Source organism: Lactuca sativa, chromosome 6 (genome assembly GCF_002870075.4).
Source record: "Lactuca sativa cultivar Salinas chromosome 6, Lsat_Salinas_v11, whole genome shotgun sequence".
In the NCBI taxonomy this organism is placed as follows: Eukaryota; Viridiplantae; Streptophyta; class Magnoliopsida; order Asterales; family Asteraceae; genus Lactuca; species Lactuca sativa.
Genome location: NC_056628.2, coordinates 58,657,907 through 58,729,995, shown reverse-complemented (window position 1 = coordinate 58,729,995; position 72,089 = coordinate 58,657,907). Strand labels below are relative to the sequence as shown.

Genomic DNA, 72,089 nt, shown 5'->3' with positions numbered 1-72,089 from the left:
TGACTTAAAAGAAATGTGCATTAGTACATTTTAACATCTCTATTTTACCTTTTTACTCATTTACTAAAATATTTCTTTATTTTTCTCCATGCACCGTACCACACAACATTTATTCCTCTCTATTATACATCTTCTTAGATCTCTATATTTCATCGCTTCATCTTCTTGAATCTTTATCATATCATTGTTTTGTTTTTCAAGTTTTATGTCTGACATGTCTCATTGAGTATTTTTCTTTGTTATCGCCACGATTCTTTTTCAATGCATTTTCTTCGATGGTACTTTTTTCGGTTCTCAGCCTCATTATTGCATCATTTAAAGGTTTATAGTTGTGATTTAGACTTTGTTATTGTCATGGTTCTTTGTTGATGCATCTTCTTTGATGGTACTTCTTTTCGATTCTTAACCCCATCATTACACCATTTAAAGGTTTATAGTTATGGTTTAGAGATGAAAATTTGGTAGAGAGTTATGGTTGCAGAGTTACATTTGGCAGTGTGTTGGACTAGTTTTTAGTTTATATAAACAATTTGTTAAGAAACTGTATGTCACTTGTCAAGAATCAGAATAGATTTGATGCCACTTGTCAAGCTCTAATAGCACTTGTTAGAAAGTAAAGCGGGTAATGCACGAAACCACACACACAAACACACAGTTTTTATGTGGTTCGGTCAAGGTGGTTTACGTCTACAGGCAGGAGGACAGTATTCTTATTCGGAAATTCTAAAACAGAGATTACAAGTATAATTTCGTAAATTTTCGCCTACTCACTAAAATTCAAGACCTTATAAAAATGACTAGCAGCATCCTTATTTATAGACTATGGATAATACCTAAAACCCTAATGTGTTAAGACCATCAATCTGTTGGCCCATAAAAGTTTTCAACCGATCACAATTTTCCATGCAATTGCTTCTAAGCCTTCACCCTTGAGAGAAATTGCATGAACATCAGCTATACGTGTGATGGAGCATCATGAGCCATCATGGCACATCCTCCATCATGATATCGCATCATGTTATTTGGGGCATCCAGTATGAGCATCTTCAACTTCTGAGCATCCTTGGACTACCTTGAGCATTTTAACGTACCTTGTAACTTGATTGGCGCATCATGAGCCACAATAGTGAATCATGATCCTGTGTGGCACATCATGCCCCTAAATGGCGCATTATGATGCTCAAGTAGCATATCATGCTCATTAAGGGAAGGAAAAACGGCGTTTCGTGACTTGGTCTCACTTTTTTTGGTATAATGTACCATTAGTACCTATAAATTCCTTTAATGATATTTTAGTCCCTTTATTTTGATACCTTATAATTAGTGCCTAGTTTTTCATTTAATGGTTTAATTCACATAAAACTTATTCAAAACATATATCATAACATTTCTTTCGAACTTCATATATACGATAAGTCTTAATAGTGTGACTTAAAAGAAATGTGCATTAGTACATTTAAACATCTCTATTTTACCTTTTTACTCATTTACTAAAATATTTCTTTATTTTTCTCCATGCACCGTACCACACAACATTTATTCCTCTCTATTATACATCTTCTTAGATCTCTATATTTCATCGCTTCATCTTCTTGAATCTTTATCATATCATTGTTTTGTTTTTCAAGTTTTATGTCTAACATGTCTCATTGAGTATTTTTCTTTGTTATTGCCACGATTCTTTTTCAATGCATTTTCTTCGATGGTACTTTTTTCGGTTCTCAGCCTCATTATTGCATCATTTAAAGGTTTATAGTTGTGATTTAGACTTTGTTATTGTCATGGTTCTTTGTTGATGCATCTTCTTTGATGGTACTTCTTTTCGATTCTTAACCCCATCATTACACCATTTAAAGGTTTATAGTTATGGTTTAGAGATGAAAATTTGGTAGAGAGTTATGGTTGCAGAGTTACATTTGGCAGTGTGTTGGACTAGTTTTTAGTTTATATAAACAATTTGTTAAGAAACTGTATGTCACTTGTCAAGAATCAGAATAGATCTGATGCCACTTGTCAAGCTCTAATAGCACTTGTTAGAAAGTAAAGCGGGTAATGCACGAAACCACACACACAAACACATAGTTTTTATAGGTCAAGGTGGTTTACGTCTACAGGCAGGAGGACAGTATTCTTATTCGCGAATTCTAAAACAGAGATTACAAGTATAATTTCGTAAATTTTCGCCTACTCACTAAAATTCAAGACCTTATAAAAATGACTAGCAGCATCCTTATTTATAGACTATGGATAATACCTAAAACCCTAATGTGTTAAGACCATCAATCTGTTGGCCCATAAAAGTTTTCAACCAATCACAATTTTCCATGCAGCTGCTTCTAAGCCTTCACCCTTGAGAGAAATTGCATGAACATCAGCTACACATGTGATGGAGCATCATGAGCCATCATGGCACATCCTCCATCATGATATCGCATCATGTCATTTGGGGCATCCAGTATGAGCATCTTCAACTTTTAAGTATCCTTGGACTACCTTGAGCATTTTAACGTACCTTGTAACTTGATTGGCGCATCATGAGCCACAATAGTGAATCATGATCATGTGTGGCACATCATGCCCCTAAATGGCGCATTATGATGCTCAAGTAGCATATCGTGCTCATTAAGGGTGCATCCTTGCTTTAGTAATACATCACTACTTCGGAGCACATCATGACACTCAAGAGTGGTGCACCTTGCAACAGGGTGGCACACCTTTTCCTAAAGGTGGCGCATTATCCTTCAAATAATGCATCTTCCTCCTTAAAATTACACCAAGATGCTTCAGTCTAACTCCAAATGCTCCAGTATGATCCCTGATGCTCACATGTGCTTCTAAGTGCTCCATTGTTCCTTAATGTCCATACTTTCTTCCAAGTAATCCATTATACTATGATGCTCACACTTACTTCCAAGTGCTACATTAATACTTGATGCTCACACTTTCTTCTAAGGGCTCCATTAAGAATAATCCAAATTCTCAAGTCATATTTAACAATCTCCACCTTGACTTGAGTATTCTCTGAACTCCTCTAGAAACCAAAAACTTATTCTCGCACCCTATCATATTTCCACGTAGGGACTTAAAACCAACAAATATACACCAAGTCCAAGCAAATCTTTACATGATTTTTGAGAATAAAGTAAATAAATATTAAAAGCAATAAAATGTAAAGTAAAGATTTTGAAAGTAAAGTAAAGAGTTATATAAAAAAATGAAAGTAAAGCAAATAGTTATATAAAAGTTTTTAAAAGTAAAGTAATTATATAAAAGCTTTTGAAAGTAAATTTGATGGTTATATAAAAGCTTTTGAAAGTAAATTTGATGGTTATATAAAAGATTTTGAAAGTAAAGGTAGGACTTATAAAAAAACTTTAGAAAGTAAAGACAATATATTTATAAAAGCTTTTAAATTATTTTGTGTCTAAACTCATTAGCTCGCAAGACATTTTTGTCATATGTATTTTTGATTATGTCATGTATCTCGGGATTGTACTCAAGAAATTAGAAGATGTTTGTTGATATGCTAGAAGTACTTGGAACATAGTTTAAGTGGAGTTTGATTTAACTCCTTAGTATGATCTTTTGTAAATCTTACATGGATGTTATGGTTTAAGCTTGATATGAATATGTTAACACTCGGGATGGATGTTATGGTTCAACCAAAATAACCCTTAAACAATGTAATAACTCAAAATATACATCAAATTCTAATACTCATAAAGTGTGTTCAAGTAACTTTTATTAATCCTCTTGTTGATGAATAATAAAAGTGTTCTTGTCAAAAATTGCTTAAGTAATTTTGTAATCAAATTAGTATGTGTGGTATGATGTTTTAGGTAAAGATTTTAAGAACGTAAATTGTAAATTGTTGAAGATCTTGGAATAGGCCGAAAATCTTGAGAATAAGACAATAATGTTAAGATTAGTTACAAAGAAAATAAACTAAAGAAAGTTTAGAATGTTGATTTTAAACAAGATATGACATATAAGTACATATATGATTTGAGATGGGATAAAAATAATGTTTAAGTTGTGAATTCGCTTAGTATAGCAATAACTCTTAAGATATTCAAAAAAATGTTAAGATACCAAAGAGTATCTTGGGACTCTAATTAAACAAATAAATGATTGCAGTTGAATAAACTTTAAAAAAAAGGTTTGTACGCATAGAAATGGATCAAGACATAAATAATAAATAAAAATGAATGCAATCACACGGTAATATACGACTAAAACCATTAATCTTTTAGGATATATGACATAAAACCTCATGAGGTGACAATGTCATGCTGCCTTAGTGCTTATAAATTAATAAAAATAATGTTAAAAGTGCACGTCGATCGAGTATAGAGTAATTTTATGCTTACGAGTTTCTAAAGAGTAGGTAAGAATGATAGAGTGAATGTGAATGTGTAGTGATCAACTTGTCCTTTTTATAAAAAATGATACAACAAACTCTCTTATAATCTTGAGATCTTGCTTGATTTGTAACTTCCGGGATTTATAAGGTATTAATTATATTATTATAAGATTAATGAATTGAATTGGTTTGGGCTTGGACCATTGGATCCTTGTGATTGGGCTGAGAAGTGTCGTACGCAGGGCGTACTATGTCATGCATGTTCAGCGTAATCATGAGATGAAGGCGCGGATGACATGCACGTACGCGCAGCGTATGCATGCTGTTGGGTCAAAATATGGTTTATACTTTGCTTTTCTGGGCAATTATATTTTTATGTAATATTTTATGAGCGTAGAATCTACTTTACGGCCAGGTGGGGTGTTTGCGGTCAGTGTTTACGGCCGTAAACGGGTTTACGACCGTAAACCCATTTACGGCCCACGTTCTCCGGCCCAAGTTTCCCTTGTATATATATATATATATATATATATATATATATATATATATATATATATATATATATATATATATATATAGGTGTTAGGGTGAGGAGTAGAGATTGATGAACAGTAGAGAGTTTACGACCTAGAGAGAGAAAAACGAGTGTGTGTGAATCTTGTATTTGGATCTAAATTCTAATCATCAAATAATACAAGATTCATCATCTTCTTCTTCTCCTTCTCTTCTATTTGATCTGACATCATCCGTTTGATCGGGATTCCGCACCATCAAACGGATCTGATTGATACACAGGCAAATTAGGGACTTACAATTGGTATCAGAGCTTGGTTGTATCAGTCAATTTTGTCATATTTGGAGCATTATTTGATCTTATTTTCGAAAGATTTTTATGTTTTTGGATAGATCTCTGAAAAATAAGTGGGGTTTGTTCTTCGTGTTTTTCATAAAAAATGGTTTTTGATCGAGTTTTGGAGCTTCAAAGTCAAAAAATCGGTGTTTTTGGTCGAAACCTGCGAGGGTGTGGCGGAGTTTGCGGCCGACGGCTAGGGTTTTGGAGTTAACGGTCCGGAGTTTGCGGCCTCGGCCTCGCACCTCGCACAAGGTCCTCGCAGTAGCTAGTTCATCGTCCTCGCTTCGTAGCTGCTTCGTCGCCTCGCTTCGCATATATAAAAAATAAGAAACGAGTATGGGGGCTGTCGAGAATCGAACTCGAGACCTCTGATTCATCGACCAACACCTTAACCAACTCCTCTAGCATCACCTTTGTTCGTTTCCTGCTCATTTTTTTCTTCAAAAACACTCCTTTTCGGTTCCAAGTTTCGCAAAATTGTCATTTTTAGCCCAAAAATTAAATTTCTTTTATTTTTAAATTACTTTTTCATCTAAAAAAAATAATTAATAATAATAATAAAATAAAATAATAATAATAATAATAATACTAAAAAAATAGTTTTTAATTTTTGACTTTTATTTTCGACTTTTGTCTTCAAAAATTGACTTTGACTTTCAAGTTTGACCTTTGACTTTAATCTTTGACTTTATCGTTTGACTTTTAAAATTTCAAATTTAGCTTTTCGGTTTGACTTTTCAAGTTTGACTTTTGAGTTTGACTTTTGAGTTTGACTTTTTAAATTTGACTTTTAAGGTTGACTTTCGAGGTTTGTAGTCAAAGGGTTTGATTTTTAAGTTTGATTTTGGCTTCTAGTTGTGCTTTTTAATGGCTTTTAAGGTCTATGAGGGAGTTGAAAACATGAAAGAGAGTCGTGAGGATATGTTAAGACAAAATTTCAACATTTTCGATTATATCCCTGGAGAAACCCTCGAAACTCGGTTGCAGCGATTTACTACACTTACTACTGAGATGAATATAACTGGGATCTTCTTGTCTAAGTTTGAGATAAACAAAAAGCTACTAAATTCACTTCCGAAATCGTGGGATATGAACGTGGCTATCATCAAGAAGACAAAAGATCTCAATCATCTTAGTCTTGCTGATGTAATTGAAGAACTTGATGCTTTGAAGTGTGGAAATACAATGAGTTCTGTAACCCTTCCGGTCAATGAAGTTTCATGTTCTCAATCATGTGAAGTTTCATGTACGCTATCTAGTGAAGATACGATTAAATTTCTTCGGGAACAAATTGATTTATTAAAAAGAGAAGTTGAGGACCTGAGATATGAAGGATATAACTCAGGAAAGGACAGAAACCCCTGAAGGCTGAATTAGAAGCAAAAATCAAGGACTTTAGGAAACTTCAGGAAGAGTATAGCAACAAGTGTGAAAATTATGACTATATTAAGAGACAACTTGCTGCTTTAATTGAAGAACTTGACACTTTGAAAATTAAGTGTGGAAAAACAGATGTTAGTTTTAAAAATTATACTGCGTCAAGTCAGACAGTCGAGTCATTATTTGAAACCCAATTAAAATTCAAAGATAATCAAAACAAGAGTCTAGGGTATGATAGTGTTCCTCCACCTTTCAATCATAACTACACATCCATCCCTATGACAGATGAAGAAATTGATAGGGAGGCACATCTTCAATATGGAAAACCAGCTGGATTTGTGTCAGGAGGTATTCATGTTGAATATACTAATGTTTCTACTTCATGTGCAGGTAAAGTAGCAGAAGATGAGAACAAGGAGAGAACAAACCAATGACTCTTTGAACTCAGAATCTGTTGCATCGAATTTTGTTACTCCTAACAAACCTGCCGTTGTGAAATATAGGCCTCCAATTCCAGCGCAACAGAGTGCTTGTTGCAAGTGTGCATGTGGAAACAACAAGAAACGAGGCAAGGATACGCCACCAGGGGCAGGAAGAAACAACTTCACAGTGAAGAAAAAGACATTTTTTCACTATGGAACACCTGGATACATTGCCCGAAACTGTCCAAATCGCGCATAAGTTCCCTACTACGCACAAGGATGGCAAAACGCACCAAGTAGGAGATACTTCAAAAGAAATCCTTCCAGTTCACGTTCAGACAATGGTGACTAGAACGCGCAGAAGGCCAAGAATCAAACCCACAAGGCAAAGAATCTGAATCCCAAGGGCAAGAAGGGAATGCCGGCCAAGAAGCCAAATCCAGGAGATGCTCCTGTGAAGCCAAGACCGGTTAGGTCACAGTCATCTAGGCAGCCGACATCCAGATCAAAAGCAAGTGTCGAGGCACCCATCCGATCCAACAAGAAATAGGTTAAACCTTACTACAAATGGGTACCAAAGGTGAAAACTCCCAAATCTTCTAATGACTCTAATATTTCATCATCTTCTGTTTGTGATGAACAGGATATGTCATGGGAGAAAGTATCTTGCATAGACGACAAAGGTCAACCTAGTTTCAAAATGGATTGGGTTCCAAAGACCAACTGATCCCGCTCTGTGTTGGAGCAGCTATGGAGGCATATCATCAGACTTCGGTTTGTTGGTAGTGGCTGTTCCAGGCACATGATAGGAGGCATCTCTCTACTGTACAACATTCAGAACTTTGTTCGAGAGGATGTGTCCTTTTGCGGGAAAGGAAGAAAGGAAGAGATCACAAATGGGGTTAGTACTTAACGATGTGAACAATTTTCGGATCTGTTCTGAGATTATGCTTGCTGTTCACAGACCTTCTGAATGCAGATTCAATCAGTGAATTACGGTTTGCGTTTTCTTCTCTATACTCCTAGGTTTTTCTTAAGCTGATTCGCTTTAAAGACTAATTTTTGTTTTAGGATAGTTTAAATTTGCGCATTTATTTTCGTTTCTCTCCTATGCACAAATTTAGGGGGAGAAATAAAAACAAAACAAAAATTAGAAATTTTTTAAAAAAATCCAAAACCATTAGAAAATCAGAATATCAAAATATGGTGTTAATAGAATGTGCTTGCAGGAGATGTTTTGGGAAGTGATATAATCATGTGATAACAGGCAATCTGAATCCGTGTAAGGGACTGAATCTGAATTTTCTAGGCTCTGTGTTCGATGCGCTGGTAGGCATGAAAGATTTTAAATGGATAGGAGGAGTTAAAACTTAAGAAATTCAAGGACTTGACAAACATTGACCTAGTTAGATCCGTTTAGCCTGACAATACGACGCTCGGATAGGTTGAGCAGGGAGATATACATGAGAATCTACCGATCACACTAATGAACCCGTATCTAGAACTGTGGATTCACTTTTCCTCGATGTGCGGATTCTGTCCTTAATTCTGGTTGGATGGGGTGACTGGAGAATTCCGATAAACTAGGTATGTAGAAGGTTATTTTCTTTCTTTCTGTCTGTTAGTCATATGTTGCCTCCTCTGCGTGATCGGGAGATCCGACCTGGACTGTAACATATGCAACTCTATTTCTCTGCATCTTCTATCTATGCAATTCTTTCTATCTGTTAGCCATATACTGTCTCCTCTACGTGACTCAAAATCCGAATTGGTACACAGTATATGCACCATTCTCTTCTCAATCCCTCTATAACTTCAGTTAGTCATATGTTTCATCCTTTGCATGAGATCGGACTTGGATGTACAGCATATGCATTCTAACTCTATATTTTCTCTTAATAATTGTCTGCTCACCCGGTGTAAGGAGTATTCTGGAAGTCCTTGATGGCTGAAGCATATCAGGAAATGGAAAAACACGTTCTAGTACAATTAAAATTGAACACATACAGGTTGTCTGTAGATCTCGCTACTCAATTTATGTGGACAACAATATCCCTGGTCGTAGTCAGTTAAATGGTCATAAGAAAATTTTATTTAAGAATTAGGGCCAATCATGATAATAAAATTATAATCATCTATATGTATGTGTATCATGTCATTGGTAAATTGTCCAAAATATTGTCACAAATTTTTCGCGTTTAAGTGGACCACAATACTGGCGATCGATCAGACGAAGATGTGAAGATAAGGGTAACGACAAGTGGAATAAGATTGTCCAATAACTTTGATCCCAAATCACTCTTAAAGTTAGCTATTATTTTTTTTTTTGTTAAATTTGTTCATAGTTTCTTCTAATTTAAATATTAGGGGAGAATTAAAAAAAAAACAGAAAAAAATAAAAAAATCAGAAAAATTCAAAAATCAAAGAAAATTTTCTGAAAATTAAAAATCCAAAAATACTGTTATTTCTGTTTTGTTTCTGTTTTAAGTTTTCTTTTAGTTTTGTTTTGTCTTGAAAAGTGATTTCAGGTATAGATAAGACTCATGGAGTTTGTGTTGAAGATTTCTGAGCCAAGGCTTCATCCGCGAGCATCGAAGAATTCTCATTCGAAGGAGAAAGAAATGAAGATTATTCTTCCAACATTCAATCCTTCAACCCCAGAAGCAAGGTGAAGCAGAAATTGAAGGTTATGTGACGGATTGCATTGAAGCCTCCTCAATCAGTCTGTTGCTATCGTTGTACCTGCTAAAGTGATCTAGAAGATTTGTTCTCTCTGATGTTCTCTCTGAAGATTCTCAAGCTGAAAGCGTCATCTTTCAAGAATCAGTACATCAAGCATCCTCACCCAATGTGCGTTCAATTCCAAATCTTGAAGAATTGCCCAAGTGCTCAAGATGAAGTAATTCATTGAAGATAAATGTTGAAGCCAAGCTCTCGATGAAGATTGACAAGAAAATCCAGCTACTTTTTAGAGAGAGCTTGTTGGGTCAATTAAGAAAAGAAAGTTATAAACCAAGGGGGAGATTGTTGGGTCAAAATATGGTTTATACTTTGCTTTTATGGGCAATTATATTTTTATGTAATATTTTATGAGCTTACAGTCTACTTTACGTCCAGGTTGGGTGTTTACGGTCAGTGTTTACGACCGTAAACGGGTTTACGACCGAAAACCCATTTACGGCCCATGTTCTCCAGCCCATGTTTCCCTTGTATATATATAGAGGTGTTAGGGTGAGGAGTAGAGATTGATGAACAGTAGAGAGTTTATAGCCTAGAGAGAGAAAAACGAGTGTGTGTGAATCTTGTATTCGGATCTACATTCTAATCATCAAATAATATAAGATTCATCATCTTCTTCTTCTCCTTCTCTTCTATTTGATCTGACATCATCCGTTTGATCGGGATTCCGCACCATCAAACGGATCTGATTGATACACAGGCAAATTAGGGACTTACACGTGCAGACTCTAAAACCCTAAAATTTAGGGCTTGATCCCTATATAAAGAACCTTATGCCCTTACTCCAGCCCCCCTCTCACCTTTAGGTAGCTCCCACGAAAACCTTAACCCATATTTGTGTGTTCTTGTGATTTGGTATCCATTTGAGAGCATTTTGGTGTTGTTTTGATATTTTGGAAGAGAAAGAAGTTTGAAGAAGGAGCAAGGACTTGAAGATAGCTTATAGATCCATGGGATTAGCACCATTTCTGACTTATTTGAGGTATCAAGCTTGAAACTTGACTATTACATGCTTAGTTGTAGTGTTGGGGTGTTTTATGGGTTATTTTGACTCCATTGTTGAGATTTCCTGTATCTTGATAGTTCCAGACCATAAGAACTGTCCTTTTGAGCTCTTGGAAGCATTTAGAGTCATAAAAATCGGACCTTGATGGTTAAGCCACAACCATGCAAGTGTTTGATGGTCACAAAGTTTGTTTAAGGACTAAAATCATGTTTTGACCCCCCATCCATGCATAAAAAGACATAAAGTTTGTGACTTTATGGATTAGGATGTCTTAAAGGACTTGGATCTATGTTCTGGATGTAGGGACTTAATGGATTAAGTCACAAATGGAGTCCCAAGGAAGCTGGCCAGTACACCGAGCGTACACCTTGGTACGCTACGCGCACTGGCTCAACTTCCTGCTTTTGGTAAAGGCCAACATATGATGGGTGTACGTGCCAGGTACGCCGCGCGTACGCATGGAGAGTGATGAACATGGGTTTTTGGGCCTTAGAAGTTTGAGCCTCATGGCCCACTGTGGAGTAGAGTCTCTGGGCCTAAGATTGATATTTAAAGTATTGGGCCTCTTGGTCCATAATGGGCCACTCGAAATTAGTTATTTTAGGCTAAGGATTTACTGGGCTTTTGATAAGGCCCATTTGAGGAGTTGGGCCCAATTCAGAAAATTAGGCCATTGGTAGGCCACTTGAGGGTTGGGAAGACTATTTAGATTTGGGGCCTTTATGTTATGGTGTTGGGCCCTAGGCATTGGCCCAATTAGATAAGGGGTAAATGGTCATTTTACCCTAAGAAGGATTATTAGTTTTTTATTAAGTGTTATTGTGGTAATGATAGCTCGAGGAGTCGTCGAAACTACCGCTAGAGATTTATTACCATGAGATTCTGCATTCAGCTTCATGGGGTGTGTTACCTTCCAGTAGGAGTGGGTCGAAGGCACCAATGTCGACCCACTAGTAGTTGTTTATGGTAGAGACGATTGTCTTAGTGATAATTGTATGGTATGCCAATGCCTATTATGATTTATGTGCTTATTTCTATGTTACTATGTGGTAGTGGTAGGGGTGAAATAGTCCTCGTAACCGGTTGTCACACCCCCGAACCAGACGGCGGAAATGTCTGAGGGCTGTTGTGACTCAATTGAATACCATCACAATGAATATACATGGAACATAACATCATTCATCACCATGAATTGTAATATTACAACTGGTAGTGTTTACATTTAGTACATAGTTTCAAAACAATACATTCTCAAAAGTAGATTGTTCATTACTAGTTAAACAAACAACAAGACATCACTGAGTACATTTTTCCCTTCGATTTACCTGTTACCTGAGAATACAAGTATTTTGAAAAACGTCAACATATGAAATGTTGGTGAGTTCATAAGTAATGTTTGAAATATAGTGGTTTGTATTGTTTTGAAAATCACCAGAAAATCTGATATTTTCTGAAAAGAGCATAGTATAAAAAGTGTGAAGATCCGTAAGTATGCTTGTTTGTTTCTATAAATGTAAAAGTACGATTTGTAAAACTCGGTATGTAATCTCGTAGGTGTATTAATTGAAAACCCTAGGAAAACCCGATGTTTTCCTAATACTTTGCATCAAATGATTTATATCTTGTTATATCGTTATGACAGGTGTATTCGTTGAGTCCCGGTGACGTTGGATTAATTATGGATTGTGAATTGTTATAAACAAACATTAATGAAAATGACTAGTTTACAACCATACAAACGATCCCTTACGCGTCGCTCGCACTATTCACTTAATCCAAACACTCGGACTTCATGTAGCCCCACAACCGAGGAGGAAAAGAGGGTGCGAAGTCCCGATATTTTTCGTAAGTCGTTCGAGGCTATCGTGAATGCGAAGGGCCCTTAGCCCGACTCGCATTTGGTGAATTCTCGACTTTACTAGCAGCACCGGAAGGCCCTTGGGGTCCAACAGCACAAAGCCTGTAAAAGTCCTTTTACACGAAATTAGGTCATGTAAGACCCAACTACATGTAAGCGAGTTTCCTTCGGGCCTAAAGATCACGTCATTGGGTTAGCTAGGCCCAACAAACATGATTTGAAACTTTTGGGCCCAAAGACGGTGTATCGACGTCTGGTGTATTCTCATGTGTGTATTGACTTCCTGAATTTTCCGCGTGTGTATTGAAGTTTCGTCGTGTTAGTAATTTCGGATTCATTATTGATTCGAGACCGAATCAATTCGTTTGATAACGATTTTTGGTGTTGAAGGTGTATTATAATTTGCCGATAGTCGAGATGCTAGAATTTCATCATGACGGATTTATTATTTAACACTTTAGGATGTTTCATTATTGCAGCCCCTTTTCTTTTGGATAATTTACACATTTAACCCTTTATATAAAATAATTTCTATTTTAGTCCTCAAACTATTTTTCTTGACACTTTAGTATCAAAACTTGTAGAAAAGTTATTTTTCAGCCCAAAGTTATTTGAAAAACAGTTTTAGTCCATCAAATAAAGTTTTTCTCGGCTGAAACCCTTATTTTCGCAGTTTTTACACTTTTGGCCCAAAATAGAAAAATTTTGCATCTTTGGTCCTTTTTAAATATGAAAAGCATTTTTAACCCTTGAAATGGACTTGGAGCACTAGTAGTCCCCTGTTTTACAGAAAATCACAGTTTCAGCCCCTCTAATTTGAAAATCTCGCATATTGGGCTTTATTGGGCCGAAAAGTTCATTTTTGGCCCATTATGCTTAAAAATTCACATTTTAATCCTTCCAAAGAGTAAGTTTCTGGAAAAATACCTTATTGAAACTGTTTTGACTCATTTCATCCATCAGAGTTTGTATTTTGTCATTTTGGGCCCTTTAACTTTATATTTTCAACATTTTGAGTCCAAAAATGGGATTTTTAGCCCAATGAGTTCATGTTAACCAACTTGGTTATTTCTCTAGAAATGATTTGTGTGTAATAATATGTTTAACACTTGTTTCATACATCCTAATGCAAATCTCGATTTTAAGGACCTTTTGACTAGTTTCAACACCATAATCACATATAAACATGTAAATAAGCATAGAAATCATACAAACCATACATATACTCATAGATCTACACATTTGCTTGTATTCCCCCCCCCCCCACAAAACTTATAAAACTGAAAAATAGGGGGTATGAAGCTCACCTTGGGGTTGATGGTTCGGTTTTTGGATGAAGAAAGTGAGAGATTTCGGCCTAGCTTGCTTCTTGAGAGGATCCTCAAAACTATGATGTTTCTAGTAGTATAATCAAGAGATTTGTGATGTTTCTAGGAGGATTAAATCATAGATGAACTTATACAACTTGAGGGTGAAGTAACTTACCTAGCATGTGAGTTTGATGAACTTTCTTGTACACACACACCCACTCACGGGTTTATGGAGAAAATGGAAGAGTTCTTGAGGTTTTTGGAAATGAAAGGAAACATGAATGATTTTTGGTGAGGGAGAATGGCCTTAGGCCGAGATTAAGAAGAGAGAGAGAGGGGAGAGAAGTGAGCTGACATTGCATGGATGTCCACCATGCAATAAGAAGGTGGCATCCTCACAAATTTCCCATAATTTCCAATTTTGTTTTTATTTCCTTCACCATTCTTATCTCTTTTCTTCTTCTTTTTTTTTATTAAACATGGGCCGATTTGGGCTAAGGAGAGAGGAAAGGAATCATCTTGGGCCCATACTCGAATTTATGCCCATTGGGGCAAATGAAATCTTTTATGGCCCAACAAGGCTCATTAGAGATAAGATGGATTATTTTAGGCCCACATGGCACAAAATGCTAAAGTTTTATGAATGTGGTCTATTTAGAGCCCAATTAGGGCTTCTAGGCCCAAGATATTCAAGTTGAAGGTTTATTGGTCCATTAGGCCCAATAGGAGAATTTTAGTTCATAAGGAACTTGAACCGGGATTACTAAGGTTTCCATCCCTTAGTTGAACATATGAGATGTATTTTGAACGAGGATAGAGTATTGTATTCACTTAGAGTACATGATTTTACAATGGATGATGTTTATATGAGAATAGAATTTCCTAGCTAAAAATGCTAGTTGTGACACCGGTTGAAATAAACTGAAGGGTAGGTCGGGCACCTAAATATGCCTGACAGAATAGGTCGAGCACCCAGATATGCTTGACAGGGTAGGTCGGATACCTAAATAAGCCTGACAGAATATACGTTTATGTGGTATGATGGGGGAACTCACTAAGCTTTGCGCTTACGGTTTTCAGTTTTGGTTTAAGGTACCTCTTCTTCGAAGGGAAAGGAGTCGGCATGATTGAAGTGATCACACCATTATTCCACACATGAGATTCTTGGGCGATATACTTTGATGATGTTTTCTGGTGACACGTTTTGTTTATGAACATTTGGTTTTGTTATGAGACGACACGATGAATGTTTTTAACACTAATGGTTTCTTTAATACTTATTTAAAAATGGAATTTTTGGTCTTAATTTTTGGTCTTAATTTTTGGGATGTTACATGATTCTTGATTGAATCGGTTTTTTTGGAAGGACTCAACGTCTTTCTTTATTGACCTTGTGTTTTTTTACTTAGTCCACACCCTTTTTAAAAAGTCTTTGACCATACATAGAAAAATACAAGAAATTTGATGGCAGTCCCAAGATGTTTGCTAGTTAAGATCTTGGGTCATTCAAGGTATTAATATAAGTTCAAAATGTTAGGCATAATAAAGTAAAGTCGAAAACACTACCCATAACAAAAACCATCTTACGATACGTTAATCTAAGCTACCATGTCTCCAATCCAATTCATGAGTATTTAATCATCCAGACTTGTCCAATACATGTTATTTCTAGTGACAAAAATGTTTACTCAACTTTCTTCATGATTATATAGCGTTAATTTAATCATGCAATCAAACCTTCAAAAGCTAGGGTTAATGAAATCCTCCATAAACCTTAAATTAAATATGTAAAAGAAATATATTTGATTCTTACCTTTAATCTTTGTTTGGATAGTAAAATCCATTTAATATTCCACTTGAATATCCTTGAATTGTGTTTTCACACACCATTGTCAGCAAAAATACACATATAAAAAGCTTTCATTAGTTTCTAGGTGCTCTATGCATTAAAAATAAGAGAATATAACTGGAAATTGTGATAAAAATGACTCCAAACAAGAAAACGTATGCTAAAAATCGTACGGCCCCTTATATGACCCAAGGTCCGACCTAGAAACCTTCCCACACGCATCATATGTGCCACCACATGCTCTAATATGCCTCCATGTGTCATCGAAGGTCGAGTAAAAATATGCTTTGAAATTATTTTTCGTCATCTTTAAACAATCATAATTTTCTCATATGAACTATGATTGGCTTGATTCTTTTTTGCATTGTAATCTTTGGTGTCCCAAGTTTATGTTGAAGTATTTAAATCGCAATCATCATACATTTAGGTCTTAACTTTTATGGATCCAGAATAGGTCGTATTTCATTTTTGGAAATTTTCAAATTTTCCAAAATCACTTATTTCTTACATATGCTTCAAGGAAATAGTATGTACATTTTAAACTACTTGTTAGTATGTAACATATATCTCACCAATTTTCGTAAATATTCATCAAAATCTTCCTTACATATATTCAAGACTTGTAATTTAATATGATAATTATATATAACATATTCTAACATTCTAAGTACTTAAGATTAAGGATTTTACAAATACTCATTTTCCATTCTTATACTTTAAGTTTATAGCACTTCTATTTCATCTTTTATAAGAACCTTGAAATTTCATAAATTTTAAATTATTCCTCTTAATATTTTAACGTCATGAAACTTGGAGTTTCAGGATGTTATAATAATTTATCTACAAGTCATGGAAGCCTTCACTAGAACATAGTTTGAAAAGATTGGAACATGTACATAATTGTAACGTCCCAAAAATACCGAGTAAAACATGTACAAAGCTTAGTGAGTTCTCCAAAATACTGCATACCATACATATACATCAGCCCAAGGCTGTACTGGGTCTATTTCATCCCCGAATATATCTTAATTCATATGTCAGCACAAGGCTATACCGGATCTATTTCACTAATGGGTCTATTTCACCCCCGAGTCTATTTCAACTCATATGTCAGAACAAGGCTGTACCGGGTCTATTTCGCCCTTGGGCCTATTTCACACCACAAATATATATATATATATATATATATATATATATATATATATATATATATATATATATAACATGCACACAGTCATACAACACATACAACAGGAGTCACAAAGAGCACAAGCACATATAATTCTAGTATCCTACAGTCTAGTAAGCAAATGCACCTGAACGACTCATCAGATGCTCAATCGCCACCTCAGTAAAAAAACAGCCAACCCAAGCTTCCTAAAGCCAAACCGAATCAATCCTTAGCCAAATGTTAATTCTACTCAAGTTTGACCAAAAGTCAAACTTGTCAAAAAGTCAACGGTCAAATTCAATCCAGTTGACACCCACGTCGTGGCCAACCCATAGCTACGTTGTGGCCACTCAATCTAGTCTCGATCTAAATCCGCTACCACACAGTGGCAGATGTGACAACCCGAAATTTCAATCTTGTACATTCAACCAATTCAATCAAAGTTAGACTTGTTTCTGCTTTCTTTTAGCACTGTTTATAGTTTGTTTGAGTGTTCTAAGCCTAGTATATTCAAGAATCGGGTGTTAGGAAGTATCCGCTTGAACCCATTGTACCTTAATCAAGCTTTAAACCCATTATGAGGAGTTTACGGCCAAACTTTCATGTTTGGGCCGTAAACTCATGTTTTGGCCATGAACTCATGTTAAATACATGATTTTTCATCATTTTCCTCATTTCTCTTCCCTTTCAAGACTAGAAACCCGATTTCTCTCTCAAGTATCATAAGATCTTCATCTTGATCTTCTAAAAATGTAAGAATTCTTTCCTTTGATTTGTTGTTACGTCTCTTTATCTAGTGATTGTACATGATTTCATCCATGAAATCTCTTCAATTTTATAGATCTTCAAGTGTTCTTCATTTCACCAAGAACACACACTAGTGTTCTTGGACCTTAAACACCCTTACAAGCTTCTTATAAGTAAGTACACTACCCTTAGCTTGTTATATGCTTGAATCACTTGTTAAACACTTATAAAACATCAAGAAACTCAAGAACAAAAGGTGTTTACGGCCAAGGCAATCTCCTTGGGCCGTAAACCCTAATTAGTGGTGCATTTGTGCCACCACTCCTTCCTAAGGCTTGGACTTGAACCTAGAACACTTCCTAATGACTTGTAAGACCTTAACACACAATATGGTACCAAATACCATGAGTTTACGGCCGTAAACTCATTGGGCCGTAAACCCATAGGCCGTAAACTCATGGGGATGTTACCATTTGGTTCGTAAATTCCTATGTGAAGCCCTACATCCCTTATATGCAATCCTATGTGGTTTAACACTTCAATACAAGTGTTACCTAGTCCTTAAGGTTGTTCCATTACTTGATTAGATGTTATAAACACTAATTAGATACATATATGTGTCATTATATGCTAAATAGGATCCGTGTGTGTTCAAGTCTTCACTTGACACTTAGCATCCTATATCGATCTTTCATTTGCATCACTCACTATAGATGAGTTCATACCCCTTAACTTATCTTTTAAATGATTTTAAATGCTTTTATGGGGGGGGGAATACAAGTAGAAAAGATGTTAGTTATATAATCAATCACATGTGATTTATAACTGTTTTTCAAACAAAAGATTTCATATACTTCAAACTGTGTTTCAAACAAAGGATTGATTGACTTTAAACTGTGTTATCAAACAAACTACTTTTAAATCATTTTATAAACTGACATCAAGTCATTATTATTTATTGTTCAAAACTCTTTAAATGTATTACAAAACCTCTTTTAAACTTATATACTGTCAAAAGCATGTTTGTATATGTATAGTTATATAAATAATTTTTAAAAGACTTAGGACTGCTCACTCGCTTTATTTCCTTTTCCTTGTTTGGATGTGGACTTAGGGTATCGGTTATTTGTCCGAAGGTCGTCTAAATATTAGATATATATTATGTATACATATGTAGATATAAAAGTAGTATCAATCAATTCAGTACCTTTGGGTAGCAAAGGTATACATTCAGTCATTTATTTAATTACATAAATCACTAGTAAACTATAATAAGTATAGTTTAGGAGAATACTATCATATACAAATACTATAACAGAGAATACTATGCAGAAAATACTATAACAAAGAATACTATAACAGAGAATACTATACAGAGAATACTATACATAGAATACTATTACTATAACAAGTATACTATAACAAGGTTCAGAAATAACATAATGTGAGATACTACTTCATGACACAGCGACCATTTCGTTGTGTCACGTTTTGTAACCAGAATCTTCTGGAGGGAGAGCGTGAGTTTGCATATAGATCTATATTGGATTGACTATCCTACACCTTTGTTGTTCGCTATAGTGGGATTTGCAAGTCTACGAGTGCCAAATGTCATTCTTCTAATGTCTTTCATCGTCGTGTTATAGTCAGACTGTGACATCCCCAAAATCTTGGCCAGAAAAGACCGATTTCATTTATCCTTTTTAAACATTTTCAGAGTAAATCCTTTTAATTTTAAAAGAGATGCGGAATTTGTTCCTAAAAAAAACATGATAAAATAGATATTTATCAAAACATTTCATATAGAAATATGATTTTGATTTCATAATCAAAAGTCGGGATGTCATGTTCTGATACAGATCATAAAGCATAAACGATAACATTACAAGTCATTCAACAAATATATACATATACAGACTTGTAAGCAAAACAACTTGATGATTCGCCCATCTTAAGCTCTTGCGCCACTTCCTGTAATACAATTAAACTGAGTGGGTCAGGAATGGGAGCCTGGTGAGCATATAGGTTTTCAAACCCACAATAATTATATTTAATTACAACAATCCACAATAAACCCGATTACCCATTCCCGTTATCCTCACTTTACGTCCCTAAAATAACTTCTATTATAAGGAACCTAATTCAGGATTTTCATCGGGACGGACATTACTGCAGAGGGGCTTCCTCAACAATAAGTATCCTAAAGGCAACCATGTGGGGGATAGAGTATACCGGTGAACACGTCGTTCACAACACCTACAGGTAATGAGCCTGCTAGTGTTCCACAGGACAGTCTAGAATAGTCCGTGGTCATCATCCATACTCTGCTGAATGACTAGAATAACACCAATAACACCGAGGCCTCTCATGTGTTTATTTCACACCAATTATCTACCCATGTTCTACCCAACATATTAGTAGATAAAAAAATATACATTTTTATACATTGTTTAAAAACCTGTATAGCATGCTTTAATCAATACATATTCCACATAACAGATGAGGCATACACACATAACACGTACTTCATAGAGAATATATCAGATCTATGAGATAAAAGAGAATGAATATACATTCACACATATAACAGCAAAATATATGCACATGGCACGTATTTTATATAGAATACTTCCCGTATTCTCAAATACATTCAACAATTACTTGTATAATATCGTGTATTGAAAAGGGACTATACACTCACCTGATCGGAAGATGATCGGGCAGCACTACGGCTTGCAGAAGTAGTGTCTCTTCGTAGATCTGGAAGATCTTCACAAAAAACCAGGCTCCTCGCGGGCAGAGCTTCGGCTCGGGAATAACGCTCTTCGGGGCTTCGAATCTTGCTTCGAGGCTCGGGAATAATGCTCTTTGGGGCTTCGGATCTTGCTTCGGAGCTCGGGAATAATACCGGGGCTTCGGGATATGATTGGCACGCAAATCGAGGCAAAAACTTAGAGAGAAAGTAAGAAAAATCGCAAGGAAATGGCTGATCTCGAGTTCTTATTTATAGGCTGCTGGGTCTGGGATTACGCGGGGGGTAATCTCAAATTACGCAGGGCGTACTTTGACGTCACTGCATACGTCGATCTGTGGCACTCGAGTATTGGTCAGACAAGTTGCATCCGACTGAGTACGCTGGGCGTAATTGACTCGTCGAACTTCTAAATTGCGTAACTTTCGCATACGAGCTCCGTTTTCGACATTCTTTATATCCACGCGAAGGTCAGACCATACTCTACAACTTTCATTTAGACTTCGTCGGCTAATTTTGACTTTTATTTTTATTATTTATTTTTAGAAGGTCGGGACAGAAAAACTTCGTTATAAATTCATAACTTCTTCGTCTGACGTCCGTTCTCGCCTATCTTTTCATCGTTTCGCTAATAACAATGAGATATTCGATTCTCATTTAGATTGTTTCGGCTAAAAACCGCTCGATCTCAAATCGAGTATTCGGGCTGCATACTGCTGAGTCGAAACTTAGAAAAATCATAACTTCCTCATATAAAGTCAGATGTGGGCGTTCCTTTTATGCACGCTCTCGGTTTAACGAAATCTACGACTTTTGTTTAGATCGCTAAGGCTAAATATTGCTCTATCTTAAATTCATATTTTATGTCACCCGGCGTCGTGCCGGTTCTGTCGCGAAACTTCGACAGGTCATAACTTCTTCGTTATAACTCGGATTTTGGCATTCCTTATATCTCTGGAATCCTTGTTTCATCCACTACAACTTTATGCAAAGATATCGGGCTTATCTCACACTTTAATTTTTGACGCTTATTTTATTCTTAATTCATTAAATTATAAAAATTAAGAAAATACACACATAAATCACATAATTCAAATAATTCACAAATAATACATTTTATTATTTCAAATTAGGGTTACAAAGGTTAACCTAGACTATTACATTGCTAAAAATGGCAAGCCCAAAAACACGGGCGTTACAGTTTAGTATGGTAACAATCTTATCACATTTTGCCTTAATTAAACCATTGGTTTTAAGGTAGTTATTACATCAGTAGTTAATACAAATAATACTGCAGTACACATACATTTTCCTATTATATTCAAATTGTGATCTTCTCACATAAAGGGTAATAAAAAACTATATTTTGGTAATGATAGTCATATTTGGGAAAAGCATTCACTTTTACAGAGAAACAAACATACAAAACAGTCGAGTCTTGGTAGAAGACTACTTTTTATACTAGTAGAAAATATAGGATTTTCTAGGAGTTTTCAAACATATACAAACATTTACATTATACATTACAAACATTTTCATCAAACTTATACAAACATTGACACTAAATACTTATGAACTCACCAGCTTAAATGTTGATCTACGCTTTCAAAATAACTTGTATTCTCCGGTCATCAGTAGACAGGTACCGATGGCAGGTTCTGAGAAGACGGAGCATATTCAAGACTCGTCTTTTATTTTGATTATTCATTTTTGGTGTCTTATTACTATGAAAAGAACACACTTATATGAAATTATACTATTAATGCAATTGATGATGTTGTTGCTTATTTACTACTTTGCATTGTTATGATACTATACATGACGTCCTTCGCCCCGGAACGTTTCAGGTTTTGGGGTGTGACACAGACATACCACCGTGTTGTGGTCATGTCCATACAAAACAAATGTGATAAGTATTGTCACCACGTCGTGGCCTTCTTTGGCCACGTCGTAGTCCACAGTCTGAAAGGATTTTCTTCAAAAGGAGCTTAATTCATAAGGACCAAAGCTAAAACATCAGATCTAATTCCTAATGGCTTCATAACGGATAATTTTTCCAACTTTATCCATTAAGATGGCCCAAACCACCAAGATCTAGACTTTAAGTCTTAAAGGGACCCAAAATACATCTTTCTCAACTTAATCCATTAAGTCCAAGTCTCCCACTTTCATATCTAAATCAACAAGATGTATAGATGGATAAATTTTCCAACTTTACCCTTAATAATGTCACAATCCTTCAAGATCTAAACTTTATTGCACCAAAATGACCGAAAGGACCAAGATAACTTGCATGGCTAAAAGGGAAGGCAAAATATCATAACTTTCCAAGTTCATGAGGTCAAAGAAACACTCCAAACTGGTAAAAAAATGTTGGAGTCCACTCAACTCCAAGATCACTCAAAAAATGCCAAAAACTACATATGAAGAGATCTAAAGAACTAAAGAGAAAGATTGGAACTTTATACTTACAATAGTCCTGTAACACCGTAAAATTTAAAACAATTTTTCACATTTGAAAACACATTTTAAATAAAACCATTCATTCACAAAATGTCATAACATCTTGTTTTTAATTCACAAATGTCTCCCAAGATCAAAATACATCCAATCCCATATGTGTGTACGAATCAAGTCAGTGCCTTCCCGCGGTCATCACTGGTACCTGAAACACATAACACTGAACACTGTAAGCATAAGCTTAGTGAGTTCCCCAAAATACCAAAATAATCACATAATAGCCACTCGAGGCTGTAACTCTGTTGACCCTCTGGTCAATGTGTCTCAGTGGGGCCCTCCAGCCCCAACTCTCTATGGGCCCTCTGGCCCTAACTCTAGGGACCCGAAAGTTCCAACTCTGTAACTCTGAATCATGCATATCACATATCACAATAAATCACAACACATAATAACATGCAATCACACTGGCATGTAACTCTATAATACTCTGTCTCTTAACTCTGTTACCACACTAGGTAAAGTATAGTGAGAAGACTCACCTCGGGTATCTCGGTAAATCTCTGACTCGGTAACGCTGGCCTAGCCTCCGCCTAATCATATGAAAATAACACTCTATTTAATATAACTCTCATAGGCTAGACTATGCTCTCTTATGACACTCTCAAAAGGGTAAAAGACCATTTTACCCTTCTCATAGCTCAAAGGCCCCACAATAGACCATACCCTAAAAGTCAACCAAAAGTCAACTCTCCGGGTTACGCTGCGCGTACCAGATGTGTATGCTGAGCGTACCCGGCTGCACCTCAGAATCGGAGAGCGCCTCCCAGTACGCGGCGCGTACTAGGAATTACGCTCGGCGTACTCCTCTGCTTCAGCCCTTTTGCTCTTGAGGTCTTAAACAGTTAAGACCTACGTCCATATTTTAGATCTGACCCCTTCTAAGCCCGGCTGAACAAGTCACTAACTCCCAAAATGATCCAACCTTCAACTCTAGAAGGCTTAAAACACATGCATGACTCCAAAGTAACATTCAAGATGGGAACTTTATGGCTCTAAATCACTAGTAACACTGAAAAGGGACAGATCTCGGACCATGGAGCACTTTACACTCATAAAGTCTCCACCTTTGGGGTTTTTAGCCCTAAAAAGGACACATACAACAACAACCAAAAGAAGAGGAAAGTTTTGAACTTTATACCTCCAAGTGCAGCTCTTTCCTATGTAGATCTCAGATCCAAAATGGCACCTCAAGCTTTAGCATCCAAGAACTGCCTTCCTTCTTCTTCATTAAGCCACTAAAGCACCAACAAGCTCAAATCAACACTCCCACACTCTAAGAACGATGAGGCTCTCTTTTAGGGTTTCACTCACTGGTATGGAGGCTAAGGAATGAGCCATAACACCCTTTAAATAGTACACAAGGAGGATTAGGGTTTTTGCACCTGGGTCGGGTACGCCCGGCGTAACTTTAGGTACGCCCAGCTGTAACGCCTGTGTTTCCGGGCTTGCCATTTTTAGCAATGTAATAGTCTAGGTTAACCTTTGTAACCCGTTTTGAAATAATAAAGATTGTATTATTTAAGTATTGTGTGTTTTGTGCTTAATTGCTTAATTATGTGGTTTGATTAATTAAGAATAAAAATAAGCGTCAAAATTTAAGTGTAAAATAAACTTAATATCTTTGAATAATGTTGTAGTAGTTGAAACGAGGTTTCCGAATATATATAGAATGCCCAAATCTGACTTCGTATGAGGAAGTTATGATTTATCGAAGTTTCGGCTTAGCGGTGTGCAGCCCGAAATACTCGATTTGAGATCGAGCGGTTTTTAGCCGAAGAAATCTAAACGAGGATCGAAGGTCTCGTTGTTGGTATCGAAGCGATAAAAATTAGGCGAGAACGGACGTCAAACGAAGAAGTTATGAATTTATAACGAAGTTTTTCTGTCGCGGCCTATTAAAAATAAATAATAAAAATAAATTCAAAATTATCCGACGGAGTCTAAACGAAAGTTGTAGAGCGTAGTCTCACCTTCGCGTGGATATAAAGAATGTCGAAAACGGAGTTCGTATGAAGAAGATATGAATTTCCGAAGTTTATTTAATATTTTCTATTTAAATTTAATTGGAAATTCGGAAGCATTATCCGAAGGAGTCACCGATCTGATCCGAGGTACGCCCCGCGTACTCCGAAGTGTCGACATTCACAGCAAGTGGCTTCGGATGATGAACGCCATGATGCATTCGGACCAGTACGCCCCGCGTACTGGCGTACGCCCCGCGTACTCCGAGGCTCCAGCCTCCTATAAATAGGATCCGAAGGCAGCCGAGTCTTTTGTTCATTTTCTCTCTTCTCTCTCCCGTTTTGCATCATTTTGCGTGCCAGAAATACCCCGATGTCCCGGTATCATACTCTAGCCCCGAGGCAAGTCCCGAGATCCCAAAGATCCCGAGAAGTGCGGTTCCCAAGCCGAAGCTCTGCCCGCGAGAAGTCCGATTTTTGTGAAGATCTTCCAGATATGCTGAGGATTACTACTTCTGCAAGTCGTAGTGTTGTCCGATCATCTTCTGATCAAGTGAGTGTATACTACCTTTCATAAACACGATAATAATACAAGTTTGGTTCGAGTGTATTAAGTATATTGTTGTTTATAGGTGTGAGTGTGTAGTTACTTTCTTCTAACGCATAATTATGAAGTATTTTATACGGAATACGTATTATGTGTATAATTTTGTGTTTATGTGTGTGAATGTGTATTCACTCTCTTCTATCTCATAGATATGATTTATTCTCTATGAGATATGTGTTATGTGTGTGTGTGTGCCTCATCTGTTATGTGGATTATGTGTTGGTTAAAGCATGCTATACAGGTTTTTAAACTATGTATAAAAATGTATATTTTTATCTACTAATATGTTGGGTAGAACATGGGTAGATAATTAGTGTGTAATAAACAGATGAGAGGCCTCGTTGTTGTTTGATTTAGTCATCTAGCGGAGTTTAGATGACGACCACGGGCTATTCTAGACAATCTTGTGGAAACATTAGCAGGTTCGCCACCTGTAGGTGTTAATGAACTTGGGTGTTCATTCGATGTACTCCATCCCCCTCATGGTTGCCTTATTTGACTTATATCGTTGAGGTACCCCCGAAGCATGTGTTGTCGCCCCGATGAAATATTCTTAGACTAGGTCCCTTATGTTAGTTGTCTTAGGGACATAAAGTGAGAATAACGGGAATGGGTAATTGGGTTATTGTTGGTTGGTGAAAATTAAATATGATTATTTATTGTGGGTTGAAAATCCTATATGCTCACCAGGCTCCCAATCCTGACCCACTCAGTTTTATTTGTATTACAGGAAGTGGCGCGAGGGCATGAGATGGATGAACCATCAGTTGTTTTGTTTACAAGTCTGTATATGTATACATTTGTTGAATGACTTGTAATGTTATCATTTATGCTTATTGATCTGTATCGGAACATGACACCCCGAGTTTTGATTATATAATGAAAAATACATTTCTTTTATGAAATGCTTTGGTAAACATTGTTTTATCATGTTTTGTTTTTGGGAACAAATTCCGCAACTCTTTCAAATCAAAAGGATTTACTCTGAAATTGTTTTAAAAGCATAAATGAAATCCGTCTTTTCTGGCCGAGATTTTGGGGATGTCACAGTTGGTATCAGAGCATTAGTTTAAGCGAACTAGGAATTTGTAGGATTTCTAGACTTAAACTTAGAATGCTAAGTGGAATTTTGAGATGTGTGTCTGTTGTGTTTTAGACACGAGCACTGGTTTATTTTAGGAAAGTTGCCTAAAATGCTTTTATGTGCTAAATGTTATATGTTGCCATATATGATGTTATTTGTTCGGATCTATGGTCTGTTGCCGACCGGATCTAAAAACCTTATGTGTGTAGGATTCTAAGCGTACGTCTATGATATTAGAACTAGCATGTAAACGTTTCAGAGTGGTAAGGAAGATTTGAATATCTATCATGATTGAGGATCTAATTTCACCTTATTCGGTGTGTAGATCAAAATGGTGAGAACCAGAAGTGGAGTTGGAAATGCTGACGAAAACAGGAATCAACCACCAGTGATTGAACAAGTACCTGTCGTAGCAGCAGCACCTGAGCTAATAACCATGGTTGGTGTGCAAATGATGATTCAGACGATGTTGGATCGTCAGATGGATGAAACTAGACGGTTGCTTCAACAGAATCGTGAAGAACTGTCAATTCGTGTGGAAGAGTCTGAATTAAATGAAGGGCACTCGGAAGGGGGAAACTTCAGTGGGTCTATTGGTCAAGCCAACCCACCGATAGTTAGGAAAGACAACCATGGTGGAAGGAATGATGGAATGGGATGCAAGTACAAGGACTTTCTAACTTGAAAACCATCGACCTTCAATGGAAAGGAGGATCCGATTGGGGTTATGGATTGGATCTTCGAACTGGAGTTAGCCTTCATGATATGTGGCTGCAGAGGCAAGTTACAGACTATCTATGCCGTGCGTCAGTTCCGAGGTGGAGCCGTTCGTTGGTGGAACACTCTAGGGAAGACGTTGAGCCCTAATGAGCCACTGCAATTGTCATGGGCAGAGTTCTTGGTGCAGTTCAAGCGCAAGTTCTGTTCGGCTCAAAATTTGTTGGAGTTGGAGAACAAGTTCCTGACATTGACGAAAGGCAGCATGTCAGTTGATGAATACACCAATAACTTCACCGATAAGATGGAGTTTGCCTTGCGTATCGTCCCAGACGAGTTGACAAAGGTGGACCGGTATGCGAAGGGACTCCCATGGGAGTACGAGGTGCCAGTACGTCAGGCACTTACTCTAGAGGCAACTATCTGGGCTGCCAAGTCTGTTGAGAACATGATTAAGGGAAGAACCACCGTCAAGGTTGAGGTTGGTGAGAAAAGGGAGTTTGAGGGAACATCTAGTTCCGGTAAGAAAAGCAAATTTTCGAAATCTGATTCGAAAAAGTTTGGAGGAAAAGGAGGCGAAGCGAAGTGGTGTGATAAGTGTAAGAAAAAGCACTTTGGGAAATGTAGTGAGGATGTAACCTGCTACAAGTGTGGAAAGATTGGACATTTTTCCAATGAATGTCCGAACAACAAAAGGATGTGTTTTGGTTGTAATGAAGAGGGGCATATTTTGAAAGACTGTCCGAAGAAGAAGGAGGCAGCTAGGCCCAACATTCCACCAAAGCCGAAGGCGAGAGCCTTCCAGATGACACTTGAGGCTGCTAAAGATGAAGCTGATGTCGCTTCAGGTACCTTTCTCGTAAACGAATTACCTGCTCAAATTTTGATTGATTCTGGAGCCAACTACTCCTTTATTTCGCATGAGTTTGGTAGAAAGCTAGCTTTGCCTATTGATTGACTAGATGATGCTTTATTAGTCGAAGTAGCTAGTGGCAAGTTTGTACCTGTTAGCCATCGTATGAAAGACATCTTAATTGATCTTAATGGGAATAAGTTCAACGAGGAATTATTGCCTATCGAGCTTAATGGTTTCGACATCGTGTTGGGAATGGATTGGCTTAGCGCCAATGATGCCGAAATTTTGTGCAAGAAGAAGATAGTTAAAGTAAACCCGCCTCGTAAGGATTCATTTATGGTGTATGGGGACAAACGCAGAGTGAATTGTGGAATCATTTCTCTAATGAAAGCCAGAAAGTGTTTGACCAAGGGATGTACGTCATATTTAGCATTCGTGATCGATGCTAAGAAGGAAAAGAAGGTGATGCAGAGTATTCCAGAGGTGTGTGATTATCCGGAAGTATTTCCCGAAGATCTTCCTGGATTACCACCTGATAGACAAGTAGAGTTCAGAATAGACTTGTTACCAGGAACCACGCCAATAGCAAAAGCACCTTATCGATTAGGACCGATGGAGATGAAGGAGTTGATGATGCAACTTCAGGAGTTATTGGACAAAGGTTTCATTAGACCTAGTTCATCGCCCTGGGGAGCTCCGGTGTTATTTGTGAAGAAGAAAGATGGAAGTATGAGAATGTGCATCGATTATAGAGAGTTGAACAAGGCAACAATAAAGAATAGATATCCGTTGCCGAGGATTGATGACCTATTTGATCAATTGCAAGGTTCGAGCTATTTCTCGAAGATCGATCTAAGGTCAGGATATCATCAGCTAAAGGTAAGAGAGCAAGATATCGAGAAGACTGCATTCAGAACTAGATATGGACACTACGAGTTCTTGGTTATGTCGTTTGGACTGACCAATGCTCCGGCAGCGTTCATGGATTTGATGAATAGGGTTTGTAATCTGTTCCTTGATAAATCCGTGATAGTGTTCATAGACGACATTCTAATTTACTCGAAAAGCCAGGAGGAACATGGCAGACACTTGCGAGAAGTGTTAGAAGTTTTGAAGAAGGAGAAACTGTATGCAAAGTTCTCTAAGTGTGATTTTTGGATTCGTGAAGTCCAATTCTTGGGTCACGTGGTCAACCAAGAAGGGATAATGGTTGATCCAGCAAAGATCGAAGCTGTGATGAAGTGGGAACAACCGAAAAGTCCCACGGATATTCGAAGCTTTTTAGGATTAGCCGGATATTACCGAAAGTTTATCCAAGGCTTTTCTTCAATTGCTACTCCATTGACAGCTTTGACCCACAAAGGAGCTACTTATGCTTGGAGTGATAAGCATAAAGAAGCATTCGAGAACTTAAAGAAGAAGCTATGCGAGGCACCGATACTTTCTTTACCCGATGGAGTTGAAGACTTCGTTGTTTATAGCGATGCGTCTGGGGTTGGATTGGGTTGTGTTTTGACCCAAATAGAAAAGGTGATAACATATGCGTCTCGACAGTTGAAGGAGCATGAAAAGAATTACCCGACTCATGATTTGGAGTTGGCAGCGGTAGTTTTCGCTCTGAAATTATGGAGGCATTACCTCTATGGCACGAAGTGCAAACTTTTTACTGATCATAAGAGTCTCCAATATCTCTTTAATCAGAAAGAATTGAATATGAGGCAACGACGCTGGCTAGAATTACTTAAAGACTACGACTGCGAGATACTTTACCACCCCGGTAAAGCTAATGTTGTTGCTGATCCTCTCAGTTGGAAAGTCAATCTTGAAAGGAAAAGGCCAAGACCGTTGAGAATTGAAGTTGTCTCGACCATTGTGGAAAGTATAAAGAAAGCTCAAGAGGAAGCTTTTGAGAAAAATGACTGAAAGGAGGAACGTTTGGGTAAAACGTTGGTGTTTGGTACAAACGGTCATGGACTGAAGGTATTCCAAGATCGTATTTGGGTACCTAAGTCAGGAGGAATTAGGGATCTTCTGATGGACGAAGCTCACAAAACCATGTACTCAATTCATCCTGATAGCACTAAAATGTATAGGGACCTGAAACCCTACTACGGGTGGCCGACGATGAAGCTTGATGTTGCAAAGTATGTGGCCGAGTGTGTGACTTGTGCGAGAGTCAAGACACAACATTAGAAACCTTACGGGAGTTTAGAACCATTGCCTGTGCCTATGGGTAAGTGGGAAGACATTGCTATGGACTTTGTCACTAAACTGCCCAGAACAAAGAATGGTCACGACATGATTTGGGTGGTCGTTGATCGATTCACTAAGAGTGCGCATTTCATAGCAGCCAAGGAGAAATGGTCTATGGAAAAGCTTGCGAATTCTTACGTGAGGGAAATTGTGAGGCTTCACGGTGTTCCGTTAACGATTGTATCGGATCGTGATAGCCGTTTCACCTCAAGGTTTTGGAAAAGTCTACAAGAGGAAATGGGTACCAAGTTATGTTTAAGTACAGCTTACCATCCGCAGACTGATGGTCAGAGTGAAAGAACGATACAAACACTTGAAGATATGCTTAGAGCATGTACCTTGGAATTCCTAGGTAATTGGGATGAACATTTACCATTGGTAGAATTTTCCTATAATAATAGTTTCCACTCGAGCATTAAGATGGCACATTATCAAGCTTTGTATGGACAGAAGTGTCGTACGCCGTCTTGTTGGCTTGAGGATGGGGAAAAGCAGTTTATGGGACCGGAGATGGTCCATCAAACCGCTGAAAAGTTGAAAATAATTAGGGAAAGAATGTTAGTAGCTCAAGATCGTCAAAAGAGCTATGCTGACAAGAAGCGAAGACCGATGACTTTTAAGATTGGAGATTCGGTTTTGCTTAAAGTATCGCCGTGGAAGGGACTTATAAGATTTGGAAAAAGGGGAAAGTTGAGTCCAAGGTTTATTGGACCGTTTAAAGTTCTTCAGAGAGTTGGGAACCAATCTTACAAGCTCGAATTACCCGAAGAACTAAATGGAATTCACAACACTTTTCATGTGTGTTATTTGAGGAAGTTCACGGGAGAAGTTCCCGAGATAATTCCAATTTCTGAATTGAGAATTGATGAGAACAAAAGGTTGATTGAAGAACCAGAGGCAATTGTTGACCGAAAGACTAAGAAGTTGCGACGCAAAATGGTTGGGTTAGTGCTTGTCCGATGGAAACACACGAATGGGCCGAATCTCACCTGGAAGACGGAGAGTGACATGTTGAGTCGCTATCCGCATTTGTTTGTTGATGTGTGATTCCGGGGACGGAATCATTCTAAGGTAGAGAAAATTGTAACGTCTGTGTTTCCGGGCTTGCCATTTTTAGCAATGTAATAGTCTAGGTTAACCTTTGTAACCCGTTTTGAAATAATAAAGATTGTATTATTTAAGTATCGTGTGTTTTGTGCTTAATTGCTTAATTATGTGGTTTGATTAATTAAGAATAAAAATAAGCGTCAAAATTTAAGTGTAAAATAAACTTAATATCTTTGAATAATGTTGTAGTAGTTGAAACGAGGTTTCCGAATATATATAGAACGCCCAAATCTGACTTCGTATGAGGAAGTTATGATTTATCGAAGTTTCGGCTTAGCGCAGCCCGAAATACTCGATTTGAGATCGAGCGGTTTTTAGCCGAAGAAATCTAAACGAGGATCGAAGGTCTCGTTGTTGGTATCGAAGCGATAAAAAGTTAGGCGAGAACGGACGTCAAACGAAGAAGTTATGAATTTATAACGAAGTTTTTCTGTCGCGGCCTATTAAAAATAAATAATAAAAATAAATTCAAAATTAGCCGACTGAGTCTAAACGAAAGTTGTAGAGCATGGTCTCACCTTCGCGTGGATATAAAGAACGTCGAAAACGGAGTTCGTATGAAGAAGATATGAATTTCCGAAGTTTATTTAATATTTTCTATTTAAATTTAATTGGAAATTCGGAAGCATTATCCGAAGGAGTCACCGATCTGATCCGAGGTACGCCCCGCGTACTCCGAGGGATGTCGACACTCGCACTCGAGCACTTCGGATACGTAAGCAATGACGTTTTGGGTAGTACGCCCCGCGTACTCCGAGGTTCCAGCCTCTATATAAAGGATCCGAAGACAGCCTCATTTCTTGTTCATTTTCTTCTCTTCTCTCAAGTCTTTTGCATCGTTTTTCGCGCCGAAGCTACCCTGAAGTCCCGGTATCATACTCTAGCCCCGAGGCAAGTCCCGAGATCCCGAAGATCCCGAGAAGTGCGGTTCCCGAGCCGAAGCTCTGCCCGCGAGAAGTCCGATTTTTGTGAAGATCTTCCAGATCTGCTGAGGATTACTACTTCTGCAAGTCGTAGTGCTGTCCGATCATCTTCTGATCAAGTGAGTGTATACTACCTTTCATAAACACGATAATAATACAATTTTGGTTCGAGTGTATTAAGTATATTGTTGTTTATAGGTGTGAGTGTGTAGTTACTTTCTTCTAACGCATAATTATGAAGTATTTTATACGGAATACGTATTATGTGTATAATTTTGTGGTTATGTGTGTGAATGTGTATTCACTCTCTTCTATCTCATAGATATGATTTATTCTCTATGAGATATGTGTTATGTGTGTGTGTGCCTCATCTGTTATGTGGATTATGTGTTGGTTAAAGCATGCTATACAGGTTTTTAAACTATGTATAAAAATGTATATTTTTATCTACTAATATGTTGTGTAGAACATGGGTAGATAATTGGTGTGTAATAAACAGATGAGAGGCCTCGTTGTTGTTTGATTTAGTCATCTAGCGGAGTTTAGATGACGACCACGGGCTATTCTAGACAGTCTTGTGGAAACATTAGCAGGTTCGCCACCTGTAGGTGTTAATGAACTTGGGTGTTCATTCGATGTACTCCATCCCCCTCATGGTTGCCTTATTTGACTTATAGTGCTGAGGTACCCCCGAAGCATGTGTTGTCGCCCCGATGAAATATTCTTAGACTATGTCCCTTATGTTAGTTGTCTTAGGGACATAAAGCGAGAATAACGGGAATGGGTAATTGGGTTATTGTTGGTTGGTGAAAATTAAATATGATTATTTATTGTGGGTTGAAAACCCTATATGCTCACCGGGCTCCCAAGCCTGACCCACTCAGTTTTATTTGTATTACAGGAAGTGGCGCGAGGGCATGAGTTGGATGAACCATCAGTTGTTTTGTTTACAAGTCTGTATATGTATACATTTGTTGAATGACTTGTAATGTTATCGTTTATGCTTATTGGTCTGTATCGGAACATGACACCCCGAGTTTTGATTATATAATGAAAAATACATTTCTTTTATGAAATACTTTGGTAAACATTGTTTTATCATGTTTTGTTTTTGGGAACAAATTCCGCAACTCTTTCAAATCAAAAGGATTTACTCTGAAATTATTTTAAAAGCATAAATGAAATCGGTCTTTTTTGGTTGAGATTTTGGGGATGTCACACCAGCGTACCTTGGCGACTCCGCGTCCAAATTAAGCGCGTGAGTACGCGCAGCGTACCCCTCTGGTATGCTCAGCGTACTCACTTGCTACGAACCCTCCACTCAAGGACTAAACATGCCCAATCAATAAAGAACAAGGATGAAAGGAATATACCTGAATCTCGGGGTGTTACAATTCTCCCCTACTAGAACTAGACTTCGCCCTCGAAGTCTCATTCCTCGAACAACTCTGGATGCCGCGCTCGCATCTCCGACTCTGACTCCCAAGTCATCTCAGACCCCTTTCGATGTTGCCACTGAACCAAAACCAAAGGCACCTCCTTGTTCCTCAAAACCTTGATCTTCCGATCTCTGATTGCCACCGGTCTCTCAGCATAATCCAGGCTCGCATCCACCTGAATATCCTCCGATGGTACCACTGCCGACTCATCGGCTATACACTTCCGATCTCTGATTGCCACCGGTCTCTCAGCATAATCCAGGCTCGCATCCACCTGAATATCCTCCGATGGTACCACTGCCGACTCATCGGCTATACACTTCCGCAATCGCGACACGTGGAAAGTGTCATGGATCTGACCTAACTCTGCAGGTAGCTCCAACCGGTAGGCTACCCTGCCTACCCTTGCAATCACCCGAAAAGAACCAATATAACGGGGCCCCAACTTGCCCCTCTTCCTGAATCGGATCACTCCTTTCCAAGGAGAGACCTTCAAGAGTACAAAGTCGCCGACCTGGAACTCGAGCTCGGACCGGCGCCTGTCCGCATAACTCTTCTGACGACTCTGAGCGGTCAATAACCTCTGCCTGACCTGTTGTATCTGCTCAGTCGTCTGCAGCACAATCTCTGTACTACCCATAACACGCTGCCCGATCTCTCCCCAGCAAATGGGGGTCCGACACCTCCTTCCATACAACAGCTCAAAGGGTGGCATACCAATGCTCAAATGATGGCTGTTGTTGTAGGAAAACTCTGCCAAGGGCAAATACGTGTCCCAACTCCCCCCGAAATCCAACACACATGCCCGGAGCATATCGTCGAGCATCTGAATCGTCCGCTCACTCTGACCGTCAGTCTGGGGGTGATATGCAGTACTAAAATGCAGCCTAGTACCCAACTCGTCGTGAAACTTCTTCCAGAATCTGGAAGTGAAATGCACATCTCGGTCTGAGACAATCGAGATCGGCACTCCATGCCGTGATACCACTTCCCTCACGTACATCTCTGCCAACTTCTCTGTAGATGAGCTCTCACTGATAGCAAGGAAGTGGGCGCTCTTTGTCAACCTGTCCACAATCACCCAAATTACATCGACTCCCCTAGCAGTCCTTGGCAACTTGGTGATAAAATCCATGGTAATCTGTTCCCACTTCCATTCGGGGACCTCCAATGGCTGCAACTTACCATACGGTCTCTGGTGTTCGGCCTTAACCCTACGACAGGTTAAGCACCTCTCAACAAACCATACGACATCCCTCTTCATACATGGCCACCGATACTTCCTCTTCAGGTCTAAATACATCTTAGTGGCTCCAGGATGGATCAAGAATTTCGACCGATGAGCCTCTTCCATCAAAATGGTACGCGTCCCTCCCACAAACGGTACCCAGATACGCCCCTGAAATGTCATAAGCCCCCGGCCATCGGTAACGAACTCCGATACCAACCCAACAACTCGCTCTTTCTTCTGTATCTCAGGCTGCACAGCCTCAGTCTGTGCCCCACGAATGGCGTCCAACACCGGAGCTATCGCGGTCAATCTCAAACAAACATCTCGCAACGGGGTGCTCTCCGCCCTGCGGCTCAGTGCATCGGCTACAACATTAGTCTTGCCTGGGTGGTAGTGCATCGGCTACAACATTAGTCTTGCCTGGGTGGTACAGGATCTCACAATCATAATCCTTGACCACGTCCAACCACCTCCTCTGTCGCATGTTTAGGTTGGGCTGATCCATCAAATACTTCAGGCTCTTGTGGTCCGTGTATATCGTACACCGAACCCCGTACAGATAGTGACGCCAAATCTTGAGGGCGAACACCACTGCCCCCAACTCTAGATCGTGGGTGGGATACCTCGAATCATGAGGCTTCAGCTGCCTTGATGTATATGCTATCACATGCCCTCTCTGCATCAGCACCGCTCCCAACCCCAAGATTGATGCATCACAATACACCACAAAGTCCTCCATCCCCTCTGGGAGGGCTAACACCAGGGCTTCACATAGCCTCTGGCGAAGCGTCTCAAAGGAGGTCTGCTGCTCTGGTCCCCATGAAAAAGCGACACCCTTCCAGGTTAACCTGGTGAGTGGCACGGCGATCTTAGAGAAATCTCTGATAAATCTCCAATAATAGCCTGCCAACCCCAAGAAACTCTTGATCTCGGACGGTGACCTTGGCACCTCCCAACTCATCACTGCCTCCACTTTGGCCGGGTCGACCAATATCCCCTTCTGGTTAACGAGGTGCCCTAGGAACTGGACCTCTCGCAACCAGAAATCACACTTGGAGAATTTGGCGTAAAGCCTCTCCGATCTCAGTACTCCGAGGATCTCCCTCAAATGCTCCTCATGCTACTCTCTGGATCTTGAATACACCAAAATATCGTCGATGAACACGATCACCGACCGATCCAACATCGGCCTTCACACTCTGTTCATGAGATCCATGAACACTGCCGGGGCATTGGTGAGTCCGAAAGGCATCACCACAAACTCATAATGTCCATAACGAGTCTTGAATGTTGTCTTCTGAATGTCCTCATCTCGCACCCTCACCTGATGATACCCCGACCTCAAATCGATCTTGGAGAACCAAGATGCTCCCTGCAATTGATCGAACAAATCATCGATCCTTGGCAACGGGTAACGGTTCTTGACCATCAGCTTATTCAACTCCCGGTAATCAATGCACATCTGGTGTGAACCATCCTTCTTCTTGACAAAAAGGATAGGCGCTCCCCACGACGAGCTGCTCAGCCGAATAAATCCCTTTCCTAACAGCTCCTGAAGCTGCGAGGATAACTCTTGCATCTCTGGAGGTGCAAGACGATAGCGCACCTTGGCAATAGGCGCGGCCCCCGGAACCAAATCAATACTGAACTCCACTTGCCTCAAGGGAGGCACACCCGGCAACTCCTTTGGAAATACGTCCGGGAACTCACGCACTATCGGAACCTCCTCAACTGACCTCGGTCTCTCTGAATCAACCCGCGTATCCATCACATACGCCACAAAGCCCTTACAGCCCTGTTGTAGACACTGCCTCACTCTAGCGGCCGAACAAAACGCTGACCCAGAACGTGTACCCTCACCGTACACCGTAAGAACTCCCCCACTAGGGTCTCGTATGGTCACCAGCTGTCGCTCGCAGTCGATAACCGCACTGAATCTGCTCAACCAGTCCATGCCCACAATGACACATACATCACCCATCGCAATAGGAACCAAATCAATCGGAAACTCAACACCGAAAATATTGAATACACACCCTCGGATCACCTCTGTGGCATATATCACCCTCTCGTCAGCTATGGAAACTCTCAGAGGCCGACTCAACACCTCACGGCTAACACTGATATGCTGACTAAAAGCCAAAGATACAAAAGACCAACTTGCACCCGAGTCAAATAACACCAAGGCAGGTACAGAATTCACAAGAAAAGTACCTACGCATAACATAATATAAGCATAATATCTCAACATCAAAATAAATACATGAAAGAATACATACCAGCCACGACATCGGGCGCTGCGTGGACCTCCTCCGCGGTCAACTGAAAGGCTCTCCCTCGTGCCCTCGGCGCCTCGGCCTTCACTGGCCGACTCTCGGTAGCTCTGATGGCGGCAGGGGCAGATCCCTGAGGTGCACCCTGTGCTGATCCCCACAACTGCGGACACTCTGCCTTCCGGTGTCCGGTCTGGTTGCAGTGAAAACATACTGCAAACCCCTTGGGGCATTCCTTGGCCATATGCCCCTCCTTGCCACATTTGTAGCAAGACCCTGCTCTGCACACCTCGTCGTGGCTCTGCCGCACTTGCCACAAGTGCTGCCCCGCTGGCTCCTTGATCTCGAATCGGCGGGCTTGGCCCGCTTGGCTACCGGCTGAGACTGCACCGGTGGCCGATCCCTCCCCTGAGACTCAGCCTCCTCCCTAGCCTGAGTCTCCAGCTCTATCTCCCTCTTCCGGGCATTTTCCTGAAGCTCGGCAAATGTCCGGTACGTCGAGTTCGCCACGAACTCACGTATGTCCCTCCTCAGAATGCTCAAATATCGACTCATACGTGCCTACTCGGAGGACACGAGCTCTGGGCAGAACATTGTCCGCTCATGAAACATCCTCGTGATCTCCGTAACAGACTCAGTACCCTGCTTAAGGGTCAGAAACTCCTGGGCCAAACGCTCCCTCTCCACCTGGGGAACGTACTCATCTCGGAACATAGCAGTGAACCTCTCCCAGGTCACTGCTGCAAGCTCAGCTGGCGTATAGTGCGCCGTCACAAATTTCCACCAGTCCTTCGCTCCCAATCGAAGCTAGTTCAACGCGAACCGGACTCTCAAATGCTCAGGAGATGAGCAAGTAAAGAAACACCCCTCTATGTCTGAAATCCATCTCATCGCCGCAATCGGGTCCTGGGTCCCATCAAACTCCTGTGGTTTTGTGTTGCTGAACTCTCGGAACAACAACGCATCACCACCCTGCGGCCTCGTCGCAGCTATAGCTGCAGTGGCTGCAACAACAGCAGCCTCAGAAAGAGCAGCGTACTTCTCATCAAATGTCTCTATCAATGCGGTCTTGAAAGACCCGAACATCTCTGGTATCTCTGCCCTGATGGCCGTAGCCACCTCCTCCTGTATGATCTTATGGATCTCCTCATCCTTCATATCACTGGTCCCTGATGCTTGGCGAGTCCCAACCATGATCTCTCTCTCTGAAATACAACATAAGAATAATATCAGGGACTCTCTTGAGTATACTCACACTCGAGTACTCCATCCTACTTGTTCCTTGGTACTCCAAAGATTCTTACTCGGACTGTGCACTGACCCCGTGTCTTCAGTAGTACGGGCCCAATACTACCGTCCACACCACATCAACATCCACCCCAAGTCCTCCTTTTAGAGTCTCAAGTCCCAAGCATTCTACTCTCTCTAATCATATGATACTCGCAAACAGATCTCTCATAGTTTCGTCGCTGCTACCTAACCACTCTGAAATATTCATAGCAGCAAGAATCCTAGACTCAGGCATCACATATCAGGCCACTCTAGTCCTAATAAGAATACCTAGTCTACTCTATCATGCATACCATAGCTCATCATATAACATATCACATCATATCTCATAACACTTATAATAATGGTATTTTGGGAAATCACCGTTCGGGCGCTGGCTATTCGTACACACGACTCTGCTCTGTTTGTCTCGCAAGTTCTTCTTTTGAAAACTTGTTTTATTATCAAAATTTTCTCAAATACTCGGTTTGAGTTCAGATAAGCCCGAAGGTGCACCTGAATCCCTCAAACCTAGGCTCTGATACCAACTTGTAACACCATAAAATTTAAAACAATTTTTCACATTTGAAAACACATTTTAAATAAAACCATTCATTCATAAAATGTCATAACATCATGTTTTTAATTCACAAATGTCTCCCAAGATCAAAATACATCCAATCCCATATGTGTGTACGAATCAAGTCAGTGCCTTCCCGCGGTCATCACTGGTACCTGAAACACATAACACTGAACACTGTAAGCATAAGCTTAGTGAGTTCCCCAAAATACCAAAATAATCACATAATAGCCACTCGAGGCTGTAACTCTGTTGACCCTCTGGTCAATGTGTCTCAGTGGGGCCCTCCAGCCCCAACTCTCTATGGGCCCTCTGGCCCTAACTCTAGGGACCCGAAAGTTCCAACTCTGTAACTCTGAATCATGCATATCACATATCACAATAAATCACAACACATAATAACATGCAATCACACTGGCATGTAACTCTATAATACTCTGTCTCTTAACTCTGTTACCACACTAGGTAAAGTATAGTGAGAAGACTCACCTCGGGTATCTCGGTAAATCTCTGACTCGGTAACGCTGGCCTAGCCTCCGCCTAATCATATGAAAATAACACTCTATTTAATATAACTCTCATAGGCTAGACTATGCTCTCTTATGACACTCTCAAAAGGGTAAAAGACCATTTTACCCTTCTCATAGCTCAAAGGCCCCACAATAGACCATACCCTAAAAGTCAACCAAAAGTCAACTCTCCGGGTTACGCTGCGCGTACCAGATGTGTATGCTGAGCGTACCCGGCTGCACCTCAGAATCGGAGAGCGCCTCCCAGTACGCGGCGCGTACTAGGAATTACGCTCGGCGTACTCCCCTGCTTCAGCCCTTTTGCTCTTGAGGTCTTAAACAGTTAAGACCTACGTCCATATTTTAGATCTGACCCCTTCTAAGCCCGGCTGAACAAGTCACTAACTCCCAAAATGATCCAACCTTCAACTCTAGAAGGCTTAAAACACATGCATGACTCCAAAGTAACATTCAAGATGGGAACTTTATGGCTCTAAATCACTAGTAACACTGAAAAGGGACAGATCTCGGACCATGGAGCACTTTACACTCATAAAGTCTCCACCTTTGGGGTTTTTAGCCCTAAAAAGGACACATACAACAACAACCAAAAGAAGAGGAAAGTTTTGAACTTTATACCTCCAAGTGCAGCTCTTTCCTCTGTAGATCTCAGATCCAAAATGGCACCTCAAGCTTTAGCCTCCAAGAACTCCCTTCCTTCTTCTTCACTAAGTCACTAAAGCACCAACAAGCTCAAATCAACACTCTCACACTCTAAGAACGATGGGGCTCTCTTTTAGGGTTTCACTCACTGGTATGGAGGCTAAGGAATGAGCCATAACACCCTTTAAATAGTGCACAAGGAGGATTGGGGTTTTTGCACCTGGGCCGGGTACGCTCGGCGTAACTCTAGGTACGCCCAGCGTACCTTGGCGACTCCGCGTCCAAATTAAGCGCGTGAGTACGCACAGCGTACCCCTCTGGTACGCCCAGCGTACTCACTTGCTACAAACCCTCCACTCAAGGACTAAACATGCCCAATCAATAAAGAACAAGGATGAAAGGAATATACCTGAATTTCGGGGTGTTACAAGTCCACAAATGTTGTGCCTTTGATGGATCCAAGCTTGAAGCGTCATTCCTTGCAACCAAAAGAACTTCCTAAATCTCTGTACTTCAGCAATATTATAAAAAGCATCCAAAATAGGATAGATGAGAAAGGAGGGGCTCAAATCTTGAAGGTGGAGCCTAGGGTTTCTCCAAAGGGGTCTTAGAGGTGGTGGAGTATGATAAAATGCCTAAAAATACGGAACATTAAGCTTAAATATGTTGAAAACCTAAAATCTAGGGTTAGGCCTAACAGGTCACCACCTCGTTGTCCGACTCACCACTCCATGGTGACCACCACCTCACGGTCCGACTCACCACTTCATGGTGACCACCGCCTCGTGGTCCCGTGTCACCACTCTATGGTGACAGTTTTATCCTTTCCAACTTCAAACAATCATAACTTCTTCGTTTCAACTCCTTTTTAGGCGATCCTTATATCCATAGAAAGGTATTAACGAGCCCCACACTTTTATCTAGTTAATTTGGCTTAACACATGTTGAACTAAAAATCATAATCCATAAAGGAAGCCCAAAACATCACTTTTCCCACTTTCGCCTTTGACTCCAAAACACAAAACCATGGCTTAAATCACATAACCAATATTATCAACATCCAATAGCTTCTAAACCCTATTCCCTTGAATCCCAAGGCCTTTGCTTGATCCATTTATTGTCCACAATCCTGAAATAAGAAACTTCTCGAAATCGGATGTTACAACTCTCCCCCACTTAAACTGGATTTCGTCCTCGAAATTCGTCTTGATTAGAATCCCTGAAAAGAGTGCCAGCATATCCCATAAGCTTCCTCTAACTAATTCGAAATCAAGGCATGTTATAAAGAAAACTCAAGAGACCATTTGGTATCCCACAATTGTCAACAACAAGCCAATAACTTGAAAATACTCAACCCTAGAATTCTTAAAACTACAACCACAAACCAACACCATCAACATACTCCCCCATAACCGGGTATGCATCAGTCTAAACTCCAGAACCATACTCGACTAGGAATACCACTAAACCATGCAGAAAGGATACTTAAAACATACCAATAACGAATTTTAACCAACCCTGAATCCGGAAATTGTGACCAAAAGCCTTAAATACACACTCGACTTCTTGGCAAGCCATCACCAGCCCTCCACTTTCACAATCATAATGATGGTCAATCCATGAATTCCCACGTTACATCTAAATCCCTCATCAGCTCAGGTGTACATACACTTGACAAATCACTCGAGACATTTACAACGAACTCCATGACTCGAGATTTCAGAACCGATACCTAACACTAGTAACCAAACTTCTAATAAACATTCCATAAGAAAACGGGGTTCACAATGCAATCAGCAAGAGGCTTCTAATGCACAATTAATAGTTCCATCAACCTTTTACTATCCACATGATCCTAACCAGCTGGTCACTGAGTCTTCTGACACTTATTAAGGCACTAACACCCAAACATGCCAATAAGACCAACGATCTGATACCTAAGAGTTTCAATCAAATGACTACCGGTTCCCATCCATATGATTCGTACAACCACTGGTTCACGATACATCATGACACCCTCTAACCATTAGATCGATAAGCTCACGGTGATGCGCGGATCCTGATGCCCTTACATTAATGTCCTAAAGAACTGTAAGCAGCACCACAAGGGCCTAAAGGTACTCAATCATCAACCCACCGACTTATAGGAACCCAAACAACATCCCTCTCAATACTAACCAAAACCCAACATGAGTTAAACCTTTATATAACGTACATTTCCTTTCATAGTATAGGCTGCTACCAACACAAAATTAGACAAAAATATGGTCACACACAACCCATGAATGAGGTAGGCGGTTGTAATCTTGCCCCGATTTAAGGGCTGTAAACCAAATAAGAACCATGCCAATAATTTGAACCAAGTGTTCTCTTGCTATCTTAATTAGTCCACATACACCCCTCATGCCAATACTTGATGAACTACCACAATATACACCCCCAATGGGAACACGTAACCAACCCTTGATCCACTGTATTCCTTCTTCTTCACAACCTTACCTAAAGGGTGAAGTATCATTAAATCCGACGAAGTGACGAACCTTAACCGCTAACAGTAACATCCACATGAACGATCGAAAAAAATCCCACATCTTGATTGAAACTGAACAGATTCCACCAATACGTAACTAGCTCAATAAAACTTCCAAAATTATTTAGAAATGTCGACAATTTTGTGGTCAGATTAATCCAGATACCAACCCTACAACCGCAATATGCCAATATTGGAATCTACATAGATCCAAAGCCACACCTGAAAAAATTAAACAACACCTCCTTGACATCCGAACTCCCAATAACCAAGGAAAACTTCCAAACCCGATCCCGCTATGAACAATACCCCCATAACCAAAAATTTAGGGTACCCATACCCAGAAACTAAAATATATAACGTAAAGAACTGGGTAAAAGGTTGACGCATCCATTGATCTTCAACCGATACATCTTGAAGCCTTTGAAGAACCGCAACTATTGACGATGAAAGAAATGACCGACGATCAAGAATGAATTGAAAACTAATCCATTGATCCAATACACTTCTAAACAAAACCCACGAGGAGCTACACATGTCGGACTTTGGAGTTGATTTACTGATCAACAGTTGCCTATCCTAGACTATAGATATCATTTTATACAACGAGCTGGCAAATCCCTCAACAACGGATACTCAACCTGAGCGACCCAAACGCCTCATGACCTAGCATCGGCAAACCCGAAAGAAACCATTGGATACAATGAGCTCCTTATCCAATAGCTTCTTGTCGTGAAGACAACACACGCATTCCTAAGCACATACATCTGATGGCAACTTGCTCTACACTCCCGTCTTGACCAATCCTGGACAAAAATTTCGCGTACCCGAACCGCAAATCCCTATGACCCATTCTTCTGAAATCATAACTTGAACAGAACGTTGATCCTCTAAATAGAGTATTCAGCTCTCCCCCACTTAGGGTTTGAACCACCACCAACTAACGTTTCAAACAGATTAAACCCAAATCGGCTCACCCATGCATAGCATCCCTGGCCCATGGAATGTATACAACGTAGGATGATCATCTAGATAAAGACCAAGAAAACTCAAAGGTATTCTGAATCTCACATGGAGACCTCAGAAGCTTCCTAATCAAAACTGCTTCTAACATCAGGAATCATATGCACATGTACAAGCAATAACTCTAACAATCCATTCATAGCATTGGTCCTTGATCTGAAAACGAACGGAATACCATACACCTCACATACTAATCCTTATACATCAATTCATTGAGAGAACCGTTCATAAATACAAGAGGCATCATCCTCATAATCAAGATACATCAAAGACAATGGAAGTGGTCGTTACCGATTCACTTCCCCTGGTTCCTGAAACAATAAGTTAGCACATGACCCTACTATATATGAATAAAGCAGACCATTGATCTCATCTCAAGGCAACAATACCACAAGAATACCCCTGTGCATTCCAACAATGCTACACTTGCAGCCAAAAACCATATTGTCTACCCCATGTTGGGTCTACACCCCAACTCTGAAAATCACATGACTGCTATTTCTTTCCTCCAAACACGGAAAACTAGAAGAACACAACCATTGTTGAAAACAGTGACATCCCAATCCATTTGCCAATCACTTAGCCTCTGGTTGAAATCCTCGACCTAATCATCATAATCGCTTCCTTCTTGAGTCCCGTGACTCAACTGTCATTACTTTGAGAAAGGCCCTCCGGACCTCGAAATCAACTAACTCACATGGGTCTACACCATTAAAACCCAAACAGATATGGTCGCTAAGGCCCAAACAATCACCAGACCCATCCTTGGCCCGAACGACCATAACTGATAAACTGATAAGGACAGAAACACATTGCAACAAATCATAGTGCCAAACCATGCCCTCTTCCCTTAACTAGTACGTTAGAATCCCCAAAAATTTCCTCGATTCAAGTACGGATCATGTGCTTCCAGTAGTACGAGCCTAATACTACCTTCCACACCTATCCAAATTTTCCTCAAGAACCATCTCGGGTCCTCTAAGTAACTACTCATGTCCACATCCGTCCTATCCAAACCCATACACTCGTTCCCAAATGAATACACACGCTAAATAGCATGAGCATCGAGCTAAAGATACCTCCTAGGCTTTCCTAGGATTCCCTTCACACCTTTCTCCTCCATCAGCTACAGAAGAAACTCCCTTTAGCACCTACTAACTACCTCACAAATACAATTAGGGATGAAAATTTCACCCGACCCGGTGGGGAACCCGGTTGACCCGCCCAAATCGGGGACGGGTATTCCCCGCCAAAACAGGTATCGGGTATAGGGCCGAGATCCCTATTATGGTAAAACCAGGGATGGGCCCAGGGTCGGGTATAACAAACCTCAACCCGTCCCGCCCCCGCTTTAATGACTATATATATATATATATATATATATATATATATATATATATATATATATATATATATATATATATATATATATCGATCATTTATTGAATTTGAATTAAGTCCACTAAAATGAATTATCTGTATTAGACCATCAGAGATAGAGTCAGTATATCAAATTATGTTCCCAATTCCAAGAGTTCGTCAATCGTCACTTCGTTCGACGATCTTTATACCAAATCGCATATTTTAGTTGTGATGCTTGTTAAACTTGATGATTGATGCAAACAGAATCTGATTATGGCATCTGGTTTTGAATCACTTATTTGACTTGGTTTTTTGTGTAAGTTGAGTATATTATGTTGATATATTGGGGATTGGTTGGGGATGGGCTAGGGAAAAGCCCAAAATACAAAAAGGAAGGGATTTGATTCCTCGCATCCGTCGGGGATGGGGATGGGGATGGGGACGACGTTAGACACTCAGGGATGGGGACAGGGATGGTCAACCCCTCCCCAAACCCGCCCCATTTCCATCCCTAAATACAATTGCATGCAACATGCACTAGATAATTCTTCGAATACAAGGTATCACTCTAGAACAGTTGGACTCAGACAAGAGCTGCGAAATAGAGTTAAACCTAACCTTCTAAAATTATTTAACCCTTGTAACATGTAACCCTACATATTCGCTTAATAGTTAGATGATATTAGTGGAGGTCTCTAAAAGCACAAAGTAAGCAACATTCGAGCATCGGGTTATCCAAACCATAGCATAACCTAATCAGTCCATTCGATCCATAATATGAATCCATACTAGCATGTAGTTCCAAAATCTCAATCAACAAGCATATAAAGGCATCTCTCGTAACATTCTATTATGCAAATCATGAGCAGATCCATAGCCCTAATCTAGCACGTAATTCTCACATACTCATACCAAAACAATAAGCATATCACATGTATGGGTATTTTAGGAAAACTTACATGAGTTCGGCTGATTGCATGCATCACACCCTTTTTTCTTAGAAAACCTTTTTTAAATCATTTTCTTTTAAAAGATTTTAGAAATCCTCGATTTGAGTTCGGACACACCTGAGAGTGTGTCTGAATCCCTCAAACCAAAGCTCTAATACCAACTTGTAACGTCCCAAAAATATCGAGTAAAACTTTTATTTAAATAAGTCAAAACCACTCATACATTATCTCAAAAGACAATTAGAATATAAGTATTCTCAAAACATCAGAGTAAATCATAAATAATCATTGCAGAATAAATCTTCGGGGGATGCAGTGCGATCAAGTCAGCCACTTCTTTTTAAAACTAGAAGTACCTGAAAATGTTTAACCACAAAACCGTAAGCATAAAGCTTAGTAAATTCCCCAAAATACCACATACCATACATATACGTCAGCTCAAGGCTGTACCGGGTCTTATTTACCCCCGGGTCTATTTCACCCCCGCGTCTATTTCAACTCATATGTCAGCACAAGGTTGTATTGGGTCTATTTTGCCCCCATATATATAGCAAACAAGTACACATGCATACAACACATATAGCAGGAGTCACAAAGACTACAAGCATATATAATCCCTAGTGTCCTATAATATAGTGAGCAAACTCACCTCAACAATTCATGAGAATCTCAACCGCCACCTTAGCAACATAACAGCAAACCCAAGATTCCTAAAGCCAAATTGAATCAATCCTTAGCCAAAAGCACAATTCTACTTGTAACACCCCGAGTTCAAAAGTGCAAGTTTGGGGTGCTTGGTGTAATTAAGGAGGATAAACTCGGCGAGTCCATGGATAGACTTGGCGAGTCGAGTCGCGATTTTGGTCGCGTGATAAGTGACCAACTCGGCGAGTCGGTAGCTGGACTCGGCGAGTTGGTGTTGAAGGGACAAAAACCCTAATCTGGGGTTTGTGCCATATATAAAGCACATTATAGCCACCCTCAGCCTCTTTACCTTCCCTTTTAGTTCCAGAAAACCCTAAATCGTGAGAGGCACCATTGTTGAGAGGATTAAAGCTTAGAAGGAGAAATTTGTGTAGAGAAGTTGGAGGACATTAAGGATAGCATCAAGAGAGCTTGTGGATCTGAAGTCTACATCAATTTAGACTCATCTTTGGGGTAAGAAGCCTCTACCTTAAGCCTTTTTCCTTATTGTCATCCATAGTGATTTTTGTGGGGGATTCTTTAGCTTGGTTTGTATCCATTTCGGGTTTAGAGGTTAGATCTGAAGTTGCAACTTCAGATCTAGGTTGTATTGGAGTCATAAGTGCATAAAGCATCAGTCCTTGAGTTGTTAGTGAAGCCCTTTGCCCTAAAGGTCTAGCCCTAGAGCATTTTGGGCTCATAGCTCCTGGAGTTCACGTAAAGTTTGCCACTTTATGTGAGGAATGGCTTGTAGAAGGGTAGATCTAGGGAATGGAGCCCCTGCATGGCTTGGAAATCCTCTGTATGGAATGAGAACTAAAGAGACTCGGCGAGTTCCATGGGTGAACTCGGCGAGTTGGATGAAGGTGTGCATGAACTCGACGAGTTGGAAGAACAACTCGGCGAGTCTTTTGAATATTGCTTTGGACTCAGCGAGTCTATTCTTGGACTCGGTGAGTCTGGTTGAACGGTGAATCGGTGGGTTGAAGGCCCAGCGCGGGCAGACCAACCACACTGCAGACTCGATGTATGTTGCTAGACTCTGAGGGTGGACCAGGTGGACTGAAGGCCCGGTGCCGCGGACCAGTCACACAGTAGACCCGAAGTGCATGGTTGTTCTGTTTATGATATGATATGTTATGTGTATGGTATATGTGGTTGGTATTTTGGGGGTAACTCACTAAGCTTTCGGGCTTATAGTTTTCAGTGTATTGTTTCAGGTACTTCAGGAGATCGTGGCAAGGTGAAGGCGTGATCGTACCGCTCCTCATGTTTTATGTGTTTATGATGTGGTTCTGGGAAATACTCTGAGAATAAATGAATTGAAAACCTTTTTGTAATGAATTACTGAATATGGGTTGTTTTTGAAAATTTTAAATTGGTTGAAAATTTTTGGACGTTACAAGTTGCTAATGGTAGTAAGTATTGGGATTGTACCAGTGGTATGGAAGCACATCCGGGTTGGGTGTCTGTTGAGGTTGCGGAAGGATTTCCGGTAGTGTAGAACCAGAGAAGTTCGGAATGGGTGCAAGGAGGGAGCCTTGGATTTTCTGTATGGTTGTGATCAGGAGCGTGAGAGGGTGGTCAAAAGGGGGCAGAACCACCCGAGGTAGTTGGCTAGATGATTACAGATGAATTAGATGCCAGGATTCGTGAGATCCTGCATGATGAGGTTGCTGCTATGTTCCGGGCTGAGTTGTCGGAACTGTTTGGGTCGATCAAGACCGCCATGGTTGAGTACTTTGATGAGCGTTATGCAACTCTTATGGAGACGGTTGCCGCGGAGGCTACAGCGGCTGTAGCAGCGGCAGGAGGAGGAGCCGGTAGAGGTTTTCAGTATCGGGACTTCGACAATACGAAGCCCCCTACTTTCGATGGAGTTCAGGATCCGATCGTTGCGATGCGATGGTTGTCGGATTTGGAGGGATGTTTCTTCACATGTTCATGCCCTGCTGATCAGAGGGTGAGGTGTGCTCTGAACCTGTTGAGGCTCGAGGCAAAGGATTGGTGGAGGTTGACTACGGGGTCATATTCGGATGCGCAGTGAGCTTCGGTTTCTTGGGATCAGTTTCGGGAGATGTTCGGAACTCGATATGCTCCGAGGGTTAAGAGAGAGAGGTTGGCTCAGGATTTCTTGGAGCTGAAGCAGGATTCAGAGTCGGTGACGGAGATCACCAAGATTTTTACTGAGAGGGAAATGTTTTGCCCTGAGTTTGCTTCGGAGCAAGCTCAGATGTCCCGATATCTGAGTATGCTCAAGAGGGATATTAGACATTTTGTGTCTACAAAGAGGTGTGAGACTTTGTTGGAGTTCCAGAAGGCCGCTCGGCGGCGTGAGTTGGAGATTGAGTTACAGTTGTGAGAGCAGAGGCAGGCCCCGGCGCAGTCGCAGCCGGCGCCGAAACCGTCCAAGACCGTTGATTCTAGGTTGGGAGATCAGAGCAGCCGCACTTGTGGGAAGTGCGGGAAGGGTCACACCGGAGTTTGTAGGTCCGGTGGTGCGTGCCGCAAGTGCGGGAGAGAGGGGCATTATGAGAGGGATTGTCATCAGTCAGGCCCGGTTCAGGATATGAGGATTTGTTATCAGTGCCATCAGATTGGTCACTTGAGGGCCAACTGTCCACAGCTTACTGCAGGACCGGTGCAGGCTCCAGCACCAGCCACTTTGAGGATTACGGGTGGAGGTCAGGGTGGAGAAGATTCCCCGAGGGCTCAAGGACGTGCTTTTCAGCTTATAACAGAGGAGGTCAGCGCAGAGCCGGATTCAGCTGCGGGTATGTTTCCTTCTTGATATCTTGTTATCTTATGGTTGTTATGGAGTATTTTATATTTGCTAGTCTCGTTCGCATGATTCATGGTATGGTATTCGTTCGTCTTTTCGTCGGGTTGATCGTATGAATGAGGGTTTTGGTATTGGGAGTCTTAGTTGGTTATCATCCATGGGAATTGTTGGTGGGGAATTAGGCTATTTGGTCCGAGTGTCGTGTATAGCATTTTCAATTTGAGGAATACTTAGCTGAGGGTCGAACTCCCTTAGAGTTCGAGATGTGCGATGTCGGAACGTGATTTTGTGGAGGTTGCTCATTTTAGAATCAGTTCAAGTATAAGAGAATTTGTTGAGTAGGGTTGTTTAAGTGATGTCGGTTGGGTCACCGGTGGTTGGTAGTCAGTGCTCTAAGTGGGGAGAATTGGAAAATTCTCAGTAGGATCGACAGCATGAGAGGCCAATTAGTTGTTTGAGTTTTAGCAGTGTTTCAGTTAGCCAAGAGCGTGGTCTGGTATGAGTAGGTCAGACGAGTGGGGCGGGATACAGACCAAGGTTGGTCCTAGGGTTAGGCCGGGATTTGAGTATATAGAATGGAATTAGAGTTCGGAACCCCAAGAGGGCTAGAACAGTATGTACGGGAGAGATTCTCGGAAAGAATGGTTCAGGGTGACGTAAGACAGTTTTGAGTGGTCCGGACAGAATGAGGGTCGGAAGGTGTACAAGTCAGACCGAACGCTCAGGGAATGGTCCAGACAGGCTGAAGGCCAAGGAGGGCGGTCCAGTTATGTTGAAGGTTCCGAGAGTGGGCCAGATAGGCTGAAGGCCTGGTAAGGCGGTCCATTCATGCTGAAAAATTTGTATATCTTAGTGGATCGATACATGGAGAATGAGGAAAAGCATCACCAGGGGATGATAATTAATATGGTCTGGCCCCAAGTACTGATCGTGTTAGTGGAAAGCAGTGCATGGACCCGAGAGTTCTTGCGAGCAGATTCAGGGTATATGGAAGTTCGAGAATAGCATTTGCTCTACATGGATGATGTACAGTGAAGTGTAGCTCAGTGGCACGTGCAAGTGCGGTAAGGGTTGTTGAGTGGATTTCCTGGGAAGGAAAGACATGTAGCTCCGGAAGGAGCGTGGGTACTCCAAAAGAGGAGGAAGTGGAGTAAGTGGATTATCTTCAGTGCTTCAGCTAATGGTAGTAAGTACTGGGATTGTACCAGTGGTATGGAAGCACATCCAGGTTGGGTGTCTGTTGAGGTTGCGGAAGGATTTCCGGTAGTGTAGAACCAGAGGAGTTCGGAAGGGGTGCAAGGAGGGAGCCTTGGATTTTCTGTATGGTTGTGATCAGGAGGTTATGTATGTAGTGGTAATTCATCCTGGGGATGTTTGAAAGTATCGTCAGTGTGTCGGGTTTTTCAGCTCGAGGATGTTAGAGCGGGTTCAACATGCGTATGTGATTACAGGAGAGAGCTCATGGGAGTTGCTCAGAAGCTGAAGGATGTGTCATCCTATTAGCTCGGAAAGAAATGGGTTGGATTCGGAAAGGAAAGCGGGATAAGTCCCAGAAGTGAATTCGATAGAGGATATGCCAGTCGAGGAAAGGGGTAGCAGCTTGGTATCGGGTCAGGACCCGGAGATTCAGGGTGATGTCTAGCTTAGTAAGAGTCAAGTGATTGTTGAGTTTTGGAGTGATGAAAGTATCATCGGGTGATCATTGGTTAATAAGGGTCGTTATCAGAGAAAGAAGCCGGTGCCCAGCTTGAATCAGTTGTCGTAACTTTGGAAAGAAGAGTTGGACTTTTAGAGGTTGATAGTAGTGTTCGGAGGAACCTAGGTCGATTGACGCCAGGAGGGGCGTTGTGGGAGTATTATCGGGAAATGTGTTGTTGTAGGCTTCGAGGGCGAAGCCTAATTTAAGTGGGGGGGAATTGTAACACCCCAAGTTCAGAAGTGCAAGTTCGGGGTGCTTGGTGTAATTAAGGAGGATAAACTCGGCGAGTCCATGGATAGACTCGGCAAGTCGAGTCGCAATTTTGGTCGCGTGATAAGTGACCAACTCGGCGAGTCGGTAGTTGGACTCGGCAAGTTGGTGCTGAAGGGAGAAAAACCCTAATCTGGGGTTTGTGCCATATATAAAGCACATTATAGCCACACTCAGCCTCTTTACCTTCCCTTTTAGTTCCAGAAAACCCTAAATCGTGAGAGACACCATTGTTGAGAGGATTAAATCTTGGAAGGAGAAATTTGTGTAGAGAAGTTGGAGGACATTGAGGATAGCATCAAGAGGGCTTGTGGATCTGAAGTCTACATCAGTTTAGACTCATCTTTGGGGTAAGAAGCCTCTGCCTTAAGCCTTTTTCCTTATTGTCATCCATAGTGATTTTTGTGGGGGATTCTTTAGCTTGGTTTGGATCCATTTCGGGTTTAGAGGTTAGATCTGAAGTTGCAACTTCAGATCTAGGTTGTATTGGAGTCATAAGTGCAGAAAGCATCAGTCCTTGAGTTGTTAGTGAAGCCCTTTGTCCTAAAGGTCTAGCCCTAGAGCATTTTGGGCTCATAGCTCCTGGAGTTCATGTAAAGTTTGCCACTTTATGTGAGGAATGGCTTGTAGAAGGGTAGATCTAGGGATTGGAGCCCTGCATGGCTTGGAAATCCTCTGTATGGAATGAGAACTAAAGAGACTCGGCGAGTTCCAGGGGTGAACTCGGCGAGTTGGATGAAGGTGTGCATGAACTCGACGAGTTGGAAGAACAACTCGGCGAGTCTTTTGAATATTGCTTTGGACTCGGCGAGTCTGTTCTTAGACTCGGCGAGTCTGGTTGAACGGTGAATCGGTGAGTAGAGGGATGACTCGGTGAGTTGAGCGTGAAGGGACTCAGAATTGTGGGACTCGGCGAATAGGGTCACACAGAAAGGTGGACTTTGACTTTGACCAAGAGTTGACCAGTTGACTTCCAAGGGTATTTTGGTAATTATTGGTATATTTTGAGTTCAGCCTTGTGGTATTGATCAGTGGTGGAGTTCGTGCCGGAGGTTGGAGCAGCGTGATCTTATCTCTTCAGTCAGCAGTTGCGAGGTGAGTTATCCTTACTATATTGACAGGGTCTAAGGCACCAAGGTCGGCCCTTTATCGGATGGAAATTCGGGTAGTTGTTATGTTATTGCTTTGCTATATGTTTGCATCCTGGTAGTTAGGATGGTATTTGTTGGAGACCTGGTTAAGGTCGGAATCCTGGTATATAGGATGATGCTATGTTAGTGACCGGTTAGGTCGGTATCCTGGTTAGAGTGTGCTATGTATGTGATCTGCTAGATCGGTTGATTAGTGATGAATTTCTATATGATTATATGTTTATGTGCACATGGTTGATTGACTGGGATTGGGTTGAGGCGGGTCCTACTTTGTGTTACAGGCCAACATACCCAGGGCGGACCGGATATCCAGAAGGCCCAGTGAGCGGTCCGGATAGGCTGTAGGCCCCACGAGGGCGGACCAGACGTGCTGAGACTCGGAGAGTGGACCAGGCCGACTAAAGGCCCGGTGCGGGCGGACCAGTCATACTGTAGACTCAGAGAGTGAACCAGGTGGGTTGCAGGCCCGACGCGGGCGGACCAACCACACTGCAAACTCGATGTATGTTGCTAGACTCTGAGGGTGGACCAGGTGGACTGAAGGCCCGGTGCGGCGGACCAGTCACACAGTAGACCCGAAGTGCAGATATGTTATGTGTATGGTATATGTGGTTGGTATTTTGGGGGTAACTCACTAAGCTTTCGGGCTTACAGTTTTCAATGTATTGTTTCAGGTACTTCAGGAGATCGTGGCAAGGCGAAGGCGTGATCGTACCGCTCCTCATGTTTTATGTGTTTATGATGTGGTTCTGGGAAATACTCTGATAATAAATGAATTGAAAACCTTTTTGTAATGAATTAATGAATATGGGTTGTTTTTGAAAAGTTTAAATTGGTTGAAAATTTTTGGACGTTACACTACTCAAGTTTGACCAAAAGTCAAACTGGTCAAAAAGTCATATGTTAAAGTCAATCCAATTGACACCCATGTCATGGACAACCCATGGCTACGTCGTGGCTACTCGATCCAGTATCGATCCAAATATGCTACCACGTCGTGGCATACATGTTGCCACGTTGTAGGCACGTCCAGACAAAATAAACGCGATTAGTCTCGTCGGCACGTTGTGGCCTTCCTTGGCCACGCTATGGTCCTCATTCTGAAAGGCTTTTCTTCAGACAGAGCTTAATTCATAAGGACCAAAGCTAAAACATCAGATATGATTTCTAATGGATTCATAAACTTTATCCATTAAGATGGCCCAAACCACCAAGATCTAGACTTTAAGTTTTAAAGGGACCCAAAAATGCATCTTTCTCAACTTAATCCATTAAGTCCATGACTCCCACTTTCAGATATGAATCAAAAAGATGTCTGGATGGATAAAGTTTCCAACTTTATCCATAATAATGTCACAATCCTTCAAGATTGAAACTTTATTGCACCAAAATGACCTAAAGGACCAAGATAACTTGCATAGCTAAAAGGGAAGTCAAAAGATCATAACTTTCCTAGTCCATGAGGTCCAAGAAACACTCCAAACTGATCAAAAGGTGTTGGAGTCCACTCAACTCCAAGATAACTCATAAAATGGACCAAAAGTTCCAAAAACCACATATGAAGAGATCTAAAGAACTAAAGAGCAAGATTGGAACTTTATACTTACAATAATCCAGAAATGTTGTGCCTTTGATGGATCAAAGCTTGAGGCATCATTCCTTGCAACCAAAAGAAATTCCTTAATCTTTGTGCTTCATCGAAATATCATAAAAAGCATCCAAAAGATTAGAGAGGAGAAATGAAGGGCTCAAATCTTGAAGGTGGAGGCTAGGGTTTCTCCCAAGGGGTCTTAGAGGTAGTGTCGGATGATAAAATGCCCAAAATACGGGACATTAATGATATGAGCATATCTAGTTATAAAATTCATGCATTATCTTAATAGTTTATGTTGATTTTATCTCATTTAATGAACAAAAGGTGCTTAATTAGTTTATAATTTCATTTTTCAGCAACAATTACATGCTCGAAAGGAAAATGAAGTGGAACTAGCGATTGGAAGCTTGGATCTTGGATTTTGAAGAAAGAAGGACGTTGCTGGACAGCTTGACCCCTCGTCAATGTTTTGGCCATATCTCACGAACCGTAACTCTGATTGACGAGATTCAAAATGTTCTGAAAAGTAGACACAATTTCGAACGACTTTCGTGTTTTGAGAAAATGCTGATTCGAAAGGTACTCGGCGAGTAGGGTCGATTACTCGGCGAGTTGTATCGAACTTTCGCGACTCTGGACGCGCTGACTTGCCGTACACGGGTTTTAAGTGACAGACTCGCCGAGTAGGTCACTGGACTCGCCGAGTAGCCTCTGTTTTGTGAAAATCTATATAAAGAGACTTTCAGATCGATACCCTAGCATGGAGAGAAACCCTAGGAGGCTGAGAAACGATTGGAAGTGCTGCTAGGTCGTGAGGAACTGAAGAATCAACCCTACATTCAATTGTGAAGAGAATCAAGACAAGTTTGGTCTATTCTTAGTAACTTTTTGATTTGAATCATGTTTACATACTTTGATTTCGTTTTTGAGTTTATGTTTACTGCAATCATGAGCTAAAACTCATAACTTCTGTTTAGGTAGATGAATTTGTGAACATGGATTGATTATTTGATTAGGATTAATTTTAATTGGTGATTATGTTTTATTAAGCTTGTTAAAGAACCTTATGTGTTAACAATAACTATTCTTCTGTTAATAAATCGGTAATTAATTTGTATGAACATCTCTTAGTTGCTAATTTCATATGATTTACGTGACCACATAGTTGTATGTCTAGGAATAACGAATGTGAAACTAGAATTAACTTGAAGATAGGTAAGTTAATGTGTGAGCTTGTGTGATACACCATCAACAAGAGGTTAATTGAATCACCAATTTGATTAGCTAATTACAAGTCTTTCTAAACCCGAATCAACAAACTAGGAAATTCATTAATTTAGACAACTGGCCATTGCTTGAATTAATCTGTTTTCTAAGGATTAGCTATAGCGAATGTGAATCTAATCACTTTAGTCGATAACCAATGAAGAATTAATCCGATATATTTACCATAAAATCATCCATGGGAACAAATGATTCGAACCTAAACAGAAGGCCTTTTTAATCATTGAATTTAGTTGATCTTTTTTTTCTTAGCTATTAGTTGCTTAGTTTGCGTGTTAGTAAAGTATTTAAGTTTATAGTCTTGCAAAACTAGAGACAACTCTTTTTTTTACTTGTTTTATTTAGATAATATTAGCATTTATTTTAATTGTTTACCGTTCCCTGTGTTCGATACCCTACTTGCTTGAACTATATTACTAATCGATAGGTACACTGCCTTTCGTGTGTTTATTTTGTGTCTAAGTTAGTAGGATTAAAACTAGTTTGTTTCACACACACACATCAATTAATCTTGCATACGTTGAAACCCTAAAATCATGGGCTTAGACCTAACAAATCACCACCTCATGGTCTGACTCACCGTTCCATGGTGACCACCACCTCGTGGTCCCGTCTCACCACTCCGTGGTGACGGTTGTCGTCCAAATCCTTTCCAGCTTTAAACAATCATAAATTCTTCGTTTCAACTTCGATTTCGTCGATCCTTATATCAACGAAAAGGTATTAATGAGCCCCACACTTCTATCTAGTTAATTTTGGCTTAACACATGCCGAACTAAAAAGCATAATCCATAAAGGAAGCCCAAAACATCACTTTTCCCACTTTCCCCTTTGACTCCAAAACACAAAACTATGGCTTGGATCACATAACCAATATATCAACATCCAATAGCTTCTAAACCCTATTCCCTTGAATCTCATATGCATATGACTTAGGCATATCTCCCAGATTAACAACGTTATGACCCCCATTTGTATTATTCTAACAACTTCAAGCGTTTTTCTCCCTTTTTACTTCCTAAGAGGGTGCTTGGGATTACTTTTTAACCTCAACAATCTTTTTTGTAAAAGTCATTTCTGACTCTAGCTTTTGAGGGGGCAAAAGCCAAAAGTTGTTTTTAGAAAGTGTTTGTCTTACCATTTCTTGACTTTTGAATGTAATTTACCTTTAAATGGCTAAAAGTCATAAAAAGACAACATTTCTTGACTATTGAAAAACCACCATTTTCTTCTTGACAAAAAGTTAGTTTCAAAATTACTTTTCTAATTGTCAAACATCTTTTTGAATTTTTATATTAATTGAAAAGGCCAAAAGTCAAAAAAATCATTTGAAAAGCAATCCCAAACAACCTCTAGATATACTTGCAACATAAGCACAGATATGATTTTTCTCGATCCACATACTACATATACTTTCAGATAATTCCTCCTCATTAGTTGCCCGAAGGAATCGAACAAATGCAAACCTCTTCCCTACCTTTGACAATTTGCTAGCTATATAGATATTAGACATAGTTCTATACTCCTCAACAAATTTCCCACAATTAACATGAAGTAACATGTATAAGAGAACTTGATACATAAAGTGCCCTAGAGAGTTTATCAACAAGTTTAAAATTTTGGTTCAAACCTATTGGTCGTGTTCTTCAATCACGTTGCACCTCCTTTGTCTTACTCTTATTGGTTTTGGTTTAATGATATTTTTGTTATAGAAAATAAATTACATCATATAATTGATAATATGGCTTGAAATGTTTGTTCCATGAGCAATTTAATTACTAAGAGGAAGTGAGGAACTAATCATTCATGGACCTCCCAAGGCCCAAATATCTGAGAGGCCCATAATTTATTTATGTTTGCCAAAAATACTAACGAAAGATTTTATTGGTTGACCCATACAAAACGACACCTTGGTTTTTTGGTTTCGAAAAAATAGTTTTCAATAGGCGAAAACCCAATTATAAGTTTATCATTAATATGATTAATGAAACAGAAAATATACCGACTGCGATTGGATTGCAATCTTTTGGATTCACTCTATAGATCTAGTTTATTTGTTATATTGAAATACATTATGACTATTTGTCAAATAATGTATTTTCTTGTTATTTATGTTGTATTATTGAAGAAGCAAATAAATATTAGTATAAAAAAATTAACGGTGAAATGTCAAAAATGAGCTAAACATAAAAATAACAAAATATTACTTTTATATAATTCTTTATTTTAATAATACTACTATTGTTATTATAATTTACTTAAAATCAAAATAAAAAATTTTAAAAACAATAGCAAATGTGACATATGAAATAAAAAGTAACTAAATTATTATATTATTTCTCAGTGTTTAATAACAAAATGCGGCGACGATCGATGCCTAGGGTTCATTGGCCGCTCACGGCGGCGTTAGGGTACCGTTGATCACAGCGGTGATTAGCAGCTACCACGGTGGCTGTTGCTTTAAATTTATATTTCTTTTGCGATATTTGGAAGGAAGAAACCACATGGAAGATTCAATGCCTAATCATGTAGATAAAGAATCATACTTGCATACCAGATTACTCAACACCAAATTCAAATTTTCATTTAGTAAAATAAGATAGAAACAGAACACCGAGACGAACATCAAACTAATCAAGATCTACATACTAACATCAATAACAAAAGTTCTAAGCCCGCTCACCACGAATCCTACGAGCAAGCTGCATATCCTTAGGCATGATTGTAACTCTTTTAGCATGAATCGCGCACAGATTTGTGTCTTCAAATAGTCCAACAAGGTACGCTTCGGAAGCCTCCTGAAGTGCAGCCACGGCAGAGCTCTGGAATCGGAGATCAGTCTTGAAATCTTGAGCGATTTCCCTCACAAGCCTCTGGAACGGAAGTTTCCTGATCAAAAGCTCGGTGCTTTTCTGGTACTTCCTGATCTCCCGCAATGCGACGGTTCCTGGCCTGAATCTGTGTGGCTTCTTCACTCCACCGGTGGCCGGCGCCGACTTCCTTGCCGCCTTGGTCGCCAGTTGCTTCCTTGGAGCCTTTCCTCCGGTGGATTTCCTTGCCGTCTGTTTGGTACGAGCCATTTGATTGCAGAGAGATATGAGTGTTTGAGTGAAGAATTAACGATGCTCTTTGAAGTATTGTTGTTGGATTGATTGTAGATTTGACGTAAGGGTTTATGGGATTTTATAATGCACGGATTTGGGGAAATTATCGGGAAATTAGCGGCAAAATTCAAATTTCTGAAAAATAAGATTGGGGAATTTAGGTGTAAATTTGCACAGGTGGTCAACTATACAGGATGGCAATCCGTGTGAGTTGTATAACAACCAATGATATCTTTGGAATTAGGGTGTAAGTTTATTGAGTTATTCCGAAATATTTTGTAAAGTATCCTCACTATAAATTACTATCAAAATAAGACTCATGAATTATGAAATTATATATTTTATTTTACAAAAAATTATAATCAAGAATAGCATATATAATGATAAATAAAAAAGAAAATACAAAAATATCAAAGTCGGATGAAGGCTTTTAATAAAATAGTATTTTTTATTTTTTAATTTTTATGTTAAAAAACAGTCAAATAGTTCTTAGTGGTACAATTCTGAAACACTTTATTTTTGAAATGGTTTTTTGAGTTTGTTTTTGGTAGATTCAGTAGATCGTGTGTTGACAAAACTAAATCTATATTATTGGCATAGTCGCATAGGTCCTCCAATTGTAAGGTATAACACTCCGTTTTTGAATTAGGCTGCGACTGGCACAGTCGCATAGGACCTCCGATTGTAAGGTGTAACACTCCATTTTGATCACTTATCTAAATGATGCATCATTGATTAGATCAGAGTTTGACGGTGGCTTTTGAAAACTACGATTGCTAGTCAAATTTTGAAGTCATACTTGCAATAATAGTTATTAGACTTATTCAAGTGGGAAACTGGTGGATTTTGTGTCTAAGCCCATAACGATAATTGGTATGTACTTGATTTGATATGTAGCATAGTCATTTTGGGTTGACTTCACTCACGCAACTTGATAGGATGATTAGTGAAGAGAGAGTATAATTTATTATGTGAAATGATAAATTGGTACTCAAGTGATTTTATTAGTATATTACAATATTAATATATTATTTAGAAATCATATTATTAATTGGTGATTAATCATAAATTAATTTGATATTAATTTTGGAATTAAAATAATTGATTAATAATGGAGGGGCTATTTTGCAAATCATTGATAGTTGCGAAACTGGGCCTAGGGACTCATTGGATGGGAGTGGATGAACTTATAGCTTATGCTTATAAGAATTCGTCCAAGGCATCTTATGGAGGTCCATGGGTTGCTTTGGGCTTAAGATAGGAACTAAGGTTACCTTATTCAAGTCCAGCTTCAAGACTAAGCAACCTGGCCATATATAAACCCTATAAACCCTAATAAAATTGGTCAATGCACTCTAGATTGAAACCCTGGCCGATTTCCTTGTCTCTCCTTCTCATCCTTTGCATTGGGTGTTTGTGACTCCATTATAGGTGCAAAACTTGGGGCACTAAGCTTTCAAGAGTCAAGATCTTCAAGGATTGTCTTGTTATTACAATACAACAAGTGAGGTAATGTTCTAACCCTTAAATTTATACATGAATTTCAAATATTGTATGCTATATCTAGGGTTATCGCTTTGTTATTCAATTTGCATGTTCAATTAGTTAAAATCTTAGATCCAAATCAATTAGGGTTGCATGATCACATAGGAATGTATATATGCTCATAACCCATCAGTTTCGTGAGAGGGCTTTGTTGGTTTCGCAGTATACGGCGGACAAGGAAATGAAGAAGGTTTAGTACCATGATATGCAAAAGGATGAGATTCGGGAGTTTGTGAGTATGTCTAGCTGCAAGAAATTCGATGATATGATCACTCGGGTTCGCGAGCGAGAGATTGATATGGAGACTGTGAGGAAGAGGAATTTGGTTCAGGCACATGTGTTAGGGGGCTCAGGGAAGAAGCACAAGATTATGGATTCGAGATCGAGGGGCCAACATGGTCGAGGTTAGTGTGGCTATACACACGAGGGGGCTTGTAGGGCGGGTGGTCATGGCTGCTTCAAGTACGACAAGACTGGTCATTTTAGAAGGGATTTTACCGCCGCCACCATCCAAACATCAGGACTGATTTGCTTTCATTGTAATTAGAGGGGCCGCAAGAAGGCCGATTGTCCGGGTTTGACAGAAAGGGTGAGCAGTGATAGCACATGCTCCCACGACAATGAGGATTACCAACGGCCGCCAGGGCAAGGTGGAGGCACCAGTGGTGAGGAGTCGAGCTTTCCATTTGACAGTCGAGGAGGCTCGTGCAACACCAAATGTGGTTGCAGGTATGTATTTTCTCCATATTTCATTATTCTTTTGATGTTTATGCTTATTATTATATGATTGTTGTTATATAGGGATGTTCCTATTTAACGGTGTTCCAACCTTAGTTTTGTTTGATTCGGGTGCCACCCAATTGTTTGTGTATCTTTTGGTTAGCAAGAGGTTCTGTAACGTCCCAAAATTTAAGACTAAAAATTTCTTTTAATAAAGTATCACTCAAGTAAAATCATCCTTTCAAAACATAAACAGAGTATTAGTTTTCAAAACACATGTTCATTATCAGAGTAAAACATTCCCAGGCTGACTAATCTATGGTGTGTGCCATGCGATCATCCCGAGCTCCATCATCCGCTACCGGAAGTACCTGAAACCAAAACTGAAAGCCGTAAGCACGAAGCTTAGTGAGTTCCCCAGATACCTCATACCATACAAACCATTCATAGCCAAGAACCATACATAACCGACTTATCCATAACCAAGTAAGGTGTTATGTACCAAACATAGTCTTGCCATTATGCCACGGGCCGCACGTGGTCTTCCTGGTCAAGCCTGGGCCGCTCCCTGGGTCTTACAGACAAGTGCCAAGGGCCACCCCCTGGTCTTACAGACGTGTGCCAAGGTCCACCCCTTGGTCTTCAATGCAAGTATCACAAAGACAACCGTACATACTACTCTACTTAGCTAAACAGCATACAGTGTGCCAGAAGCCACCTCCTGGTCTTTCATATATAATAGCATACAAGGCGCCAGGAGCCACCTCCTGGTCTTTCATACATATTGCCTAGGGCTAACCTCCGAGTCTTCCGGTCATACATAATAACATACTGTGCGCCAGGAGACACCCCCTGGTCTTCCATGCATATTCTAAATGGACCGACATTGGTGCCTTAGACCCATACAAACAGTGAGGAGACTCACCTCGCGCTGCTGACTCTGCTGATAATCCTCTGGCTACTGACCGACAACTCTCTGAACTCCTGCTCCACCCGCTCCCCAAGCTACCAATGTCAAAGCAACACTGAGTCTAACTGACCCCCGAAAGACAACCAAGTCAACTCAGGTCAAGGTCAAAGTCCTGGTCAAAGTCAACCTTCCAGGTCAACCCTACTCGTCGAGTCACCCTACTGACTCGCCGAGTTCATAAGCCCATAGTCCTTCCACTCGCGACTCTACTCGCCGAGTCAGTCCATGACTCGCCGAGTCTACCGATTTCCGAGTCCTGACCTGTCCAACTCACCGAATCTCTAGTCGACTCACTGATTCGAGTCTAAGCTCGAAGGGTTTGGGGTTTCGCGACTTGACTCGCCGAGTCCAAGAACAGACTCGCCGAGTCCAAGACCATCTTCATCCAACTCACCGAGTTGTTCTTCCAACTCGCCGAGTTCATGCCCAACTTCGTCCGACTCGACGAGTTGTTCATCCCACTCGTCGAGTTCCTCCTCATCTTCAAGATACTCGCCGAGTCCACTCGAAGGACTCGCCGAGTCCATTCAAATCTACATACATGCAGAGGACTTTCGAGTCATGCATGGACTCCAAACTGTAGATCTACCCTTCCCAAGCCTATCCCCCACATAAAGTTGCAAACTTTATGTGTAGAGAGGGAGATCTAGGCAATAAGCACCATAAACTAGGGTTTAAGGCCAAGGGGCTTCAAAATCGACTCAAGGGTTGATACTTTATGCTTCTCCAGTCCATAACACACCTGGATCTGAAGTAGCAACTCCAGATCCGGCTCCTAACTCAAAGTAATATCATTATGGCTAAAGAGCCCCAACAACCACACGTAAATCAAGATGCAAAAAGGGTCCAGGAACTAGTTTATACCTCCAAAAGCTCAGAAATGTCTTCCTAATCCCGAATCTACAGCCCCCTTCTTGCACTCTCAAGATTCTTCTTCTTTCTCCAAGCTAAATGCACTCTTGAAGGAAATAAATGGCTCAAATAGAGGATATGGCGGCTAGGGTTCGATATCCAGGGCTTAAGAGGTAGTAAGGAACCCTAGGAAGAAGATTAAGACGTTTATATAGGCTCCAAGTCCCGAATTTAGGGTTTTCCTCGCACAGACCCTACTCGCCGAGTCACCTTGGCCGACTCGCCGAGTTGGTCACTTAATCCTCGACTCGGATCCCGCTCAGACTCGCCGAGTTCCTCCTTGGACTCGCCGAGTCCCTCCTAAATTTAGGGTTTTCTTTCCTTTCTTGGTCTTCAAAACTTTGGGTGTTACAGGTTCGGTGACGATCCAGGGAAGCTTGATTATCCACTAGAGGTAGAAATTGTCGATGATCGTCCAATGCGAGTATCGAGGGTGCATCGAGGTTGTGTTCTAGAGTTACTTAGCTAGCGATATCCGATTGATTTGGTTTCTAGTCCTTTGCGCGAGAGCAAAGTGATCGTGGGAATGGATTGGTTGAACCGTAATGAGGCAATGATTGATTGAAGACACCAGTTAGTTAGGGTTCAAAACCCAAGTGGGAGAGAACTGGTTATTCACAACCAGGGTGCTCAACGGGGACCAAATCTTTATTCGGCTGTGAGAGCTAGAATATATTTATAGTAGGGATGTTCTTGTTTTGTGGCTTATGTGTTGGACACCATACAGGAGAAAAAAGAGGTCGGTTGATCATGTATCGGTTGTTCGGGAGTTTACAAAAGTGTTTCTGGAGAATCTGCCTGGAGTTCCTCCAGAGAGGCAGGTGGAGTTGCGTATTTATTTAGTTCCTGGTGCAGCTCCGATATCCAAGGCACCTTATTTGTTGGCACCATCAGAGATGCAAGAGTTGTATACACCGCATCATGAGTTGTTAGACAAGGGATTTATCAGGCTGAGTAGTTCACCCTGGGGAGAACTGATATTATCTGTAAAAAAAGAAGGATGGCTCCCACAGAATGTGCATTGATTATCAGGAGCTAAGCAAGTTGACGGTGAATAACAGTAAGGATTGACGATTTGTTTGACCAACTTCATATCAAACTATCATCAGATGAGGGTTCGAGATGAGGATGTTCAAAAGACGGCATTCAAGACTTATTATGGTCATTATAAGTTTGTGGTGATGCCTTTTAGGCTCAACAATGCACCATCATCATTCATGGATCTCATGAACCGGGTTTGCCGAACGATGTTGGATCAGTCAGTCACCATGTTTATTGATGACATCTTGGTATATTCTGAGACCAAGGAGCATCATGAGGATCACCTGTGGGAGGTTTTGAAAACTTTGAGGAGGGAGAGGCTACATGCCAAGTTCTCCAAATGCGATTTCTGGTTACGCGAGGTGCAGTTTTTAGGGCACCTTGTCAGCCAAAAGGGTATATTGGTCGATTAGGCCATGACGTAGTGGGAGATTCTGAGGACTCTATCCAAGATTAGAAATGTCCTTGGTTTAGCTGGGTGTTACTAGAGGTTTATCGAGAATTTCTCCTGGATTGTAGTTCCATTGGCCAGGTTACACAAAGAAGTTTGTTACTTTCCATTAAGGGTCTGAGCAACAAGATGCGTTTGAGACTTTGAGGCAGAAGTTATGCGAGTCTCTAATCTTGACCCTGCCATAGGGTGTGGATGATTTTCGTAGTATATTGTGATGAATCGATCTCGGGATTGGGATCAATTTTGATGCACTACCTCGAGGCATTTGAATCCTCATGAGGGGAATTATCTCACTCATGATTTGGATATGGGGTGGCTGTGTTTACCCTCAATATTTGGCGTCATTACTTGTATGGGGTTCGTTGTATTTGTACATGGGCACAAGAGTTTGAAGTACTTGATGGCTCAACCAAATATGAACATGAGGCGGCGCAAGTGGCTTGATGTGGTGAAGGATTATGATTGTGAGATCCTTTTTCACCTGGGGAAGGCCAACATGGTGGTCGATGCTCTTAGCTGTAAGTCAGCTAGAGCACGAATCATAGACGCTTGTTTGAGGATGACAGTGATTGGCCCACTCTTAGAGCATATTCAAGAGGTTTAGGTAGAGGCTATGAAAGAGGAGCACCAGAATAGTGAGCCCATAGTGGGTCAGGTGACTTCTTTTGATTATGACAATCGTTGATTATTGACCCTTCGTTAGAGAGTTTGAGTTCCATACTGCGGTGGTGTGCGGCAGATTTTGATGGAAGAGACACACAAGTTTAGATTTTCTATTCATCCGGGAGCGACGAAGATGTAAGGAGACCTCTGGCTCTATTATTGGTGGCCATGAATGAAGTGGGATGTGGCTTGGTATGTGGTGAGGTGCTTGACTTGTAGGAAATTCAAGGCCGAGCATCAACAACCTCATGGAAAAATGGAGATGTAGGGTGTTCCCGTTTGGAAATAGGAGGAGGATTATGATGGACTTTATCACAAAGCTACCACAGACTGCACGAGGGGTGGATTCGATTTGGGTAATTGTGGATCGATCGACCAATAGTGCGCATTTCATTCCTATTCAAAAGATAACTTCCACAGAGAAGTTAATGGATGTTTATATCCGGGAGGTTGTAGCACAACATGAGGTTCCCATCTTGGTGGTTTCTGATCGAGATGTGTGACAACTCTCAATTGTGGGTCAACCAGAGTCAACAAAAGTCAACCAGGACAACTCAAATTGTATTAGAATTTTAGATGAATTGTGATATTCCCTAATGCGTACAAATGTACGATTGACAAGTTATCATACAAAGCACCACTCTTATTGGAAATTATAGAACATAAACCCTAAATAAGGTTAGTATCGTAACAATTCGGTAATTCAATTTTATATTGTTTTAGTATAAATAATATTCATAACAAGATGTAGTGGAATTCATAATCCTTACGCTACATGGCAAATTCATAACAAAGGATACAAATACAAATTTTTGGTGAATTCATCACCAAATACGACAAATTTCATACCCGGCCTAAAACGCCCAACTTTTAACGAAAAGAATTTAGGGATCAACCTAATTTTCGTGTAACATATTATTATTTTTTATAATAATGATTTTATTAGCAATTTGAATTTTTATAACTAAAATTAAATACTTATACATCATTTATACCATATTTTCTTTATAAAAATACCACACTCTTTATAAAGAATATCATTTTTTATAAAAATTACGCCACTTTTATAAATTACCTAGATTTTTATAAAAATAAGAAGACTCGAGTTAGTGACATGATTGTTACATCTTTTCCCAACATAAAACATTAACCAACATGTATCAAGACCATTATCCAACATATAACAAAGCAAACATCACCTCACCCCACCCCTTACCCCCTACCCACCCTACCACCCCCATAAATTTCGTTCACCTCTCCCCCTATTTTTTTCATCTTTATCTCTCACTTCGTCTTCTTCGTCCCTCCATAATATTCTCAAGAACAAGTTCAAGTCTTCCAAATATCCATCCCTCCAAGTTGGTTCCTAGGATTTTTGGTAAACATTCCTTGTTAATCTAGTGTTTTATACACAATCATATTAGTTTTGTTACATTTACACATATTTATATGTGTTATTATCCATTGGGTAATACCATATTCAAGTGTTCTTCAACCATCTTCAAGTGTTCTAAGCTTGAGGATCTTCATCTTCATCTATTTATCCCACTAAGAAATCCACTCAAGGTGAGTTCATACCCCTACATTTTCATGTTTTCTTCAAGTTGTAGTGTGGGGGGGGGGGGGGGTATAAGTTACAACACCAAAACATAATCTAAACTTAAACATCAACTTTCAACAAAAAAGTTATGGTCTATTCACAAACTGTTTTGACCATCTTAAACTTAATATTTTTCAAAACTGTTCAATTTGCAAATTGTTCAGGTTTATACCTTTCTAAAGACTACTCGCACGCATTCATACGATTTTTGGCGATTTTTACAAAATTGTCTATCATTTCAGAAATGATTTCGGACCAGTCTGTGAAAACGAACATTTTCACACTGGTTTGATACCACTCAAAATTATGAACAAAGTAGACTCATTTTATAAACTCTCGGAGTTTACGGATCAAAATTTCGACTTACGATGATTTTTCTATAACTTTTCAAAAAAAAAAAAACATTGACAAAAAGGTCAAAAACTAGAAATTGTCTTTATCATACTAAAAGTTCTTATACTTGTGTTAGAGGTAAGTTTATATGATATATTCTCTTAAAGCATCTAGACATGTTAACTTATATGTATTTATATATATGATTATATAAATTGTCTTGACAAACAAACTTAATAAACTATAATCGGTATAGTTTTGAGGTCACAAACCATACTTTTCAAAGGTATACATAACTATTTAAAGGCATAATTATCTTATTTTGCAAGTAAAATGAAGTCATAGTTCACGTAAATCTGTTAAGACTCTTGTGAGACTTTCCTTCGCCGTACCTACCTAGCGTACACCGTAATTCATGTAATCAGAGTCACCTGGAGGGAGAGCGACGTAATTGTGTATAAATATATATGGGGTTAACACCCCCACACCTGAGTTGTTTGCTACAGCTAGACGGGGCCAGTCTAGGGTGACAAATATGTTACCGAAACCGACGCCTGAAGAACGTCATGATAGGCATTTTAGTCGTATCAAGCATGGTTATATCGACTCACATAGGGAATAACAATATGATTTTGGTTTACGGGAAGCTTACACTTCCGGTCTTAGGGTTTAAGACTATAATTTTTCCTACATCATAAAATATTGGATTTTCTGGGAATGTTCGCTTTACTTTTACAAACAAAAGATAACAAAGGACATGCATGCATATACCCACGGTTTTGGAATGAGACCTACAAATCATTTTCATATAAAATATCGGATTTTCTGAAAGTACTACGAGAACTATTCTAAACAAGTGCAAACCCATTTTTATACAGAAATGCTTATGAACTCACCAACTTTTTAGTTGACACCTTTTAAAATGACTTGCATCCTCAGGGAACCAGTAACAGGTAATTAGCTCTGCTATGAGATCAAGTGGTGCGACTTCATGAAATTTTACTTCTTGTCACTTTTGTGTAACTGATGAACAAGTACAAAATGTAAACTATGTAAGTGTGTATTTTCAATGTATGTCGCTTGGAATGCTATGTTTCATTCATATTCAATTGTTATGATATTGTACAATGATGTCATCCGCCCCCGGACGTTTCCACCGTCCTGGTTCGGGGGTGTGACAGGATGTTCGATTCACTTCCAGGTTTTGGAAGAGGTTCCATGAGGATTTGGGTACTTAATATCCAAACCTTGGAGGATATGCTTCGGGAACGTGTGTTGGATTTCAGTGGTAGTTGGGATACATATCTTCCATCAGCTGAGTTTTCTTACAACAACAACTACCACGCTAGTACCAATCGACCCCCTTTTGAGATGCTTTACGAGATAAAGTGTCAGACCCAAATTTTATGGGGTGAGGTCGTTCAGCGAGTTATGGGTTGCACGGAGGTGGTGCTCCGGACTATTGAGTTGATCCAGCAGGTACGTGGGATATATATATATATATATATATATATACACACACACACACAACCCTTTAACTTAAATGCTTTTTGGCTATCAGATTAGACCCACAAATGTACAAAAATATGGGTGAGAAAAAGTATCATTGACACCAAACTGAAAGGGAACTATATAAGGTATATCACGTTAGTACTTGGTTCCTCCAATTCGCCGAAATTGATTTCTAGTACTTTCAATCTGCCACCACCATTCGATTCCAATTGTTTCTCGATTTAAACACGTAATAAGGCTTCGCTAGGGTTCCTATTTTCCTTGACGGGAGGGTGTTTTCTATAATCGAGAAACAATTGGAATCGAATGGCGGTGGCGGAAATAACAAAAATTAGGGGAATATGCAAGTTGTTCGAATGTGTGTTTTGAATCAGGAAGAACCTGATAATGAAGATACCAAATAACAAAAAGTGACAACAAATAGCAGCACGATGTGTGTTTTCAACCGATTGCATCAAACACTATGCAAACCATCTCATCAGCGGATTCCACCACCATTGTCGTCACCGGCGGAGCTTTGGTCCTCTTCTATCTCCTACTGCTACTTGTCTTCTCCGCTCTATCTTTCAACTTTTGTAGATACAAAGGTAAATTAAAACCCTATATATGATCAAAATTGTTGCTACTCACGAAACGATTATGATTTGGAATCATACTTTTCCGATCCAGGTGATCTCACTGTTGCTAAAGTTCTTGATCTTATATCTTTACAAAACTACAATTTGCTTGATATCCGATTGGAAAAGGACAAGGGTAAATCTGGTGTTCCCAGTTTTCCTTCTAGCACCAAGAACAAAATGATTGCCATTCCGTAAGTACCAATTTCTTCCAAAAATAAAACCGGTTGTGGACTCATTTCGCAATTCAAAATATTCAGATTAAAAGAACTCCCAAGCAAATTAAAATACAAGACGACGTCATTTGGGTTTTGGGTTGTTGGGAGGCTTATGTGGCAATGGAAACCAGCTACAATATGTTGGTGATTTGTTATCATCAATGTTATTTAAGTGTAATGGGATTACTTTGTTGACCAAAAGTGATATTGATAAATATTAAACAAGTAAGGAAGGTGTGGAGTACATACTTGTTTAAGTTTGATCAAGTTTCAAAGTACAATGTCATTTATCCAGGGGCAGCTCCCTGGGAGCGGGGTCCAAGGGGAAGAGCCCTTGGATGGGGTCGATCTGCCAGGTCAGCGCGATTTTTTATATAGGGAATGTTACTATATTAAAAATGCATCCGAAATTTGGTTTTTCAGATAATTGACCATTGGTTTGACCCTTATCCATATATCCGTTTTTATGACAGTTTAAAACTGTCATATGACAGTTTTCAGAAAAAAGATCTTAAAGTTGGTTTTGGTCTCATTTCTGGTACATACGAAAATATCATCAAACATTCTTTGTTCTTGTCTCTATAAGACTTATCCAATTGAGGATTTGGGAGTACCACCCAAATACTTCGATTTGAAAGTGATAATCACAATTCTCAGAATTTCCAAGCCTTTCTATACCCAAACTTCTAAGATAATAGGTGAAAGAGATTAGATTGCTAGGTTACAAATAGTTCGTTCCCTCAAAAAGCCATAAAACAAGTTAAGTGTCTATATGGGTAACCTTAGAAACATAATAGGGCATATATGTCATTTTCCCTTTTTTACTTTGACATATTTCTAGATGATTGATATAGATATTTGATGATTTTGGGTTGAATTAAAAATAAAATTTTTACGTATGATTTTGGGATGTTACATGTTGCATAATCCAACCAAGTTGATCATTGAGCCTAACTTGTAGCCAAGGCATAAAAGGACATATTGGAAAAAAAAAGGATTAGCAAATTCGGATCTCGTACGAAAAAAGGTATAAGGATTGAAACCGGTATAGACACCCAATATTGAATTTCCCCTAATCTGATGGTACCATACCAGAACCAAAAGTACTAGAAATCGATTTCGGCGAATTGGAGGAACCAAGTACTGACACGATATATCCTATATAGTTCCCTTTCAGTTTGGTGTCGATGATACTTTTGCTCACCCATATTTTTGTACATTTGTGGGTCTAATCTGATAGCCAAAAAGCATTTAAGTTAAAGGGTTGTTGTATATATATATATATATATATATATATATATATATATATATATATATATATATATATATATATATATATCCCACGTACCTGCTGGATCAACTCAATAGTCCGGAGCACCACCTCCGTGCAACCCATAACTCGCTGAACGACCTTACCCCATAAAATTTGGCTCTGACACTTTATCTCGTAAAACATCTCAAAAGGGGGTCAATTGGTACTAGCGTGGTAGTTGTTGTTGTAAGAAAACTCAGCTGATGGAAGATATGTATCCCAACTACCACTAAAATCCAACATACATTCCCGAAGCATATCCTCCAAGGTCTGGATATTAAGTACCCAACTCCTCATGGAACTTCGTCCAAAACCTAGAAGTGAATCGAACATCCTGTCACACCCCCGAACCAGGACAGTGGAAACGTCCGGGGGCGGATGACATCATTGTACAATATCATAACAATTAAATATGAATGAAACATAGCATTCCAAGTGACATACATTGAAAATACACACTTACATAGTTTACATTTTGTACTTGTTCATCAGTTACACAAAAGTGACAATAAGTAAAATTTCATGAAGTCGCACCACTTGATCTCATAGCAGAGCTGATTACCTATTACTGGTTCCCTGAGGATACAAGTCGTTTTAAAAAGTGTCAACTAAAAAGTTGGTGAGTTCATAAACATTTCTGTATAAAAATGGTTTTGCACTTGTTTAGAATAGTTCTCGTAGTACTTTCAGAAAATCCGATATTTTATATGAAAATGATTTGTAAGTCTCATTCCAAAACCGTGGGTATATGCATGCATGTCCTTTGTTATCTTTTGTTTGTAAAAGTAAAGCGAACATTCCCAAAAAAATCCAATATTTTATGATGTAGGAAAAATTATAGTCTTAAACCCTAAGACCGGAAGTGTAAGAGACTGAATACTTGAAAAATGATTTGTGGTTTTATAGTTTAATAAGACCGATGAAGTGTAAGCTTCCCGTAAACCAAAATCGTATTGTTATTCCCTATGTGAGTCGATATAACCATGCTTGATATGACTAAAATGCCTATCATGACGTTCTTCAGGCGTTGGTTTCGGTAACATATTTGTCACCCTAGACTGGCCCCGTCTAGCTGTAGCAAACAACTCAGGTGTGGGGGTGTCAACCCCATATATATTTATACACAATTACGTCACTCTCCCTCCAGGTGACTCTGATTACATGAATTACGGTGTACGCTAGGTAGGTATGGCGAAGGAATGTCTCACAAGAGTCTTAACACATATACGTGAACTATGACTCCCTTTTACTTGCAAAATAAGATAATTATGCCTTTAAATAGTTATGTATACCTTTGAAAAGTGTGGTTTGTGACC

The 72,089-nt window shown here is 39.9% G+C and overlaps 1 protein-coding gene across 1 annotated transcript; it reads right to left on the bottom strand.

Annotated features, from left to right (window-relative positions):
- Positions 1-58,334: 58,334 nt before the first annotated feature.
- On the bottom strand, positions 58,335-58,934 carry LOC111896654 (histone H3.2). Its single transcript, XM_023892625.3, has one exon. The coding sequence runs from the start codon at positions 58,850-58,852 to the stop codon at positions 58,442-58,444; it is 411 nt and encodes a 136-aa protein (XP_023748393.1). The 5' UTR covers positions 58,853-58,934; the 3' UTR covers positions 58,335-58,441.
- Positions 58,935-72,089: the final 13,155 nt, after the last annotated feature.

Excerpts from the sequence above, each read along its gene's own strand:
- LOC111896654 (XM_023892625.3), bottom strand. The coding sequence starts at position 58,852 with ATGGCTCGTACCAAACAGACGGCAAGGAAATCCACCGGAGGAAAGGCT.